Genomic DNA, 71,744 nt, shown 5'->3' on the forward strand with positions numbered 1-71,744 from the left:
AATAAAATCCCTTGAATTTTCCTTTTTTTTTTTTTTTTTAAGTACTGGATGCAGTTGACTGCAGTAGCTTGTCCTGCTTCAGGAAAGAATGTGCTGAGAGAGAAATGGGACAGTGATTCGAGCATAAGTGCACAAAATCCTCTCTCAGTTTGTCCCAGTGTTAGATGCTAGAATCCCAAGTATAAATGCAGAGAAATACGTGATACTTAAATAAATGCCACTCCTTAATGATTAATCAAGACCAAAATGCATGAGTGCCTGTGTTAAAGTATAAAAGAAAGAAAAAGAGACAGATGTTTATCAGGGAACACTGGAAAGAGAGACAAGAGAGATACACAAAAGAATTGTTGTAGGCTTCATAAAACTCAGTGTGATTCCTTTATACAGGCCTCAGCTACTCATCATAAGAAAGTGATTGATAGCAGCAGTCTGCTGTCATCCTCCAAATCCCAGCACTTAGCAGGGAAGAGGAGGAGTTGCTGCAGGCTTTGTTGTCAGCAGGGAGGATGATCTGGGGAATGGCAGCACAGGTCCGAAATAGGAGCCATGTATCCCCACGTTGATACAGCACTGAATCCAAGCTATCGTACTTTGCCTCCAGCTCAGCTTTTTGGCTGGGGCTCAGTGCAGTGCTGGCTCGTGTCCCTCTGAGCTGGAGCACAGGCAAGCTGCACTGCAAACTGCCTCAGAAAGCTTTTGCAGGCATACTACAAGTAACAGAGTGTTTCATTTCACACCTTTGAGAGGAGTCTCCTCTATAAATCCCACATCCTTCAGCTTCGTCCTCATCTTGACTCTCCCTGAATTTAGAATTTGCCAAACCAAAAGAGCATGCAGGGATGTCACTTTCTCACATGGCTAAAACCATGGCTTAACAAGTGGAACCTGCTTTAAAAAAAATCTGCAAAAGTACACAGATATGTCAAAAAAGAATATGCAGTCTGTAATTTAATTGTATTTATAGTTAGGTAAAAAATGAGGAACTATTAGAGACTTGCTCTCTTTCTAACCACTCATTATTAAATAAAAGATGAAATCAGAATGTGTGGCAGATTTTCCATAAGCAAGCTATCTCTTATCCCAGAGTACTGGCATCCCAAAGTAGTTCTCTGGTTTACAGATAAGCTCTCAGTAAATCAAAATTTGAATCCTCATGTTGACATTGTTTTGCCTCCTTGTATATATATCATTACCAAGCTAAAACAAAGTGCAGAACAACAAACGACCACTTTCCAAAAACAGGAGAGAGATTCTGAAATTGCAATGGTTGTGCCTGACATGGAAAATGAAATATTTTTTAAAATAGTGATGGCACAATAGTAGATGACATGCGATGTCAAGTTATTTGGCTTATGGTAGTTGGGACTTTAAAATCGCAGAACTCAGTTTTAGTTGCATCCTATTTGTGGGCATCAGTTGTGTTCTTGGGGGGGTTGAAATCACTGAGTCTGGGCACCCAGTTCTCTGAACAAACTCTGCTCATTGTGATGATTTGCTGACAGTTCTTCCTTATTCACTTCTTTTTAAGAAAAAAAATAAGCCTTTAGTCTGGTATTTGCTGATTCTAAGATTGATTCTGCAGAGACATCCTTTCTACAATGAACTCTTTTAAAGAAATCTTATGGACTTTTTCCTTTTTTTAAAGAAGAATCTATCTCACGTGTTTTACATAAATTGGAAAATTTTTAAAAATCTAATCTTTAAGTGATGTGTGATTCATATCTTGGCATTGTAATGCTAAACAAATACCTATGTAAGGACACAGAGTACATATATAATCTGATTCTTCCTGCTAGTGACAGCTATTTGTTAAAGAGTTACCTTTTTCTTTTGGTGATATAGATAATAAATAGGCAGGAATGTTGTCAGGTTGGTTCAGTCATTCCCAGTCACATGGCAGAATGCACTTTCACTTCAGTCTGAAGAGGTAGTATTTAAGCCCCAGAAATGGACATTACATCCAGCAATGCAGCAATAATTCCATGTGCTAGGCCTTCCATCAGTATCAAGAGCACTTCAAAAAAGGAACTCCTTTAAGAAGTTGAATTAAACACTCCTCAGCAATAGGTTGTATACCAGCTTCCCAATGCACATATACATAGGTGAATATTTTCTAAACCAATAAAAAAATCCATATCTGAAATACCTGTGAAAAACAAATTCTATCCTTGCTTTTAGGATGACTTCTTACCTTTTGGGTATTAAAAAAAATTCTATGAAGACAGAAGAAACCGAATCAGTTGTGTTGAGTTAAAACTAAATCACATTGGATCTATCATGATTATTTTATCTGTATCAGAGATTGATTTTGACCTATTAAAAATTTAGTTGTCATAATATAGATTCACCAAGTTAACTTTCTTAATATAGCATTTTATAGCATGAATTTGCCAAAACTGACAGTTTTGGCAAATTGTACAGCAGAATTGGCACATAGCAAGATAAATGGACAGAGAGATGGATTGAAAACGGACAGAATGACTGGGTTCAAAGAGCTGTGATCGGCAGCACAAAGCCCAGCTGGAGGCCAGTTACCAGAGGTGCTCTGGGCTGCTCAAGGCAGAGTGGTGCCAGCAGGCCAAGGGGGTTAATCATTCCCTCTCTCCAGCACTGGTGAGGTCATGTTGGAGTTCTGGGTCCAGTTCTGGGTAAACGGGGACATAAGGGAGCAAGTCCACCAATGGACTATGAAGATGATTGGGAGTGTTTCATTTTCGTCAGGTTAATGTCTTTGTACAAAGTTTTCATCTGCATGAGTTAAATTGGTTAATTGTGTGTTTTAATCCAGTGTTCAGTTTCTGATGTGTGTAGTAGCAATGTGTTAGCAGACATGTCCATGCACTTCTTCTGAAGAAAAGCTATTTACTATGCTACTGGGAGGTGGAAGGCTTTGGGGGTATAAAGTCACTGCTAAAAGGTGAGTTGCTGATCTGACCAAAAGCCTAGTGGCAACCTGACTTACAAACCAGGATACTTATAGCTTACAGAAAGTGACAAGAATGTTATTTCAAAGACATTAGGTGACATTGTAACAGGGGTGGCTGCACAATGTCAGGCAGACCTGGTGAACATGCAACAGTTCTGCAAACACAACATGGCATTAAGTACATCTAAGAGGGACTCCGTCTACAGACATTTAGCCCACACCTAGCTCCACAATGCAAGATGCAGTTTTCTGAAAAATGAGAGCTACCTTGTCACTTCAGATATAGCAAGAAGTCTCACCTGGCCTGGAGCTGCTGCTCCAGAGCAGTGCAGGCCTCACATCTGGGCTGTGCTGCACCTCTCTGCTCTATCGAGGCATCTCAGATTCCCCAGGAAGTGACATTGGATGTTTCTCTGTAGGTAACTGAGTGCTTTCTGTACGGAATAATTCAAGCGCTTAAAGTTAAATGTTTTGTAGTATTTTAGAATTCCTAGGGTATCGTGCCTGTCCCAATATGATGCTTCACAGATCTCCCACAGATCTGGTGTGATATATGCCAGGTCATGTGGGTATGTCAGGTATTTTTGACAGCTAAAATGGTTATATATATATATATAGATATAGATATGTTTAGATATTTAATTGCCTTCCAACATTCAGGCAGCTAAGTTTAGTTATATGCCGTCTGGTGTTGAAAGAGGAGGAGCCAAGGTCACCCCCTCTGCATTCCTCTCCGTCCCGGTCCAGCTTCCCAGGACGCTCTGAGCTTCTCAGCTCTTCTCTGCAGCGCATGTTGCACTTCAAGGCTCTTTCAAGTAAGAGTCCATCATCTTCCTCCTCTCCAGGAGGTCTCAAAGGAGTTTGGGGGCTCTGGTATCAGTTCTTACCCCCAGAACTCCATAGCTTTGCTGCTAGCTTCTGCTGCTTCTCTGGTTCAAGTCTTATCAGTTGGCTTTTAGCCATAACCTCTGGACGCTGCGTCTCTGCTTTCTGCTCTGTTTCCGCTCACTCACGATGGAAAACATCCCCCAGCTCACAGCTACAGACACATAGTCCAGCTTAACACTGTTCCAAGTCTCTGTAACCCCCAACTGGGGCTGGGGGAGGGCAGAGCGCCCCCCCCCAGAGGGCTCCTGCCCTCTCCTCGTGGCTCCTACAACATAGCCACTTCTCCTACCACCAAACTACCACTCATCTCTTCCGGTCTGGTTGTGGTATGTTTACATTTCTGCAGAAGCGCCCATTGGACAGAACTTCAAAACTTCCAGGGGTTTCCACCCCTTAGGGGTTACCACTTTTCTTAGCTTCTGGGGGAAAACAAGATCCAAACCACTACAACATGACAGTATGGTTTTCCAGCCTTGTAATGACACAGTAGATGCACAGCACATCCTTGGCCTTTCCATCCATGGCATATTACTAGAAAGCTTTAATCTGCCCATTGCTGGGGATCTAACTTTATATCACCACTAGAATGTCGTGCTCATTGCAGCCTGCCATTTTTCTTACAAAGTGCGTGTATGCATATGCCAGAGTGCATCCTGCTAAACAATCACTCAGCCTGAAGGACCAACAACTTCCGCTGTATTTCACAGTTCTTAGACTGTTTGCACTTATGTGAATTATTCAGCACAGTTTTTCCCCATTATTTTCCACGGAAGTTTAGTAAGAGTTTGGGATACTTGGCAACATGCAGAATCCTGCAAAATGCACATAGTTACTCCCTACAAGCAGAGAGACATCCACTGAAGTCTGACACAAGATTGAATGTTGTTGGGTTTTTTTTTGGAGGACAAAAACCAGTCAGTGCAATGCCATAAACGTAATACATTTATTGATGCCTTTTACTGTTGTATTGTGAAAATGGTGTAATCTGAAGTGTGCAGTAATACATAAATATTTCAAAAATAAAATAATTTGGCTTTTGTTTTATTCTGTCTGTCTTCTTAAAAACCAAACAAAACCCAACTGTTCCTAATTTCAGCATGATGGGAGAGACAATGACCTTTCTCAGGCAACAACTAAGCTCCTACAACTTGATTGAGCCCTTCCAAGACAGAAAACAAAGTCTGAATTATGTCAGTCTCTTCAGACAAAAAAGCGAAAACAAATCTCTTAGAAGGCAAATTCTATGAGGAATCTCACCAAATCAGTGATATATGTGAAATAATACGAAAATGTATCCTACTGAACTATAGGTAGAAAACTAATCAGCTATTTTACAATTAAATGACATAATTTCAATGGGATATTAATTTTCTAATCAGATTCACCTTTAAAATGCTGATTTCCCAGCTGCATGTTACAGAATATTGTAAATGCCTCTTTTCTTTTTCCTGTCTAACATACCATGATATGAACATGCTACTGTGGAACTCCAAAGGCTTATAGGTTTGTTTCTTTATTTATTGTTCTCTTAAACGGAGAATTAATATTGTTGTTTGCCAATACTTATTGGGTAAAACTCTCCTTGGCTTTTCTTTACAGGAGAGTGCATTTCTGATGTGGAAAAAGAAGTAATAAATCTAAATGTAAATAATAAATCAAATTCAGCATCTAATCACCTGGTGAAATTTTCTGTTGTTCAGTAATTTGAACAGCACATGCTGCTGTAAGATCTACTTCTACATAAACAGTGTTGTTAATATTGTTATAGGACTGTAAGTAAATTGAGTGCTCAGTTTTCATTGTGCTTCATCAGAACTGCTTAAGCTACTTTAAAAAAACTTACACATATTTGCAGAAAAGTTTGTTTTCTAATTATATTGTTAGTTTCACATGTTGAGAGAAATGTCTCAGCTATCTATTTCATGCATTTGTGCCTGGACTTCGGTTTGTTTTTTTCATGTAGAAGTTGATAACATTTCTGAGCTCAAATCTTTTGAGCTCAGAGTAGGACGTCTCTGCATTTGAAATGACAGGAGTACAGGAATTCATTCTTCTGACAACCTCTGTTCTGCTTTTGTAAAAGGTAAATTCCAACTGAAGGAGATGTCAAATTACAATGAAGAGAGGCTTGCTTAGGAAAAAATAATGATAATTCATGCCTTACAGTAATTCAAATTCAAACCCACCACTGTGTGCATACTAAAGCAAAGCCTCATTAGATGTATACAAATTAAAGTTGCCTTGGCCTTGATTTTTGATTTTTTTATAAAAGCAAAGTTGAGAAATAAGTAGATTTGATGCTATGCTCTACAATATTTTAAGGGGAAAAAAATTATTTTCTAGCTATGAATGTTCTTTTTTTTCTTTAACCGAACTGCATAATCATTTTCTTTTGGATTTGTTTTCTTCAATTACAGTATTATTGTTTGCACAATTTCTCAAACAATGTCCAATACTTCCTTCATCTGCATTTACTCTCTTGCTTTGTTATTTTTAGTATTACAGGCCTTGAGAAGCTATGTATCCTTAGTATGTCCTGGAGGCATTCAGTAGTATCATATACTCAAATTACATATGGTGTTTGACTGATAAATGCATGGACTGTCAGCCATGGCGAATGCAGCATTGCTAAAACAAGTATTCTGGATCCTTCCACAAGTGAAGGTAAGTGTGGACTGTTAACAGACTGTGGAAGTTATGTTGACATGAGCAAAATATAGAGTAAATCTGCACTGCCGTGTGAACTATGTATCGGCACTCCAGCTTCCAGTGAATAGTAGGATACAGACCTGTGTGCCGGGAAAAAAAATAAAATAATTTTTACTTAAACTGCTAAGTATATGTGACAGTATAGGCTCTGTCACTATTCCTTTGGATGTATTCCCATCCTTCTACCATAGGAGGTAGTAGTACTTGACATCCACAGGTGCTCAGATAAGCCAAATACTCATTCACTGAAGGCACCTAACTAGTTCACTGTGCCGCTGTGACACCAGGTACTCCTGACTACTCAGGCGGGGAGCGTAACCTGCCGGTGCCCTGGGGCTCCTTGCTCCCCCTCTGGAGAAGTCCCAAGTGCCTTCCCTCAGCGGGGTCAGCCGTGACCTGAGGCATTACGCGGGGGAGATGGCGAACAACCGTGCAGCTGAGGAAGCCGGGTGCTGCCCCTTCGGAGCCGAGGGGCTGGCCCAGGACGAGAGGCTGGGCTGCAACAGAGGGACGCCGGGACGAGGGTTGTCCTCAGGATGGCACGGGACGAGCGGGGACGGCGCAGGTGAGCGGCAGTGGCGGCGCCCGCGCTTGCCCGGGAGGTGGCGCCGCCCGGCCCCGGTTGTGGCGCGGGGGCGGGGGCTGGGGCGGCAGCGCGGCCCGGGCCCGGCTGTCAGCGCCGCCGGAGCCGGGGGTGCACGGGGCGACAGCGCTCCTCGCTCTGCCATGGAGCCGCAGGCACGAGGTGAGTCTCGTCTGGACAGAGCCCCTCGGGGCGGCGCGGGGCTCACGGACCTTCCGCTACCGGGGGCTGCCGCTCCCTCCTCGGGAAGGGGAGTTCGGGGCGGGGATGCCCGGCGGCGGGGAGAGCCCGAGGGAAGGCGCGGCCCGGGCACCGGGCGGCGAGAGGAGCGCGGTGCCCATGAGCGGTACCGTGGAAGGCTCCCGTCACCACACCGGTGGTGGCGGCCCCGGGCTCGGCCGGGGAGCGCGGCACGGCCCGGCTCGGCCCGGATGCGTCCTCCGTCGCGTCCTCCGTCCCGTCCTCCGTCCCGTCCTCCATCCCGCCCCGGGCTTCCCCTGGCTTTCCTTATGGTTGGGGTGGTGGTGGCCGTTTTCTCCTCCTGCTGGCTTTAGCCATTTCACGGTCAGTTAACTGGCAGACAACTCCGCGTTAAGTTAGTCCCTTAAGGGTTTGGGGCTTCCTGGGTTTGAAGTAATTTTGTGTGTCCTGCCGTGTCCTGCCTGGCTGTCCGTCCCTCCTCGGGAAGCTGTCTCCCGGTCAGGCTCCAGCCGCTGCCTCCCGGGGCTGGTCGGGACGGTGCGAGCCCGAGCAGCATCACCGTCCTCGTCCTGGGAGCTCTCGGCGTGCGGGAGGCGCCTCCAGCAGCAGGGACCCTGGGACCGAGAGCTGCTTAAAATTGGATCTGCTGAAGTATTTCTTCAGCTTTGCAAACACGGCATTCCGTTCGTTTAAGGTGAACATTTTCTATTGCAACAGTTAGGACTAACGTACATACATACATGACTTTACACTCTCGGTAAAGTTAATTGACCTCCAAAGAACAAACTTTTCATGCGAGCTATAAATGATGTTTGGGTCAACCTAAGGTATTTAGCATACACAGGTCTTGCTCACCTTTATAATCTTGCTTCTGTTTTCTAAAGAACCTCATGGTTTCGCCACACGTGTCTGGAAGTCACCAGTACTAAGCAGGTGGTACAAATATTTCTTCAAAAGCAGAGTGTTTAGAAAGCATGTCATCTATAAAACAGGGAAATGAAGTAAGAGGGAGACATATGCTCATTGAAACTAACTGAAAAAATAGGCTTCCAGAATAGTTAAAAACTGCCTTAAACAAATACACTTGAGAGACAACTCTTGTCTGCAAATATGGTTGTACATAAAGGAATACAGCGGGAAATTTGAGTTCATGATGCTTGTGAAAGAGAAAGTGTTTCCAGCAAGTGTGGTGTATGTGCTGTCCTAATGGATACATGGATGAAGCTGCTTGGCAAAATTAATAGATCTGCGGCTCAGTTCACAGGGTTTTTAAAAGTCACTATTAAGATTATAGAATAAGACTGTTATTTAAACTAAATTCTGAATACATCTGTACAGCTACTATGATGGGAGCTCCTGTTCTTTAAACATTAACTTCATAGGATAAGGAATTTGATCATTTCTTGTTTTGTGGAACTGATGGAAAACAGTATCAGATTCTAATTAGCTAGATAGTGGTATATGTAGATGTGATTTTTTTACCTTCTCTGATTAGCAAGATCAGTAAATAGGTTCTTAGTGCATGTTAAAAATTCAGGTCAGTAAATGTGCTTTGCTAGTGTATATTTGGGTCAGCAACTCTTACTTCCACAGGTCTTGAATAAGTTCTTCTAGACGAATATAAAAGCATTTTGAATTGCTTCATCTTACCTATACTCAGTTTTAAGTCACTTTTTTCTTCTGTTTCTCACTTGTGTGTTTTATTTCTACAGTTTCTCGGAAGTCTCCCATTACTAAAACAAAAAATAAAATATTGCTTTGATAAACAAGTAGTACAAGCTAAGATTTTTGTGCTAGATACTTGCATGCCAGCAAACCTTTGTTCCAAAATACCCCCTTCCTTCTAGACTTGAATGAGTGCATGCTACTGCAGTTATGGAGCCTTGCTGGCAAAAAGAATTTAACCTGCATGTGTCTAATGCTGTCGAATTCAATTAAGTACATCTAAGCACTGGCCAGAAATCTGAATTTTTCAAACCCACTGTGCAATTTCCAGAGCACAGTTATAGGAGTTTACTAACAAAACAATAGCAATTTGCTTGGAAAACAGTTCCACTTCAAATATCTCCTTAAGCAGCAGGAGAAACTTGTATATGTTTGAATGAGTTTATGAATTGCCTCTAAAAAACTTTCAGATGCCTACAGAGAAATGAATCCTGAATGGTTTGTTCCAGTGTGCTCTGCTGGGAGATTGCATTCCAACTGAAAAGACAAAGTAAAAGCTATGCATTTAAAAGTAGTGTTGAATTCATGTTTAACAATTTAAAGATTTTATTCAGAAGGACTTTTCTACATAAATATGTTGTTTGTGCCATTTTGTATTGTCTTTAAGGGAGGCTATGCCTGAGTAGAGCAATTTCATGTTCAAGAAACACACACGTGCAAGTATAAAATGTACATTTCTTCAGAGCAGGAAAATCATTTCTGTCAGAATTTTTACGTAGCAGCATGAATCAACCTTATAAATCTTAATGCAACTCCGGAGAAAAGTATTATGAGTAACTGTATCAAGGTACTGGGTAGAGGTCACAGCTAAACATCAGGAGTTTCTGTGTGGTTCAAGGCATAACATAATACCTGTCCATGCCCCAAAGACTGTGAAAGTTAAGGCTTTGATATTTACTTTAAAGTAGTAGAGAGATTTCATGGACTGAAACGGAATTACTGTTATCCTTAAGCATATTGAATATGTCTTGCAACATTCATGCAAATGAACTAGATGAGGCAGTCAACCAGAGTAATAGTAGTTAAAGTTAAAATTATTTTCTAAAAAATAACCAGATGTTCCATGTAAGTAAATTCATATGTATAATAAAAATAATAAATTTCCCTTTACAGACAATGTGTCTTTAAGTCTCTGGGTGCTCTTCTCTTTGATTACTTTTTCTTCTTAATGGTCCTAGAGCTAGCTGGTCCGGGAACACACCAGCTATATTTATGCTAGGTGCTAAAAATTCCGTAAGAGCATATTTGTTTTCCTTCAAATGGCTGTCAGTAATTTTTCATGTGAAAAGTTTGGAAGTCTGAAGAACAGTGTTTCTCTCAAAGAGAGGAAAATCAGAACTGTGTATTTGCTTCTCATCATACTCGTTCTACTCCAAGTCCAGATTAACTGACTATCCTGTGTAGTCCTACCTTCTAGTTTAAAACTGTGAATGTCCTGTAATAATGGCAGTACAACGGATGTCTTAATCTATGTGACTTTTTAACACTGGAGCTTTGCTCATAAAACATCTCTCTCCTTTTGCAATTATTCTCCCTTTCTTTATGTATCCAGATATAGTCATACTTTCTTTCTCTGTTGTATCCTTTCTTGATTCTTATTCTGACAAAGCTTTGGTGTGCAGCTTTCTGCTCCCTTTTTCCTACCCAGGTAGCTCTACCAACTTCTTGCACTTCAGGCCTCTAAAAGGGTTTTTGAGGCATCTCCTTGTCTTAGCAATTCTTACAGCTGTCCGTGACAGGTGTTCTGCATCCTCAGCTAGTTGTGTATTGTAGCCATAGTAGCTTGCTGTGTATGCACTCATCTGTTGGGTATTGTGGTGAGAGCTGTGGTTAGTTCAGATGATAGATGACTCCTCGTGGAGGCCTTTAGCACCTCGCTTCTTCCCTCTGATGTGTGCAGCTGACATGCTCCTTCTGTGATCCTCAAGCTAGCTGCATCTGGCACAAGAGGTTACAGAGAGGCAGCATCGTGGCATGTGCAATTTGACTGGAATTTATGATCAGAGGAATATCATTAGAAGTCACAGCATTAGCCCAGTAGTCCTCTCCCTGCCACAGTGGCGCCTGCCGCTTCACAGTCAGGTGTTCTGAGGTTTCCATGGTGGGAGGTAGTGCTGAGGAATGTGTGAGGAATGCTGAGAAATGGTGTACAAATGGCAAAATGGCATTGGCATCTTGGTCAGCCTTCTCTCTCCCTCTTTCTCTTTGCTAGCTACTCATGTGGTTACTAATACATATAGGAATCTGGATAGAGGGTCAGCCTCACAGTGGGAAGGTGGGGATAAGGAACACACGATGATGTTGCTGCAGGAGCAGCAGTGCTGTGGCTATCACACCAAAGCAGTCCTGTGTTATGCTGGAGAGGACAGCATCTTCCCTAACCTTGTGTTTGAGGTTGGCGGCTTTACCAAGGAGCACTGTCTGTTTTGTTCTGTGTTCACGTTTCCCCTAAGGACAGAGTAAAACTGGTGGTTTGGAGCTGATTTAGTATAATTATTTTATGAGAAAAAAAGTGCCTGGCTGCACATGATTCTTGAGGCATCAGGATTCACTCTAGTTATCAAGGGATTTGTGTTGTCTCCATACTACCTTCTTGAGCTCACCGTGACCCTGCTATGGAAAGCAGGAGGTAAGACTTCACAGAAGGTCAGGAGGATATTGGTGTAATTGAACCACCTAGTGATAACCTGCTTATTTCACTGCATGATGGAAGTTTCAGCTGCTGTGTTAATAAGACCACATGAAGAGGAGGTCAAGTGAAAAAGGTAGGGTTGTAATATTTAATAGAATTCTTAAATATTTAACAAGAGTGCACAAAGCTCAAAATAATTGCTCTTTCAGGCTTTTTGTACTACAAGGAGAGAAAATATATGAGTGGAATGAGTTATTTGGTGTATATCAGATTTTAAGCAAGTAAATGCTTCTCTTTTACCCTTTGAACCTGTGCTGCTTTCAGCTTTATGACACTTGTCACAGGATGAAATTCAGTTTGCTAAGGCTGAGAAAATTTCAGTGGTTTCATGTTACACCTGAGAACTGAGAATAGAATACTGGTGGGATTAGAAAAAGATATATAAAAGAAATACCTTCTCTGAAATCTAGGACCAATGTTATGAGGCTTTGTAACGTTGCCAGTTTTTTAACCATGAAGATATAAAATGTAGAACATGTTAAAACAAGCACATCAAACCCTAAAACATGTTTTTAAATTCTTGCTCTATTTTTTTCTCCTGTATCTTCTTATTTTCACAGGACTGCTGATATGAGTCCTACTGTGAGGCAGCACAAGTATAATCTGATTCTGTTGTCAGTGGTGTAAAGTGCAGTAGTGGAAAGATGAGTTTCCTGATGCTGTCCTGACATGCCTTGATGACTAGTACAGTACAGAAACGTGTGGAACTTTTGAGATGCTTTGCTTAGGCCGCGTACTGCTTGAAGGATATGGCACAAGCTTGGCAGGAGATTGCAGAGGGGTTGAAGGATGTTCTGTGTGGCCATATTTAGAAATTTATGTATCATTTAGTATCTTATATTAGTGTAATCCTAGAATTTGGGTTTAGAAAGACTGTAGTCTGATTCAGAATGTGTTTTAAGGGTTAAATTAAATCTTTCTTTCTAATTAGAAAATACCTCTTGGGGTAGTAGATAAATATGAGATCTGAGCAGGGTAGTTTTATCTGATTGTATTTATATCTCATAGAAATGCACAGTTGCAATGCCAAATTTTATATATGTAGTATGCTCTGTCCTATCACTGCTCTCTAAGCTGTACCTTTTGGCTGCTGCATTCTCTAAACCCATCATGTATGAGAAATCGTGAAAGGGGACTCACAAATGTGGATTCTACTATCAGATGTCACACTGACCTTCTCCAAAACCCTAGGTGTACTAGTCAATTTGTTTGATTCTCTAGGACAGAGGTAATGTTGCTTAGCCATATTTGAGATCCATGGATCAAAATCATAATATCTAACTAGTCTATCATCATTACACTTCTGCATCCATGGTGTGGTTAAGAGCTGCAGGTGAATAATTGGAAAAGACACATTTAGGAAGTGTTTGTGTTGTACTTTAGCAGTAAATCTCCCTTTTCTTTCTCTTGTACTGCCTCTTATTCCCTCTTTCACTTTGTACAAAGAAATAGAAGGGTAGCAGTGAGGATCTTGTTGCAGATGTTCTTTTCTGAAAGTGTATAACAAGTGCAAGAATGCAACGTGTATGAAGTGATACTGCCTCAAGTGCCATCTTACCATGATGATAAAGGTCTTACACTGTCTTCCAGTTTTCCTCTCCTGCTTGGCATATTTTACCTTTTCTGGGCTTGTAGGCTTTAAAATCTCTGGATAATAAAAAGGGCTTCTAAAATGCTGTTCTTGTTAATTACTTCTGTGTAAGATTTCTTGAACTTTTTGATTACTTGTCACTTATTCCAGTAAAAAGGTATTGTGTTTACATTAGTGGCATGGGCTTAATGGTATGATAAAGTGAAGGATCCGCTATTAGATCCCCAAGCAGACAAGAAAGTTCCCACTGCAAAGAGTTGCATAAAATATTCGGAATTTCTGTATTTTCTTCACATTACCTGTCATGAAGTTTTCTTATGTAAGCTGGTTGCTGAAAGTTGTCATGGTTGTAGCTAAAATCCAAGGCTTTAGAGCAACCAAATAACAATAATACAGCAGTAAAATTTATAAAGACAGGTTTCCAGAAGTAAGGAGAAGTTATGAATGTGTGTATATCCCATGGCTAGATACAATAGTTTCTCTCATTTAGTCTGTTGTCCAACTACTGGGCTTTTAGATGCTTAGGAACTATGTAGTCAGGGATCCATTTCTTGGGTAATTTTTACATCTTTACATTTCTAATCACTGAAGGAGAATCCGGGATGCTCAGAGAAGTAGGTAGGGGGTATAAAAACAGAACAGGGTCTAGTGCCTTATGTCATTTCCAGAAATGGAAGGCAAAGCTATGCCTTGAGTAGTGAGTTCCTTCTAAAGCAAGGAGGCCTGTCAGGAAAAATGCTTACTTTTGGGGGTTTTTTGTTGGTCTTCTGGGGTTTGTTTTTTGTAAAGTTGTCCTGTTACCATTTACTTTAGCCTGCACTTATCCTTGTTGCCCACCAAGAACCTAGTCAGTAAAGTGTTTTAACATAATGAAGCTGCTTAAAATGTGTAATGGAAAGCAATCACTTTTCAGCTTTGCTGTTCTAAAGGCAAAATTAGACTTTTAATGTTTTTGTTGTTAAAAGTACTTTAAATTCTATTATCTTACAACTTATTTCTCAAAGGCAAAAGTTTAGCATTTCGTATAACACCAGAACTATGGCTCTAGTGGTGCTTTAGGCAGAAGGAGATATAAAGTTACACTCTGAAAACACTTTTGATATTCATGCAAGTGTGAAGTACCTATACAGTGTTGGTTTTCCCAGTAAAAAATGTTTATGTAACAGGCAGCACAGTTTACTTCCATGTGCTTTCCTGCTGAAAGGGCTACTTTTGTTTGTTGATCAATGAAGTTGTTAGGACCAGATCCTGCCCAAGCTATTTCTCTCTCTGTTTTGAACCTTTCTTTGTGTTTTATTTTCTTTCCATTTATACAGTTGATTTCTGTCTGAGTTTTACTTTAGTTTGTGAAACACCTTCCTCTTTAGCCATCTAAATGCATAAGTTGTCTCTCTTCAGTTCTGTGCCACACTTTAAAGTTGTATTTAATAATTGCCTAATAAATAAAGTTACTAACTTATAAATTGTAAGTAAAGTATGGAAAACATAATTTAAAACTATGTATGGTATGAATTTAAAAGACTGTATTATTTATATTCTGTAAATATTTATAAATGGGAGCTGAAGGGAGCTGATGCTTTCCATGTTGGCTTCTTCAGTAAAGAGTTAGGTTTTTCTGTGTTCACCTGTTTGTTCAGGGGTTCTCTTTTTACCAGTTTCCTCACTAGGAAATTGCCTTGTCACCTGGGTGGGACTAAGGTGGTGCAGGTTTGTGGTTACGACCAGGTTTCTCATAACCTTCTAAAAGTTTTAAAATACTTCTGCACAGCTTCCTTGGAATAACTGTTTTCATTGTGCTTCAGGTGGATTTAGTAGTAACTTGTCAAGCTGATGTTGGCTCAGACATTTTAGGTACTTAACTAATTCCTCTTTCTATGTTTCTCACTTTAATTAAAATGTTCTTAACTGCACTGAGTAGATCACAGATAGGTCACGCTAAGAAATGCTGGCAGAGTTTTAGAGGAGGATGTGGTGTGAATGTGTCTAGTTAGAATATCTTCTGAAGGCCTCGGATACTTTTTCTGCTGGGCTGGTGCATGCTAAATTTTCATTGAAAAGTGATCTGAGATAGTTGTATTTAAACACATCCAGATTTTTCTTAGAGACAAGTAAAATGTATGTACATTACAGAGTCAGAGGGGCAATTATGCCAAGAACAGAAGATTGTCTTCTGCTCAAAGTATTTTAGGTAGATGGCAGCTATTAACTTGTTGTGGGAGGAAGGAATCAAAGTCATAATCAGAGAGAATGATGTTTGTCATGTAATTAAACTCTCTAGCCAGCTGTACACTATTATGTGCAGATGAAGAACCAGTGAAGCCCTGTGGTCTTGCAGTAGTAAATCCTTCAGTCATGTAGTGCACCAGGTGGTGCCGCAGCTTTGATAGCAAAGAAAAGATGACAGTGAAGAAGGAACAATTACTGGAATAACCTTACTGATTAAAAAAAAAAAGGCTGCTGAATAATGTCATTCATATAAACTGAATCACAGTGCAGACTTGAAGACTTACATGGGGTCTTTGCAGAGATAAATAACAGATATTGGCAGGAAACTGGAAGTCAGATATTACAGGTAGAGGAAAAATATGTATTCTCTTGGTTTTAAATTGCTTCAAAAAACAGAGAAGCATAGATAGTGAGCAATATCGATGAAGCCTGCAGTAAGCACAAGGAATTAGAGTATGTAATGATAATAGCTTTTACTCATTTGGGAGAGGTTCAAAGATGGGAACCAGGTTTACAGCTAGATCCAGAATTAGAAGGCTTCTCAGCTGTGTCCAGTTCTGCACAGAAATGTGGAGCATGAACACGACCTGAAAAGGGAGCAGCAGTATTCTGGTCATAGTTATGTGCTGCAGATGGGAATAAAGGACAGGGAAGGGTCAGAAGAGAGTAAGTTTTAACAATTAAGTTGAATAGGGATGAAGATATGAATGGAAGTTATTAGCAGACATGCAAGCACTGGAATACTGGTTTATTTCAGAAAAGTACATTTTTTTATGTCCATCCTGCAACAAGTTCCTCATAAAAATCTTCTTACTTAAGGTAGTAGAAGAGTGAAGAGAAGACAAAGACTGTCTTATGCTCTGCATCTAAACCGTTCTACGATACTGAAGTTAAAATAGGCATGATTCCAGACTTGGTGATCTGTAAAGATAGGCTAGAGGTTTGAATGATGTTCTTGCCACTGAGTGTGGTCTAATGCAACCTCAGGGGTGTAGCAGCTCGTGCCTTGTGCTTAGCTAAACCCCTTGCCTCTCTTACTCATTGGCCTGTGCCCAAAGCAGCTGTTGGAGAAGCTGACCCTCTTTGATTCAGGGCTCATCTTCCCAGTAATCTTCAAGGAAAAAAAACGTAAAATCTGCCTGTGGTAGCTGCCATTTTCTGCTGGTATTTAAGGATGATTCAGGAACCTCAAATGTTGAGACTGTATGGTGTGTCTGGAAGTACCAGTCTCTGTCTCCTGCTCTGATAAATAGCCTCCCTTCCTGCAGTATGGTCATCTATGTCACTTGGGCTGGCTGCATGGGGCATGCCTCTGTCTTCAGACCCTGCCTGACAGAAGAAAAGCCTGTTTCTATAGGAAATTCACAGATACCCAGGGCCTAAACCCCAGATGCCCCCACTCACAACTTCACTAAGCAGACACATTTCCTTGTAATGGCATTCTGCAAAACACTGAGTTGGCAAAGCCAAAAAGTTAATGATGCCAAAAACTCTGAAGGCCTTAACATGAAGCTTAACATCAGGAGCAGAATAATAAGTGCTTCATTTTACAGCTCAGTATGCTGGCAAAAAAAACTGTGAGAAAAACAAATGAAACTTGGAGTTGAGCAGGCCCAGATAGATGGTGCTATTCTGATTGAGGAGTGCTTTGTGTGTGCAGAGAATTAGTGTCACACTAACTCCAAGTTCCAGGTACAGAGAATTAGTGTCACACTAACTCCAAGTTCCAGGTTTGTCAGAGCAAGACTGCCTGGATGTAAGGCAGTGCATTTCCAGGAATTGATGTGGCACACAAGTGAACTGGTTTTCAATGTATTTGTAGTATTTGCTTTAAAAAATAAAAATTTGTTTTATCTTGAATATAGGGCCTGTGCAACAGAGTACATGGGCATTGTGTCTGTTAAAATGGATTATTTTCAAATAATTTTCATATAAATTAGCTTTATTTTTATTGGTTTTCAATAGGAATACAACTGTGTTGGAGATAGATGCATCCAAGAGTAGGTCAAGTTTATTTAGGGAAGACTAGAGGAAGTCCACGCTGTCAGATGACCCCCATTAGGCAGGCAAAAGTGCATTGGTGCAAAGTAGCTGGTCTTTAATTATGAAGGGATTAAGGGGTGAAGCAGGTGGTGCTTAAAAAATGGGACAGTGGGAGGGAGGAAGGGAGGTGGATGTGACACACAAGACTGATCTGAGGAGCGTGTTGATTCACTGCCTTTTCTTGGTGGCCATGAGCTATTATGTAATCTAACATTAAAAATTAAGAAAAACTGAGAAAAGTAAATGTATCTTTCTCCTAACTTAGTGAGTGATTTCAGCTCTGGGGCGCCCAACTTAAGGACTTGGAGGCCTACAGAGATAATGAGAGCTGGAGCACCTTTTCTATGAAGACAGATTGACAAAGTTGGGTTTGTTCAGCCTGGAGAAGAGAAGGCTTCAGGGAGACCTGAGAGTACCTTCCAGTACCTAAAAGGGACCTACAAGAGAGCTGGAGAGAGAATTTTTCACCAGGGCATGTAGTAGTAATGGCCTTAAGGTAAGGCCAAGGGGTAATGGCCTTAAACTCAAAGAGGGTAAGTTTAAATAAGATATTTACAAGAAATTCTTTACAGTGAGGGTGGTGAGACAATGGAACAAGGCCAGAGAAGCTGTGGATGCCCCATCCCTGGAAGTGTTCAAGGCCAGGTTAGGTGAGGCTTCAGGCAACTTGGTCTAATGAAAGGTATCTGGAAAGCAGTGCCTTGGAAAGGGTCCTGGTGGTCCTGGTCGATGACAAGTTGAATAGGAGTCAGCAGTGCCCTGGCAGCCAGGAGGGCCAACCTTGTCCTGGGAGGCATCAGGCAAAGCATCACCAGCCAGTCGAGGGAGGGGATTGTCCCACTCTGCTCTGCACTGGTGTGGCCTCACCTTGAATATTGTGTGCAGTTTTGGGCACCTCAATAAAAGAAAGATATTAAGCTTTTATAGAGCATCCAAAGGAGGGCAATGAAGATGGGGAAGGGCCTTGAGGGGAAGCCGTATGAGGAGCAGCTGAGGCCACTTGATCTGTTCAGCCTGGACAAGAGGAGACTGAGGGAAAATCTCATTGCAGTCTAATGTGAGGGGAAGAAGAGGGACAGAGATTGATCTCTTCTCTGTGGTGACCAGTGACAGGACCCAAGGGAATGACCTGAAGTTGGGTCAGGAGAGGTTTAGGTTGGATATTAGTAAAAGGTTCTTCACCCAGAGGCTGGTTGGGCACTGGAACAGACTCCCCAGGGAAGTCGTCACAGCACCAAGCCTGACAGAGTTCAGGAAGCATTTGGATGATATTCTTGGGCACATGGTGTCACTCTTCAAGATGGTCTTGTGCAGGGCTAAGAACTGGACTTGATGATCATTGTGGGTCCCTTCCATCTCAGCATATTCCGTGACTGCGTCCCTGCCTATGGCAGGGGGGTGGAACTAGATGATCTTTAAAGTCCTTTCCAACCCAGATCATTCTATGATTTGTTGTTGTTAGTTTATAATTATGCTGCCTACAAAGCTTAGTCACAGATCATGGAGGTTTTGTGCCAAACAGTATGCAAAAAAGCAGTCCTGGTCCTTAAAAACCGTGATCTTTACTCTCCCAATGTGAGAGATTGAGCAGATATAGGGGAAAGATAATTTTTCCCTTCTCTCTCAGCGTTCCTAAATGTGTACTTTAGTAAATGTAACTATGCCAAGATATTTAATCTATATTAAAGCAATGGAAGTAATGAATTTGAGCCTGAAGAGAATAAAGAATCTGTCACATACCCAGGTATAATTGTTTCCTGTATTTTCCCTAGTATGTTTACAGGACCAAAAGTGAAACATCTGCCTTAGATGTTGAGATTCCTGAATTGGGGTGTGGGGAAAGCAAGCAACCTGCTGGCTGCATTAAGATTTTGCTCATTTTTAAATTAGACTTTTAAAAGTATTGTTAGTTACGTGTTTTGAGATCTACAGGATACAAATTATAACTACTTGAAGAATTTATTTTTTAATTAAAAATATAATTGTATCGCTTCTTGCAGTACAGATACATTGTTGGAAGTTAATTGAGGAGGCTTGTGAGCTTAACTATACTGCAGCTAGATTACTATCTAATTATATTCTTTTGCACTGGGCTTTAGAAAAGTACAGTAAACTGATCCGTTCTTAGAAGAGAAAGGTTATTAAATCCTGCATTTAAGTTGCAGTGATTTTGATTCAGTGAAGCAGATGAGGGTGAATTGATGAGCATGACATGAAGCGTGAGCTTAATTATACAATTGATGGGATTGCAGTCACTTCTACCAGCAGAGGATGGGACCCCAGGTGTCTGTCTATTCTGAGATTTAAAAAATGTACCTTCATGTATTTTTAATATGAAAGGGTGGATTTAAGAAATGTGACTGATGACTTCCACCTCTGACTGCCTGCATTTCCATATCATAGCTATCTTCCCCTACTTTGCTTTTTCTCTAGTCTGATTATATATACTTTATTCCTTCATTTGATTTATACAGTCTGTTACAGTTTCTGGAGTACCTTATTTGTAGAAAACAAGTCTCTTTTATGACTCAGTGTCCTGCACTTTCTCATTCCCTATTATTCCATTGTGATTTTATCTTGTTTCTTTTTTTTTTCTCCTTCCCTCTTTTGCCTAAAGAAAGGAAAGAGAGGATAATCCTTCCACTTGTAGCATCTTTTTATTCCCATTGACATCACGGAAAGTTGTGCAGAATGATCATAGGAAGCACAGAAGGTGGTACAATGCTGTCATTACTTTCAGTTTAACACAATACAAAGAATCTTCTGCTGTCTTTAAACTGTTACATTTCACAACAAGTGCTTTGTTTTTCCATAGCTACAGCTTGAAAATGTCACCCTTGTCTTGCCCAGGCAGGCAGGATTATTATTTTAAACAAAGAGAGCTTGCTATTGGATAAAATGCACAAGATCATCCCTTGCATTTCGGGACATTTCAGATAATTATTTTTTTAGGAAGATCATTTCTCAGGTTGAAGTCTTAGGTTGAAGTAAGTGATATGTATTTTTTTTAACATTACTGCTATTCTCATTTTTTTCCATTACACTTCTCCTTACTAGTGTGTGTGGCTTCCTAGTGCAGCGGTCAAGCTGTCAATTCTGTTTTCTGCCAGTTATTTATGTGTAGATTGTGTCTCTTTACTGGCATAGACTGGCAGCTGTGTCAATGGTTTCTGGGGGAAAAATAAGATAGAGACATCCTCAAGGTATGATTAATTTCTTCTTATTATACTAAAATGGACAAAAGAATCAGCACAATGCAACTGACTGTTTATCCAGGAGCTTCAAATAAAAGCATTCCTTTGTTTGGAAACCTGCCAGTCTATCTCATAGGTATGGATGGATTTATTATTGCTTGGGTTTGCAGACGTTAAGAGATGGAAGGGAAAACCTTAGTAAAGTCTGTAATAAGCTACTCCAGGATGACTGGGAACACATTCTGAGATTTTAGACTACATCCTAGAGCTCTTGAACACCCAAAAGCTGTACTCCTTTCCTCCCCTTAATACTGCTCCAAACCCAGAGCCTGTTGGAGAGAGGAAATGAAGACACTTGCCCATCCATCTCTCTTCCAAGGAGTATACTCAGAGAAAAAAGAGTGAGCCCTCATGGTTTCAAAAAGTAGAATCTACAGTTTTCTTTAATGTTTACATTTTTAATCTACATGACCTGTGTGTCTTGAATTCTTGCCTCTCTGAACCAAGATGAATCCAGCCTCTTAAGTTTGTTTTCCAATCATAGCTTCGAAAACAACCTTCCTTATTTTCTAAGTCCTTTAGGGAGAAGGCAGACTGTATGGTGATTGCTAGGCTCAAGCAGTTCAGACTTGTCCACAGATAGAACCAGACACAGAAGGGAAGATCTTCCTCCAGTAGTTTGTTTTCTAGGTGAATTAAATGGAAACATATTTTCCTATTTGGATCTTCCCATAACTTTGTAGTGGAAAAAATGGTACTGGAAATCCTTGCAACTTCCAATAGTTTTTTCTGGTCAATTTAGTTATTTAGTACTTGCTTCTGGTCCCCCTTCTCCCCCCTTAATCTCTGTATCTGTCATTAAGACTACATTATAAAGAAGATCAAAGACACTAATGCAGTGTCTGGACAGTTCCTTTGTTCTACTTATCATTTCATCCCTTTGAAGACTTAATTGCAATTTAAATTTGTAAACAAGAGTTTTCCAATTTTAAAGAAGAAACTCTAATGACATGGCAAAAGAGGCTGTAACAAGTCGTTTTGGTTACTGGAAAGGTTATATAATTAGGAGTTGTTTTCTCACTATTTGATATGAATGCCAGATAACAAGGTAGGCATTCTATTTTTAATTAGTTGGGAAACAAAAAAATAGAGCAGTAAAAGGGCTTCAATTCTTAAGTATTTCATTAGAATAAAGGATCACCTATATATATATTTCAAATGAATGTCAGAAAATGTACACAAATGGAAATTGATCTTCTTGACTTTATATTTGCTGCCATTATGGTTAATTCAGTAGACATCACTGCATATAGTGTGAGCTTTTTTTTTTTTTTGGTCGGGTTTTCTGGTTTTTTTGGTGGATTTTTTTTTTAAACAGTCAACATACAAGAATTAGTCTGATACATAACAATCTAGAACAAGGGCCTGAGATTAATACAGAGAAAATACATAAAAAGCACTAATTAAAACATCTTTACCTTTAGATACCTGCCTTGGATTTTATCACTGTATTATCTGGTTATTTTAAATTTTATGAAATATTTTATGTAAATAAAATATTGTAAATAAAATATTTTATTAAATATTTTATTAAATAAAATATGTAAATTTCTTAAATTTTATTAAATAAGTTTTATTTTTAAATTTTATGAAATAGTTACAGATCCTCTTATTGGAGGATCCACTTATCCTCTGTCATCATGGCTGGGCTTCGCGAACGAAGATTTGGGAAGGGCTCTACCCACGTTTGTTACAAGCGCGTTGGTGGCTGAAAAGGCCAATATGAGATAGATTGCAAAAGGCACAGTAGAAAGACTCCTTAGGTGGTATATTCTGCAAGACACGATTCTTTCTGCATTGTCTTTTCTCCTCAAGAGTGATCCTGCGTGTGTTCTCAAAGGCATCAGCAGCGTTATAGATGGTGTGTCTCCACCTCCCGACTGGAGGCCAGAGTAGACCAGTTATGTTGATCAATATGGCCAAGGCTGAGATGTTGTTTCAGGGAGTCCTTGTATCTTCTCTTTGGGGCTCCTCTCTTGTGGCAGCCATTGGCAAGATCTTAGGGAGGCTAGAAACAAGGCATGATTGTTAGTATTTCTGGGTAAGTGGGTAAGAAGAGCGGGGAGTGAAATTTCAGTGGAAATCCTTCATGAGGAAGCACACATATACTAGTCAGGAAAAGAGGGTGCACTGACCTTTCAGGTTTTTTATAATTTTTTTCTTTCTTCTGCTACCAAAGATTTTATGTTAATCTTGGAAATGACTTTGCTACTTGTGCAACTCCCCTCTGAGAGTGACCAAATCTTCCTGGCTCCTAACTAGTACCTATGCATCTTTCGGCAAAAAAACTATCTTTCCCAATTAAGTACCTGTGTGTGGTCAAGTTACATAACTGGGCAGGAGAGGAAAATGTCTCAGTCTCTTTTGAGACTGAGAGGAGACCTCATTGCAGTCTAAAACCTCCTCATGAGGAAGTGGAGGGGTAGGCACTGATCTCTTCTCTGTGGTGACCAGTGACAAGACCCGAGGAAACGTCCGGAAGCTGTGTCAGGGGAGGTTTAGGTTGGATATTAGAAAAAGGTTCTTCACCCGGAGGGTGGCTGGGGACTGAAACAGGCTCCCCAGGGAAGTAGTTCCAGCACCAAGGCTACCAGAGTTCACAAAGTGCTTGGACAATCCTTTCAGACACATGGTGACTCTTGGAGCTGTCCTGTGCAGGGCCAGGAGTTGGACTTCAATAACCTGTATGGGTCCCTTCCAGCTCAGGATATTCTGTGGTTCTCTTCTATGCCCACTCAGGATTTTGAGACTGTACAAGAGCAATACTTATAGGTGGACTTATATGACATCCCTTCAAGTGTGCTGTAGGATGCTAGGCTGCTTCGTGGTCACCTGCTCCATCATCATTAGGGAGTCACAGACTAAAGTGTGTGAGAAGACAGTAGAGAGAGAAACCAGTGACTGCTAGGAATGTTCTCCTGGCTGTGCAATGTAGCACAGTGCAGAGATACCCACAAATTCAGAGCAATAGGTATATACCTGTGATCTAAAGCAGTGGTCCTGACTCAAGGCTCCAGAGCAGTATGTTATCAGCATGCCTGAGCTGATGAGATGTGTAGCTTGCAGTGGCTAACTAGCAGAGAGCGAGTTCGTACTGATGCAATTGTAGTCCAAGTTTGAGCTGGTAGATGCTGATCTCTGTGATGCTCCATTTTAAATATAATGTCCTAATTGTAACAGCTCTGCTTATTGTTGCTGCTTTAGCGATGCCTTTAACTATGCAGAACTTTCATTTAGCAGGATTGAAGCTTCTTTATGTAGTGGTCTGGGGAGTATCAGATATCTTGCAGTTCTAAAAATACTGTGTCTCAGTGCAATGAAGTCATTAAACTTAATATCAAGTGGGAATCCTAGCAGAGTAGGTTCTTTTGGTGTTTACAAATTTAGACTTAGAAAACCTAGATTATGTGCAGGTAAAACTGTTTTAGCTCCTTGCACATAAAAACAGTTGGTAATTTGGCAGTAATGTTTCTAACCAGGTGTGTATGTGTCGCTTCTTGTGGAAAACTAATTTAGCCACTGGGAAACATTTCACTTTGAGATTTTAGTCTCCCTGTATTTTATCATCAGGAGTGTTAACTGAAAGTTAATAAGTAATAAATATTTTCCCTGATCCTGTAAGTTAGCAGAAAGAATGATTTAAATTAATTTTATAGCTTCCCCATACTTTCAGTAAGCCATTGGGAAAACAGAGCCTTGAAATGTTACCTGACCAGATTTGCAACTTCCCAACAATATTATTTTAATAAGCAGCTAATGATCATTTGAACACTATGATTTAAGATAGCAAATTTAAAGGAAAACATGGAGATCAATGAATGGAAATTGAGGTGCACTGTAAAATCTATCATATTCCAGTGCTGCAGGAAAGATTTGCCTTGGGCATCTGATCAAAATGCCAGTCTGTATTTTAGTTCCTGTGAGAAGTTACAGATTATTTATATATGTATATACATTATGACATTTACATTTATATATGTAAATACATTATGACTATGAGTAGATATATGTTTATCTATAGAGTTATATACTATGTAGATATATTTAATTCCAGGTTTACTGGAAATCAGTTAAGTTCCTTCTACCCCAAAGGAAGAAGCATGACACTGAAAAGAAAAGCTCTGTTACCTTCTCAGCTCCAGAAACTGTTTGTATAAACGGAATGTCTGTTCATGCACATGAATTAATGTCTGCATTGCTAAAGTGCATATTTCTTTTTTCCTCTATAAAGTACATAATTTTTGGAATTGAATGTACATGCAGTATTATCTTAAAATTCTGGCTTTTAGATACCTAAATCTGGCCTGCTTGTGTTGTGTAGAAAAATTTTTTGATTCTAGGACTTAACTCTAACCATTTAGCTGAATCAACTCATCTGTTTTTGTGTTTTCATAAATAGTTAAGTATGTTTAACAAAATGCGTAGATAGATTAAACACACTCAATAGGATCCTAACTTGTTACTTGATTCTTAAAGAACTGCTCATGTGGTTAATTCAAGACATATCAGCAATCGCACTAAGCTCTTTTATTCTGTTATGTTTCTGTGCTTGCTGCATTTATAACCAATATCTGTAAGGTGTATTTCCCAGGCTACCTGGTTGAAGGAACACTACAGGGAAGGTTGAGAGGAAGCTGTACTTCCTGCATAGAGTAGAAGGTGAGAGAATATTTTGGGGTCAGCAGTATTTAGCAAAAGGAGCTGTTTGGCTATCACAATCATTACCAATTCTTATATGTATTGTTGTGAATTTTGCTGCAAGTTTCTGTTCTCCTTAGAGACTGAAAAACTAACAAGTTTTCTACGAGTAGGAAAATGTTGATAGCTTAATTTCCTATGTTTTGTGTCATGTGGTTGGCTGACTCTTTGAATCAAGTTAATGCTATAGCTCTTCCTGAGACTGTGCTGAACTCCTACTGGGCAAGGTGCTATATGAACCTCACAGAAGGTGGGCTTTTGTGGAATGGATGCTGCAGTACCCAGAAGTAAATTGTTTCCTTTTACTGTAAAACAGATTTTGTGAACAATCCTTTTTCCCTGTTTGGCTTCTCTGATACCTCATATAAGGATGAGCTTATTTAGCATCCACTCTGTCTGTGACATTACTTTAAATCTTCTTTACTAGCTGACTGTTTTCATTAAACTTGTTTTAAAAGACCTCCAACTCTTTGAAATCTAATACAGAACTCAGTGGTTATTAAAGGGGAACTAGAGACAGGCACATAAATTAAAAAAAAAATAGACTAAGAAGAATAAGATCTCAGGAACCTTGCCTGCATACTTTGCTGTGCAATTGGTAGCAATTGTGGATGCTAAATTCTTCAGGATAGAAATCACAGGGACAGGTTTTATGTTTACATTCTCAGTAGATGGAAAGGGTTGGAGTCTCCTCTGCCTCAGGAAGCCTGCTGTCTTCCTAATGTTTTTTTATTTCCCCTCTTTCCTAAGATGAAGACTAAGACAGGTAAATTAGACAAGTGGTCTGTGAGGGTAGCCCAAGGCAACGGTGAAGATACCTTTTCAGAAATGACTGGCAGTTGCTCAAGTGGGGAAAAGAGACTGAAGAGTTCATATGACCTAGCACTAGAACTGAAGCACCCTGCTTATGCTGCGAGTCCTGGCCCAGGACAGAAATGGTCAGTCATAAATGGTGCAAGAATATCAGAAACTGAGAACAGCTGGGAAGAACAGAGAGAATTGGTTGCTTGTGATAGGATTCATGTAAGGGTTCAAGTTTCAGAACTGAGACTGACTTAGAGAAGTTTGTGACCCATAGTACAGTGGAGAGATGTTCAGACTGGAACTGTGAGGTGACTGAAGTGAAACCTTTGCACAGGGACAATGACCATTAGGGAAGACTCTGGTAGTGGCTTGAGCAAGAAAGTAGACACTAAAGGATCAAATTAGATTTTGGAAGACTTAAACAAGAAGCAAAAGGTAAGAATTGGGGCTGGCATTGCACTGCAGAGGATCATACAGAAGATTGACATGCATGTGCTATTTTGGAATGGATTGTAATTTCAGTCCAATCTTGAAGTTTAAACTTGACAGTTGGATCTAGTTAAATGTTATTCACAAATGCTGTCCCTTGAGCATAGGTCTGCCTTCTTTTTAGCTCAAAGATCCGTTGCTCCAAGGCCACCTCATCTCACATCTACCCCAAGGCTTCCCTTAAGGGTTTTCAACCTTAAACCTGTTGCCCCTGAGATTTTTCCCAGAGCTGCCCTGTACTGATGCTCCTCCATCCATGGAAAAAGAGACTGCTTTCAAGATTATGGGGACTAAGTTTAGCTTGATTTCCATAGCAACACTATTAATCCTCAAATACCAAACAACAATTGTGTTTGGAAATGGAGGAGTGTTAATAAAGGTGATTTGGGAGTATTCATACTGAATAAATGTGCTTTTCTTTTGTTGGGACTTCAGCAATCTAGGTTTTCCTGGCAAACAGCTTTTTGGGTAATAGCTAAGATATCAACTACTTCTATATGCTTTCATGTTTTTAAAAAGGTTTTGTGCTTAAGGGTGGTGATCTTTTTCTGCATATGGTGCCAGGCAGGGGTTCAGCACCTGTTTTGCTGCTCTTTTTCTTCCCACTCAGGGAAGGTTGTAATTAACAAGGCTGAGTTCACCCCATTGTGCTCTGCAGTGAGGTTGATGGTATGAATCAAATCAGTTCTGTTCTGTTAAACAGGAGGAAATCCAGGTACACTGGGAAATGACAGAAAGCTGGAGGGAGCTTAGTTTTTTCATGAAAATGTGAAGTACTCAATTTCAAGAGACTTACTGCTTGCAACCTCTGTTCCCTAATGCGAAAACTTAACTAAGTTGTATTCTGATCTCTGTGTACAGAGTGTACAGGGCCCTGTGGACCTGGGAAGGAAATTATTCTCTATCATAGTAAGCAGTATACAGGTGTTAGGAGTCAGCAGAGGTGGCTGATTACCGCACTAAAGAACTGAAACAAAGGGAAAAGTGCTGTCCCAGATGTACTCTGACGGAGATTTTTCTTCCACAACAGGAAAAGGTCTAGAACTTTAAAACAAGTTCCAAAGGAACAAGAATGTCTTCTGTTATCTCATGGTTCATGTTGTTTTCTTTGCAGACCATAAAGAATGAGAAGCTCTTAGTGATTGGAACCTCAGTGATCTTCTCTTTACTGAATGACTGGGAGACAGGATATATTTTGTTTCATCTGTACATATTATATAGGGAGGCCCAGGTCTTGGAAACATCTTTGTGTGCACTTATCTTGCTTATTATACTTAGTGATCTTGGACATGCAAAAGAAGCAAGTGACTGGAGATTGAGTATATTTATCCACGCTTCACAAGTTTAGATTGAGCAATCGTGTGCTTTTCACTAACATTTACAAAATTCAAACAGTAGGTATGACATTTGCTTCTGCAAACTCTGTACATCTGTAAGGTTTCAAATTGCTGCAATCAGAGGTGCTTTTAAAGCAACCTTTGCTCAGTGATATACTTTATTGTTCAGTGCATTATTGCTGCTATTTACATCTATGATCCACATTAACCAGCTTTCTTATTTTGATGAAAGAGCTTTCTTTTTTTCTTCCATATTGTTAGAAGCAAGGAAATGCCTTATCATGAATTAGTGGGGTCCAAGGTGATTGCTTTCTTGGAATGAGAGGTGCTTATACATATTAAATTGCTTCTGTGCAGACATCATCATCTGATAGTTCCAATACCTTTTCAGAAGCAAAGAGAAGCAGAATCCAGATGATCTCTAGCAGGAAAAGGTTGGGTTTTGGTTTTGTTTTTTTTTTTCCTAGTGGGTGAATATTATAATTTTCTTAGATTTTAGGGGAGGCCAGTACTGTAACTGGTATAATCAATAACTGAAATAATTAATAATGGTTGTCTTGACCTTTTAACTCTTTAAGGCCTGTTGGAAACCCAGTCGTTGCATGAAGCAGATGAAGATGTGGTCACTGATGTTGATTTCACCAATATGATTTCTGAAGAAGAAAAAGAAGAGTTAAAGATTGAGCTAGCCAAGGTAATGAATTTGAATTTGTGTGAGTGCTACTGTTTCTAGTTCCTTAAACTGGAAGATATTAATTATAGGATAAAATCATAAATATATGCCCTTTCTTTTGGTAAAATTATTCTAGGCTACAATACTGTGAAGGAATTAATTTCCTTTTAGATTTTTTTTAGGGTTAAATATGTGCTACTTGATGGTTGTACAGAGAAAGTTAAATATACCTTACCATCTTAGTAAAGACTTGTCTTTATTTAGAAACCTTCCTTGATAAAGAATGGAAGGTGTTTTTATTAGATCTGTAGTATTGTTACAGTGGTTGTGCCACTTGATGGAAAAGATTCTTTTTTTTTTGTTTTCTTTGACACTGATGTGTTTGGAGAGGGTTATATTTTCTTTCAGGAGTCTGGAACTCAGGATACTATGAAGAGGCTTAAAAATAATGAGATAGGAGGAAAAAGGTGGGAACCATGTGTTTTTTTTTATTATAAAGATTAAAGAGATTGTCTAGATTTGGTCTACAAGGGGAGGATGTGTTTAGTTTTAATTACTGCTGCTGAATACCACAGAAACAGAATTGAAATTCAAAAATGGAAAATGAGAGAATGGGAAAAAGTGTGAGTTTACTTATTTTAAATACGAGTCAAATAACAGAAATTACAACTGTATGAAGGGGAAGAGTTGTTTTTCTCTTAATTGGAATATTAAATTAATATTAAGTTGTAATACTAAGTACTCTAAGAAGTTACTTAACATTCTTAACAACTTTCAAGTCATTCACCTTTAGTGCTGATAGGATTTTCTAGTGAAACAAAAGACAGTTTTTTCACTTTAATATTTTATCAAGCCTTATAGTTTCTGAGGCACAAGTTATTTTTAACTTCTTTGCTGATCTGGTCACATCTGTAAATAATCAGAAGGAAGCTGAAACTTTACATGTTCAGTTCATCACATAAGTTAGAAGTTGGCCTGTTCATTACTGGCTTTTCATCAGGATCAGAGGCAATGGGCACACGCTGAAACACAGGAGGTTCCCCTTGAGCATCAGGAAACACGTTTTTAACGTGAGTGTGATTGAACAGTGATACAGATTGCCCTGAAATGTTGTATAGTCTCCATCCTTGAAGATACTCAAAAGCTGTCTGGGTGCAGTCCTCAGAAACATGCTCTAGGTAGTCCTGCTTGTGCAGGGGGCTTGAACCAGATATCCTTCAGTGGTCCCTTCCAACTTCAGTTCTTCTGTGATTCTCTTCTCTTTTCTAGTGAAAGGGACTTAATAGGCAGATGAAAAACAAGGAAGGAAAAAATTCAGTACTTCTTGCAGTCGTCTGAGAATGATATGCCTCTCAACACAATTAATCTGAAGAGTTTTTGGGTGTCCTTTCTGCCTACTGATTCCCATGGAAGCAGTGGCTAATGCTAGAAATGCTTTAATTCATGTACTAAGAGAATGCCTTTTAAATGTTATGATCTTGACTGACCTAGGAATTATTTTTTTAATTGCTCGCAGCCGTTTACTGGCATACAACTTATCCCTAAAAAGAAAATAAAACTAAAAAATTATGTTAAGGAAGGTTTGGAAAACTTGAATTTAGAGTGAACAAAGTCTAAACTTAAATGAGGCTTATGACTCTTAGAAAAGACTGTAAAAAGATATGTATGACCTTGCCTCCTTCAGAAAAACCTCTATGGGAATTGGCTAATGTTTCCTTTTGAAAAGCTGTTAGTCTTTACTTTCAAGCCCTTTCTGCTCCTCCAGTGATAGTTTTGTTTTCTTCCGTGTCCTTATGTGTTATGTAATACCAGTTTGAACCTATAGGAACAAGCACCTTTCTTCTTATTGTTGTAAAATGTAAAAATCATCCTTAATTCTATCAGTAGTTGATATACTGGGGAGCTGTTGTGAGCAGCTGTTGTGCATGTAGTTAAACAGAAAAAATATATTCCATCTACTGTATGTATTCTTTGTCTTCTTCCTCTTCCTCCTTCCCTCTCCAACATTAGGAGAGGAACAAGCACCATTGGTGTTTTTTGTATCCTCTATTCCTATTCTCCTGGTAGTAGTCTCTTTGTGCTGGAAGCTTCTCAGAGCATGAACTCATTCTGTTCTTGTATTTGTAGTCTGGCTAACACAGCAGGGCTCTGACTCTAAACAAGCCTTGGAATTCCTGCAGTTGATCTAAAATGAGTAACTCTTACAGAAAATTTGAGCAGTCATTTGAATTTACAGAGGTCAGTTTGACTTTTCAGAATAATAGCAGAAAATTATAGCCCAAAAACTTTACATAAGGCCAGAAGATTGTTAGCAGAACAGGTTTCTTTTCTCCCTTCCTCCCTCGCTGTGAGAAGCATGGTACAATGACTCTTGAGTCATGATGGGGGTTGAGACTGTGAGCTGAGACTTGCTCACTGCTGTCAGTTGTCCTTCCATTACACTTGTCAAAGTAGTCATTTACTCTTTTCTGTCTTCCCCCTCCCATACCTTCAGAAAAGGAGCTATCTGCTTTGATCTAGCTGATGCACAGGTTCTGAGTTCAGCAGTGTGTGTTACTGCATGTTTGCTCCCAGTTTGAGGAAAGATGCTAATACGTTTTTTCTGCAAACTTATGCCTAAATTTATTTATGAGTGTCCCTGATGTGTCTGGGTGTTTTTCACCCAAGGGAAAGCTTATGTATTAACAGATTCTAAACCCAGAGGTGTAAAATTTGAGCTATATGATTTGTACATGTGCTGCTTTATTTTATCACTGCCTTCCTCTCTTCTCCATCTCAACTTGTTTCTGTCCCCTATGCTGTACCCGTACAGGTGCTTGTGCATCACTCTGTAGTGGATCTGGTTAAAAGATCTTCTGTGATGGCTTTTACCTGGTTCAGTCCACTGAGGAGGGCTGTGCGAACAGTCAGACAGGGCCACTACGTATTTGGGTGATATAGAGTAGTGAAAAAGGATACTTAATCTAACTTATACTTAACCATGCTGGCTTCTGTTTTCTGTTGGGGCCCCTTAATATTTTAATCACTTACTGCCTTGGAAGCTTGTATTTCTGTTGACTTAAGCCCTAGTTTCGTAACAGTCTCTGCATTTATATGAGAGGACTTTTAAAAAATACCTAAGCAGGTGATGCCTGACTATCATGGGAGCTAGGTATGTAGCGTACTTAAATGTTTTTCAGTATCCTATTGTAAGTCCCTAAACTTTTTTACCTACTTCAAAGTCTTCAGTCACCGATATCTGAGCACTTGAGGGCGGTTTTGTATCTGTCATTATTTCAAAATGATGGAGCTTGAGGAGGATTTTGTCAATTCAAAACTGATCACTGTATTAAAAATATTAAATTATTTTCCTTTAGTCAAAAATGTTATTCATACTTATGCCATTGAGCACATGGCTAATGCTTGCTTAGGGCTTTACAGTTTTCAATGTCTATTCAGTGGAACAGATGGAAAGTAATTTTATAGAAGCCCTCAAATGTTTACGTATCCAGGTACCTAATGATCAGGCTAGTGCTAGCCCATATGGAAAACATTAATGTTTAAGTACAAGTAAGCATACTGGTATTGGTTTAAGTTAAATGCTTCAGCAATGTTACTCAGGCAGATGTGCACTATGGGGTTTGCTGGGGAAAACAACTAAAGGGAGCTCTAAACTGCTGCCTGAGGAATGCTGACATTTGTGATTTCTTTCTGTAACCATTTAACCAGTTATCCTCTCAGAAGAGAGACTCTTGACAGCTGCCTCTTGACAGTGTTTCATTTGCAGGTTAGGAATATAATGGAGCATAAAGGACATGGGCCGGAATAAAGCAATTTGGATTGTTGTGTATTTTACAGGTGAAGTGTTGGCATCACAGGCATTGGTGAATACTGATATCACACACATCATGGTTTTGCTTTGTGTTCGTAGTCTTGCTGCTTAATTCCTGAGCTGCTTGAATAATTCAGGTAGCAGGTAGTGACAAAAGAGAAACTGACAGCTGAGGGATTCAAGGATGAGACTTTTCCAAGAACAATGAGTTTACAGCCGGTTTTACAGGGAAGCAGAGTGTGTAAAATAAAAATAATGCTGGTATTGGTGTCCTAAATATAGCCCTGGAGGTCAGCACTGTTTCAGCTGGTGCTTGCATCATTCCCTGCAGCCTATGGAGTTATATCACAGGGAGACTGTGGTTCCAGGGAGCATAGCATATGGTAATCAGATACCCTGCCATATGTTATCCTATTAACATATGGAAGAAGGAACACATTTGGTAAGGGAATTTCTAAACCTGAAGTGAAAGGCAGCTGCTCTGGTGTCACTTGCCCTTGTTAGCTTCAGTGCCTCTGAGTGCTGCTTGTATAGATTGGATTGGGAAGCTTCCAGATGAGGAATGCAAATCTGTGCTTGCTTGCAGGAGTGTTACCCAAGGAGCAGGATCCTGAGCCAGTGGCAGGATATTTCTGCTGTCCCTCTTCTGGCCCTGTGTTCTGGTCCTTGCCTTGTTGAAACACTGGCTTTGTTTAAATGTTTCAAAAAAATGTCCACTGCAGGAAGAATTATATCCCCCTGTTTGGGCTGGATGGCATCTTTACAACTTGAAAACGCACAGTTTGGTTAATGACTAAGACCTCTGAAAAGGATAATCTGCTGTGTCTTCTGAGTGCTTCTATGCTTTGGGTAGGACCTGCTCACTCATGTTAACAGTCCATCTATAAACTTTTATGTTGCTATTTTGAAATATGTAGGGCCTGAAATACATAAGTAAAATTTACGTGACAAGGATTATAACATTTTATGATACTCTCAAGTCATGTTATCAGGTGATTTTTCTGGGTTTTTTAATCTGCTCCTGTGAGTTTGCATCTGGTTTTTTCAGGACTGGAAGACTAAAAATCTGCAAATATGAAGTTAAAAACCTATGCATTCAAAGACAGATTTTTACCTGAATTGTCTGGTCCTGCCCATTCCCATTTTACCAGTGAATGAGAAGCTGATGTTTGAGACTCCTAATGCCCTAAGGCAGATTTTGGTCAAGTCACTTCCTTACTGGACAATTCTCTGTCTTATCAGATGCATGTGTATGATGGTGCACATAGATGACACAGTTTGAGACATTAATTTAATGTAGTGTCAGCTCTGTTCTGGGCATGCCTTTGCGATCGCCACAAGCACTTGACTCTGTCTCTGTAGTTACCTACAAGAACCACAAGTTTATGTGAGATTCCTTTAACCTCCTAACATCATGTGTGTTTATCATTCTGTGGGAACAGGCTAACACCCTTCTCCTTTCTCCTCCCCATTTTTTTCTCTCAGCTAGAGGATGAAATTTCAACTTTGCGGCAAGTGCTAGCAGCCAAAGAGAAGCACCTGGTTGAAATTAAACAAAAGCTTGGCATAAGTCTGATGAATGAACTGAAGCAGAACTTCAGCAAAAGCTGGCATGATGTGCAGACAACTTCCGCGTGAGTACTGATCTCGATACTTACACATATGAACATACCATGTTCCTCTCAAACTTTTTGGGCTGAATTAATAGCAAGATTGGTAGAAAGAACCACCCACCTTTCATCAAGTGCTGTCTGAAAAGTCATTTGATATTTTTTTTCCTTTTCATTTGACAACTGAATTTGACACTTAAGAAGAAGCAAGAGTGAGCTGCTCCACAACTGAGCTGATCTGAGAGTTGACAGCAAGGCAGACAGGGCAGTAGCATCACCCATGAAGGAGCAATCCCACAGTATCTGAACAAAGAGAGCAGAGCAGGTCCAGTGACAGTAAAGAGGGTCAAGCCAAGAGTTCAGATCTACCATCTGTATTGATGAGCCAGGTCCAAGGTCAAGCCAGGGAGTCAAATCTATGAGTTCAAGACCGATGAGGTACCCAGCCAGATAAAGGCATACCAATAATATGACTTGGGCTTAAATGCAATTTAAGATTTAGTGTAGCTCCAAAGTGAAGGGAAGATGTGCTTAACAAAACTTCTCCCAAGTCTTTCTTTCATGGCACTTTGATCACAGTCTCACCCAAGGTTGCACAGTTGTGCAGTGTCAGAGGTAGCCTGCAGCCAGACTCAGGGGAGTGGTGGAGGAAAGAAAGCATTTGCAGTGTCTCTTGGGGCATTCAAGGCACTAGCAGAGACTTGAAAAAATATATTAAAATGTATGGGTTTGCATTAAAATAATTTTTCTTTGTATTTTCATAGGAAGTCAAAAGAGGCATAAACTCCTTAATAGAAAATGTAGTTTGTATGTCTCCTATCTCTAACTTTTGGACAAGTTTCTCATCTAGGTCCTGTTTCTCATGACATGGATGCAGGAGCATCAGTGCTGGCTTAGTGAGGATGTATGACGTACTAGGAGAGGGTAGTTTAGAAACACTAAACTTTAGAAGAGAGGAGGGGAACAAAAACACCTGAACTAGAGTTACTGGGAGACACTAGCAACATTTTGAAACAAAAACTTTCATTTTTTACTTGAAATTTGGTAGCAAATTCCAAGATAGCTTTTGATTTTTCCTTCATGACATTGACATTTTCCACAAGGATAGACTTAGGAGACTTTGTCAGTATGGTAGCTGCTACTTTTTATTTGAGATGATTTTCAGAAACAGCAAGCCATTAGATGATAAGTGTTCAGAAATAGTTATGTGGAACTGAGCAGCAGGAGCCCATCTGTGCCCCTGAAAATTCTTATGTTCATGGTCCCACTGCTATATAATTCTGGCTGATACTCATGCCAGTACACTGATGCCAATACAAATCATGGTAATCCAGCATTCATAAGAGTGAATGTGTTAAGTAACAGAGGTGATTCATTGTTGCTGTACCAAAATAGCAATGGGATAGTATTACTCACCAAGATTCTCTGACTTAGGAAGGAAGAAAACCTGTTTTAAAAAATAAAAGTTCAAAATATTTACATGCCTGCAAATTTTGTTTTCACTTAGCTGCTGTGTTTCTCTGTATATTAAACCCACTTTAAGCTCTCCATTTAGGGATGGATTCTTAGGGTTAGAGTGGAATTAGAGGCAGAGGGGTGGACTTCTCTCAGCAACAGTTCTGTAAAGTGTTTTTGATCCCTAGTTAGGACTCAGGACCTAACTCACAGGATGGATACCACCTGTAATGACTAAATTTTAACTTGAGATTCTGACTATTGTAAAGCATTTACATTTTAAATGGATGGCCACAGGTAGCTTAGGAGTTAGGCTGAGCATGCTTGACATGTAGATGTCAGAAATTATCATTAAAGAATTGCTATGATTAAAAAGAGAGAAAAAAACCCCAAAAGGTAGTATTTTTTGGACTGAGGAAGGATAGAAGTCCGGGGGCTGATGTTCTCCATAGATTGAAGATTGTGTTAGGCTCGACATACAGTTTAGTACAGTCTGTTTCTTTTCTATTAATCCATGTCTTAGGGTATGCAAAAGCAATTCTAACCACCTCTGGTAAGACGTTATATTTGCAACAATGATGTGCAGCTTTTTCTGTACCAGAACAGCTTTTTTTTTTTTTAAATCAGCTTTATTTTTCTATAAGGAAAAGCTGTAATGTTATTTGCATTTTCCAACCTTTTATAAAAGGCACCTGGAAGCCATTCATTTTTTATGACCAGAATCATTATGCATTTTTCAAATTCCATGTTGATTTCCTATACTATTCTTCACTGCACTGATTTTTAGTATAATCTATGTGTTTGGGGGAGGCAGGGGGTTCTACTATAGAGGAGATCGGTATCTAGAGAGCAAATGATTGCCTTGAGTTTAATTTGCTTTCACGGTGGTAAGGCATTCAACTGGAATGACTTCCCACACACACATTTTTAATGATTGGGTTTTTAGTGAATAGAGGTGGGTGGATATTCAGATAGCTTTTAGCAATGCAGGGGTTTTATGTTTTAAAAATAGGTAATTAATTTTTATTTAGATGCTAGAAGCAGGGTAAGAAGAAGGACTAAGGAAAGAGGTCCACTAGATACCTTGGCCTTTACTGAGTATATATGGTGTAACCATGCTCAGCTCTGTCCCTCAGCTTTTAATTTGGTGCTCTTCTGTACTTCTTTGGGAAAAGACATAAGATATTATGGTCCTGTCCTCTTGGGAGATACTTCAGTACTATTGAGTTTCTAAAGAGCAGTTGTATCTGTAAAATTACCCACAAATACCCTCACTCCAGCCTAATAGTTCCCAGAAGCTCCTTGGTCATTCTTTCTTGAAATGTTATCAGCTGCTAAAAGACGTAAGCCTCCTCTATTTTAAATGGTTAATCTCTTTGGAGTTTTTTTAGGAAAGTTTCAGTGTTGCTCTGCTGTGACCTGTAGTACTTAATTGAGATTTGGGACAAGAGCATTCAACAAGGACTTGGCCTTTTTCCCCAGAGGCAGAATAAAGATCTATTCATTGACTACTGATTGAACTATGTGAGCAAAGTTAGTTCTGCTGATAGGTAACTGGAGGACAATTGCATAGGTTTCCACAAACAGCTGGAACCTAATATTTTATAGTTCAAATTTCTGCCAGGTGATAAGAATATAGAAAGTATTAGTTACGCTGCATGTGTTTCGGGCTTACAATCTACAGTACATGCAGTCTTTATTAGTATAACTTTAAATATATAGTAATGTGTTCCATAGGTTCAGAATTCTCTTAGGAAGCCAGATATATATAACTTGTGGACAACCACAGTCCTACTGTGACTTCTAGGAATTAAGTATACTATGTTCCCACACACATACTTCTTATGAGTAGTAGTAAAAGGAATGTGGGTGTTTCCATTCTCTGGAATGTGTAATCACCTTTTGATGTTTTCTTTACTAAATTTTCAAGTAAATGTATCAGTTGTGTAAGTGAAGAAATTGCGTGTTGACTTTAGCAAGTACGTTACCTGTGTGTGAGCCCGTGCTATATGGAAGTAAAGGGAGCTTTGGGTCCCATCAGACCATGTTCATGCCATCTTCAAAGATAATGGTTTTGCTGCTTTTCCACATGTATCTCCGTCCTTGAATTTGGAAGGGTGGAGTCACAGGGTTGGAGAAAGGACTTGGAGAAGTTAACTTAGTCTGTTCTCATTGTTCCTTTTCCAGCAGATGTATGTCCATTTGTTTGCACCAGGACCTTCAGCTAATTGGAAGCTCTGTAGCAAGGTCACATGGTCTGTTCCAAATGTTTGTTTCTCAGGGAAACCCCCACTGTAATTATAATTGTGGAACAGAAAATATATACGTGTATTATAGTTATCTGTATATGTGTATATGTAACAGTAAGGATGGGAAGGGAGGCCTGAATGTAAATCGGAACCTTTGAAATGACAAGGATTAATAATATCCAGGAAAGTGTCAGTGGAAAGGGGATGAAGGAACGGGAAGTGAGAAATGGAAGGAAAAAGAAAAACTGAAATGAAGGAAAAGGAAAGAGAAAGAAGGAAAAGGAAATTAAAGGGAGGAAGGAAAGGAGGAGGAAAAGGAAGGGAAAAGAAAAGAAAGGGAGAGGGAGAAAAAGGAGAAAAAAAGGGGAAGAAAGGAAAAGGAAGGCTGACATAGGTTTAGTCTGCATAATTTTGTTAATCTAATGTACAATACAGAGCCCACAGTGTTATTGGCATAGTTTAAGGTGTGAAGAGCTGTGAAGTTTTGGCCTTGAATGTCTTTAAGATCATCTGTGCTTAAGCCAATAACCTGGAGAGTAACTGTACCACAACTGCTACTTTTTCCCCCACTCTATTTGTGCTGCATTGCACAAATAATGCATTTCACACAACTGTATCCCCATTTTTTTCCCAAGTGTTTGAAGATTACAGTGCAGAACAGCCCAGAATGTTTGTTACCTTTGACTGGCACCTTTTCTGACCTGTGACTCTCTCCAGCCTGCTGAACAGTCATCTCTTGTGTGCTGCACACAGATTTCTGGCTGCAGCCTGCAGAGGTTCAGTTTCTGCAGTTCTGCCCTTCTGTCTGTGGGAGAGGGTCTATCTGGGGCATACCTCCTTTGATTTAGACATATGTACCCATCCAAGTGCCATCACAGTCTCAGTTAATTCTTAACATACCTGGCAGTGGGAAGGATGTCAAAAAAAATACATTTGGTTTTGAAGTTGGAATGAATTTCAAGAGAGTACTAAAAAAAAAAAGAAACAAATCAAAAAAAAACCCAAACAAAACAGTTCACAGCAGTTTAGAGTTCATTTGTGGGTAAAATAGCAATATGAATAGGGAATGTTTTATGTACACATTATCTGTCATTCATATATGCATTTATCTCATTTGAACATTAGCATCGTTTAGTTAATGCTGAGCCCCACTTCTCCTAGAAAATCAACAGAAAAATAGTTTTCTAGCTGAGAGTTTCTCAGATATCTAGATGCTTTACATTGATTCCAGAAAAGCCATTCTTAAGCTGACTAATGGCTTGAAAACTGAAAAGAAACAAGCTCTATAGGGCATGGCTTGTGCTACCAGGCTCTGCTCTACTGTATGGTTTTGTTGTTAATTGTTTGCATTCTGTGACATCTTATGTAAGCTTTATCACAGACAAGCATTTCTCAATTAATTTTAACAGCAAGCATTGATGGAGAGGCACAATGACGAAAGTGCAGATGTACTAATTTTACAGAAGCTGAATTTTAATTCTTTATAATTTACTGTAGTAGGTCAAATGTGCAGTTTGCCATGCAAAATATAAATATTATATGTATAGCCTACTTCTGTTAGCAGTCCATGTATTGCACCTATGAAGGAAGGTTAGATTTAACTCTGCCATGTGAAGGGCAATTCTGTACTGAGTTGAGTGTGACTGTCCTGTCTTATCCCGCAGCTGATGGTAATTTAAATGTCTAGTTCTCTGACCTCTCTATATGGCTACTGCCTGGCTACACTCCTTATGAAGCATTATTTCCTTCACATGTTGTGTTTTATGACACAGTCTCTCCTTACATTTGCTTTCACTGGCTGTAAAAATCAGCTAGTGAGACATGGTTGTCACGGGATAGTATAAACTAGGTGTATTATATGAAACTGTCAGGTGAAAATGCAGGCAAAATATGCTGCAAATCTACTTTGTCTAATTAGTATGTTACGGCACTGGAGATGTGAGTTATGTCTAAACCTTCTTTTAAATGTGTTGGGTATATTATCAGAGTATAACTGCAATTTCAGCATATTTTGTGATAACTTGTAATAATCCATTTTATAAACAATTGCTTCTTTTAAAGAAATACCTTATTTTAAAAACAAAATTATAATCAGAAGTTGATAGATGAAATTCATAGTTCAGTGTCATATATAAAGGAAATGTTCACAGGTGAGTGTTATTTACAAGTTTGTAATTGTGACAGCAATTGACATATTTGTTTAATCCTTTGTGTCTACCAAATACATTATAAATATTTACTGATAAGTGCTAAGTGGAAGCATGGAATATGATCCTTGTTAACCACTACCAGCAATTCTTCTGTGCTATAGAGTATGTTCAGATGCCGCAAAATCAGAGAAAGCCTTCCTCCTCTAACTGAATAAATCAAGTAGCCTGTTTCTACTTTTACTAATGCTACTGGGTACCTGGCATAATGCTGATAAACTCAGGGAGGTTAAGGTGCCTTTGTATTAGTGTAAGAAAAGCGTAGACCCTGATTATGTTTTTGTGTAAAAATGCATGCCATGGGTTGGATTGAAGATGCTATTTCTTGAATATCTGTATCCTAAATTATCTGAGTTTGTTTGTGCTGGAGCATTTCTACCTATAAGGTTTAGGGGTCACTGGTCTAATTTCAGCTGCTGGTTGACTGACTGCTGAGTTGCTGTCACCTGTTCTGATGCACTGGGTGGTCAGTACTCACCTACTGATTGCCAGCAGTGGCTGCTCACGGGATGAGAGTGTGTAGACAACTTAGCATGCATAGCATTTGGTGGTGTAAGGAGGACTTAAGCCATACATACAGCACTTTTTCCAATTAGTAAGTGTTTGTAGGTCTTACCTAGAATATCCAACTTTATTTCTGCTCATAAAGATTTCTGAAAATTACGTAAGCTGTTTAGTGCATTAAAACAAAACTGTTGTGTCTTACATGACATAATGGAAACTGCTGGGTCAGATAATTTATGCTACATACAACTGTGAATATTCCCAGATGTCCAAGAGAATATTTTGAAGAGATCATTGTTACCAGAGTGTTTGGAGAGTCATCAAATGGATGCTGTAAATATGACGTAACTACAAGGATAAAAATATCTGTGCCAGAATACTGTGCATCATATATCAAAATGTCAGTTAGTATAACTAACTACAGTGAGGCAATGTGCTCTGTGGAACGATAATTTATTTATGAAGAAGGCATAGTGATATGCATAATGGTGGAGAGGAGGGAATGGAGGGGGCTTGATTTTTGAGCTATCTATCAGCGAGCTCTACTGAGATGCAAATTGCTGCTTCTTGTCTCTGCTGACAGGTATTGTATGTTGTACTCCATTTTCACCTTTGTTATTTTATTGTTTTTTAAACCTCATCTTCAGCATTGCTGAAGGGAGGAGTGGTTCATATCAAAGGTCATTTTTGATGAAGTTGGTGCTGAAAAAAGACTAGTTGTGTAATAGTTTTAGCTGGATTTATGCTCTTATGTAATGTCAGAAGTATTAGGAACACAAATGCAGTCTCCATGTCTTCCTTGCTAGTGGAAATACTGGAGGATGTTGGGTTTTCAGGATTTGCAGAGAACACAATATTGTTGGAATACCAAAATCGGTGTCATTTCAGCCAGTTCCCAGGAGTTGTATTCTGACCAACTTAATGTTCAGAAATACATAGGGGACTCTAATATTTCTCAGTGAAATTTGAGTCTGTCTGCTGTATGTGGCATTTGGAACTGTTTCTCTTAACGGTTTTACACAGTGTGAAGAACTTGTGGAAGAAAGGTAAGACATGGAGATATTTTATCATAAAGTTAAATATGCCTATCAATAAATTTAACTCCAAGGTGTCATTTCAAAAAATCATTTCAGAAGGATATCTGCAAAGTATTTTCCTATGTACATTTAACCTGTACATAAATAGGTTGTTTTACAAATGATCTTTTAGACCTGGGAGTCAAGTCTTTGCCTTCATTTTGTCAAAAATTCCACTTGTGCTGAATGGTTTAGGAAGCTTCTCTGTCAGCAAACTGTCTAAGACTTGTATGCCACAGGCATTAGAGTATTTGATTTTTATTTTTTTTGTAGGCAACTCTTATCAAAAAGCTACATGCTTATAGTTTGACTAAAGTATCATTAATATCTTGTTTAGGGTCTCATCTCATTCTAGTTTTATGAGAGTATATCTACTGTCAGCAAGAGAATGACAGAGCTGTTAAACTAGTTACGCTAGAGAAAGAGGCCTCAGTGAACTAAGAGCGTTGCAATTCTTGCTATGTCCATGGACAGACTGGCTAAGAAGAAATGAGATCTGGTGAAAATAACCTTTCCCATCTTCTCTGTATTTTATCAGGATAAACAAAACAGGCATAACCAGTGCTCCTTCCTTCCTAATTATAATATGTGCTCCTGTCAGTGTTGCCATGTTTTAGCCCTTGTTGGCATTCAGTGTTGTACCTGTGTTTGATTCTGCTTATCTAACTGGTACCCTAATCTTCAGCTGCTCCCCATAGATTGCCTTGTTAGTCAGTGAAGACAGAAACAAGTACATTCATTGAAGGAGCCCTTTCACTTGGCAGTTTTAGAACTTGTTAGGCCAGTAGGATGTAAGAAATATTGTGGCTTAGGAACATAAAATCAAAGTATATTGTCTAAAAACCAGAGCATTATGTGGCATCTGCTATCCAACCTGTGGTTTGTGAAACACAGTCCTGAACAGAGGACTTGCAGCAACAAGTACTGCTGGAGCTAAAAGGACATGACATAAAATGTGATGTGCCATGCTGCAAACGTTAATCTTGTTTTCCCTCCTGCCTCCACAAGTTCATATTGCTTTCATATGCATAAAAGTAAGAAGAAAATACTCGGTTGCAGGAATTATGCAGTGGGATTTTTTTTAATCAGTCTCCAGTGTATTTTGGTACATGTTTGCAGTTCTATAGTTTTTGTTCAAAGGAGAATTAGAACCAGTAGAGTTGTATTTCTGAATTTTTCACTATCATTTCTTCAGTTCTTGTCTGCCAACACACGCAATAGGATATAAGACTGATTATAATGTGCTCTCCTTTTGTTACTAGGTCAGTACTTCTAATTCTGAGCTTGTCTGCGTCATTGGGAGTATCAGATAATTTACTCAGAAGAAAGGCTCTGACATGCTGAGAGTTGGTTTAGTCAGCAGAATAGCATCTGTGCAGAAGAGCTTATTGATTCCTCTAAGAGAGCAACTTTACTGAAGGGTCTGTGTGGGTCAGAGCATGTATTCTGAAACAGTAATTAAGGTGATTCTGTGTTTGAATCTGTATGCTATAACTGAAATTAGTAACTTCTAAGAGAATTCAATCCTAACAATATACATTCACTGTCTAGGTTTTTTCATCTTTCTTTCTATGTCCTTCCCCAAGCCTTCTTCCTTTAAAGAAATTTTAAAAAAATAAAAAAAGGAAACTTGTAGCATATAAAAACATATTTGATCCATTTTTTTCCAATGTGAAATATCACAGAATCATTTCAAAGTGCATTTGTTAAATGTACCTAATATGTATACGCTTGGAAGAGCAGAGTTGTATTTGTCCTGATTCTTTTCTGTGCTCCAGATAACAGATTTTGCCACGAGGTCAGTGTGTGCTGTAAGAATGCTTATTTGATGTAAATATGATTTTACGTAAACAGAAGTTGTATCAAACAGGTATTCAACAAATCGCCATATTCTGCTTTTAAACAGCGTGTGCTGGCCCATCTGGGGGATGTTACTCGTCAGCAGGAAAGACACAGCAAAGGATTGCTCTGGAGAGCATTTTGCTCATATGAGGAATAAACTGCACTTGGGAAGCAGTGCAGAAGTGGGCTTCTTCACCCTTTGTTTTGTGCTACAGTTACTATGTTTCTTAACCCTTCAGTGTTTGGGACTTTAAGGTGTGGAAATAAGGGAAAAGGGAATTAATTGCATGGGATTCTAATTGCTCTTTTTTAATACTTACCACTGTTTCTGTTCTGTTTTTTTGTTTTCAGTTACAAGAAAACACATGAGACCCTGAGCCATGCAGGACAAAAAGCAACAGCAGCTATCAGTAATGTAGGAACAGCTATCAGCAAGAAGTTTGGAGATATGAGGTATAGGCATCTGCTGCTTTTCTGGTCTTATTTTGAGAACAAAATGTATAAATCATTTGTCAGCTCTTCTTTTACTTCTACGTTAGTGTTTTACGGGTTCAAGTAGTTCGTAGTCTGAGTATTTTGCAGCATTCATGTTTTTAACCAAAAAGAAGGTATAATGATGAATGAAGATGTAATTTTTATTAGAGTCCTGGTTTGTTTGTTTGTTTTTTAAAGTACAGTTGGAAATCCCTTTGAAATAACTTTGCAAACTCAAGGAAATATACAAGTAAAATGGAACAAAAAATTGATGTTAGATCTTTATTAACCCAATTTTATTCATACATGGACACTGGAGAAAAATATCATTTGAAGAAAAGAAGCCTGCCTAGGAGCTGCTTGTGAAAAGATAAAAAAATATTTTAGGCTATTTTTTGTCATTTTTTCGAGGTGTACTGCAAAATTTTGTTCTGAAGTTGTATAAAAATAGATATGATGGAAGTAACAGGAGTTGAGGTCAGTACAAGAACTGTCACTTAAATGCAACTTCAGTGTCAAGCTTTATATGTTGATGTGGCTTTTAAAGTGTTGATCTTAAAAGTCCCTCAGCATGAGAGCAGAAACTGTACACTGTAAACCAGCACTCCAGTTTTCATTAGGTAGCAAGATTACAGAACTTCTTGGAATGTTTGAAGAAGTTGATTTTCTTTTTTGTGATGAAATAAATGGACATGGGTAACTCTGCAATGTATTGTTTGAGCTGCAGAATTAGAGTCTCATTTATTAGAGATATTGGTATATATTCACTTTTTTGTTATTTTGTATTCTATGAGGTAACCATATCCTAAGATCTGTGTGTGCTGCAAATGGCTGAAGCATGGCTCTTGGCAGCTAAATTTCTTTTTCCACTTTTTAAATTTTAATCTGAATCTTAAGCTATCTTTAGAGTCCCCCCTTTATACCTACCTTTTACATCCAGTTTAATAAACCCTTTACAGAAGTGCTGCTGTTTTTATAGGTGAAAATAAAAAAGGAAAATCTTCATCACAATATGATCAGCCTTACAGTGTCTTTTTCCACACTGCAGTTCAAAATGGAAATTTAGTGCATGACTTGCAACCAGGGTATCAACATAACTAAGAATTTTTGACTTGATGCAGTTAAATGTTCATGGATAGTACATGCCTATCAAAGGCTATAAGAATAGCCTCTTGTAAAAAGAGGCATGCAATTGTGTTTTCCTATTACATTTTTTTTAGCATTCAGCAATCTGAGAGCTGAAAACTTTCTAAAACATAGATTTGAGCTTTCATTTAAAAGTTTTTAAGATTTTTCTTTATTAGTTTATTTAGAATTTATGTTAATTTGTATGAGCTTTTGACCTTCATAACATCTCATGTCTCCCCAGATGAATAGACAGTTATGTGGTAAAGTGTGTGGTTTGTTTGTTCGCTCATTCATTCCCTATTTGGAGTCTCCCCGATGTCTTTCTTTTGATGCCTTCTGGCTCTTCCATTATGAGAAACAGTGAGTGAGTCCTTCTTCTGTCCTTCATGTCAGTCATTATTTCTTGTGGTTTTATTTTATTTCACTTCAGTTCCCTCTTTCCAGGCTCCAGTTGGATGAGTCACTTTCACAAGCCTTTTTGCTACCTTTGTATATTCTTTCTGCCTTCCATGCATTTATAGTTGTATTCTGTGTTTTTGAGAAGTGCATGAGATGTGTGTGATGCATGTGTTCCCTGTTTCATTTTCTGTTCATTCTGAGCACTTTCTCTTGTAAAAAAGACAAGCCTACAGCTTAGCAAACAGGTGCTGTTGCTGTTTCCATACTTTAGACCAAAGAGTTGATGTGCGAATACCTTAAGCGCTGGCTCTTGATCACAAAGGGAAGGATGACTTTAACAGTTCAAGATTTCTTAGTTCCTGTTACTTATGTTTCGCGAGGGTGTGAGATTAACTGCAAAGGCAGAAATGTCTTCACTGAAAGAGAGCATGTTTATCCTTTATTATTTCCCCTAATTAATCACTGTTACCAAATGCCTTTGTCGTTATCAGTGCTCATCCCCTTGGAAATCATGCTTCTGACTAGCGCTCAGAGGGCAGATGCAAGGCATTTATCCCATTAGCCCTTTAGCTAAGGACTCAAGGCACAGGCTGAGTCCATAGGCACTTTGATTAATCAAGAAACTGGTTTATTGTGGCTTTCTTTGATTGACATTTTTTTCTTGAACCTGGTTGGGAATTTTTCAAGAAAATATGAACTACCAGCACTGCCTTTTTTGTGGACACTTACTGTTTTCAGTTGAGTTTTCAGTTAGGAGAGTTTTCTTGGCACTTGATGAAGAAGCAAGTGGTCTAGCCAGATTCCCATAGTTATATAAAGAGTGGCATGACTTGGGCCTTCTGCATCTGCTGAACATCCTAAATCTGGAGTGATGGTCAGTATGCTTCCCTCAGCAACAAAGCTGGCCTAAGATTTTGGCTCAGCTTGGGCAGATGCAGTTCTGTGTAGGGTCACACTGTAAACCTTATCACTTACATAACCTGGTTTTAAAAATCTTCCCCCTCTCTTTCTAATCCCAGTTGTGTTTGTGGGAGTTAACTGTAACGAGGCAGGAATTTTCTGTGTCATTGTTTACTTGCTTTTTTTGCTAATCTAAATAATTTTATTTCAGTGATCTAGTATATGGATTATCACCACCCCCTCCCATAATGCCGATTTAAACAAACATCAGACTCTAGCTTAATTCTCTTGGTTAGGCATTAAGGCTGATAGTCACCAATGGCACCCAGATGCAAATCCCTGTTCTGCTTTCATTCAGAGCAGACACTTGAAACTGATTTCTAAAATCCAGATGTCATCATAATTCCCAGTATGTTCAGCAGTCTTACCCCCTGCCTGTGGCGATGGTGATTTTGAAAGGGTAGTCAGCCTGACTAAATACTGAAGCCTGCCTTCTTTATGAAACAAAATTCTGCTTTCTATATTGCCTGCTATGTCAACTGTACAGAGCACTACATGAAACATATATTTCTGTTCTGAAGATGCTGTATGTTAATTTTCACCTTGTATTATCTCTAAAAATATTACTAAAACATCATATAACAGCAACAGGCCAGATAGATTCCCCCAAATGTCCTATTCTGCTGTGTTAGCATTCAAGAAGATAAAATCTACAAGAAAGAAAAATGAGAAAATTCTATGTGTCTGAAAGAACAGAGATGCCGCCTTTGGGGACCAAGTGCTTTTCATGCAGCTGCTGGGCTTCTCTTTCATCCCCACCCTGGCTTTCAGGTGTCACAACTCTAATTCATTTGTGCATGAATAATCAGTAGCATTTTACATTTTCTGAATTTTATATTAGTGCTTATAAGGTCTATTTGCAGTCATAATGCATCCTATCCTAAATATTATCACATTACTAGAAATACCAGAAATGCATATAAAGACAGTGTACTGATACTTTTGCTTTAGGATACAAACCAGACACTAGCAATGTAGCTGAGATAATAGATTCTTTATGAATAGCTTTTGTGATTAGTTATATGCCATCAAGATTTTTTTGTTGCTTCTCCATCCCCAGCTCATATTGTCTCCTTTAATATTTTTCTGACATGGAAGGCAAAGGGGAAGAGTGGGGTCTCAGGTTGCTTACAAGGCAGTAGTATGGGCTCAGATGTTTCAGTATTAAAGTTATTATGCTGACATTTTAACATGGCTTTTGCTATTTAGAGCACAGATGTGATAAGAGTTGACGGTCTTTATCCCTTTCCCCTTTACATACTGCTAAAGTTTGGATCATTTCATGCAGTACTGTTGGACTGCTCTGCAGCCATCTGTGTGGATCTGAGTTTCATCCCTGCTGATGACCTTTTTAGAAACAAGTTGTGATACCAAGTGGGAGACTTCCTGGTTTTTTGTTTGCTTTAAAAGAAATAAAAAAGAAAAAAAAAAAAAGGAAACTACTTACACTACTATGTGCACACTACCACATACATTGCTACTACTCAAGTAAATGTATTTAAAGATTAAGGTAACAAAGGCATGCATGCAATTTAGGATGTCAGCAGTTGTACTGCCTATAGAGGCTTCATTCAGCTGTCTCATACATTTTCTTTAATTACATGATCACAGACCCCTTTCAAACTCAGTGCCTGGGATGAGCCAGCTCTCAAGATGAATGAAGATAATATAATGCCTCATTCCTGCCAGGAGTTGGAAGGCACGTGTGGAAAGAGACAAAAGACTGCAGGGAGGGAGAGCCTGGGGGCATGACTGTGCCCCTCAGAGATGACTGGAATCAGCACAGAAGGCACAAGGCACGAGGCCCCACAGGGGTGGAGTAAGGCAAAGTTCATCCCTCTGGCAAGGGGCAAGGGAAGTTCTGGGAAATACAAAGCAGATACTGGGAGAATGCATTAACCTGTTATTTTTTAAGGATCTAGAAGATAGCATGAAGACAAAAACATAAAAGGGTTTGTCAAGAACAATTATCTTGAACTGACAGCACCTGTCATAGCTGACAGATGGGAGGCAGGAGATGTCATAGAGCTTGACTTTGATAAGGCTGTCTGTACTGTTTTTGCAGAACAGGAGAAATACAGCTTAGGTGATATTGCTTTAGCAGGAAGAGAGCATAGGGAGTTGAAAATTATATCCAAAGAATAGGTCTCAGTAGCTCACCATAATGCAGGATTTTGCAGGCATCTGTCCTGAGCCTGTTAATTATCAGCATTTTCATTACTGGGTTAGATGAAGGCATCACAATGGCATCACTTTGAATTCCCATATGAGTGCAGTGGCAGAGTATGCAAGCACTTTAGACATCAGGATTAGAATTCCACATTTATTCAGCGTAGGAAAGTATAAGGTGCTTTATTGACAGGTAGAAAAAAAAAAATCAAAATTCAGAGATGGGGAGTGCTGACCAGCCAGCTTTGCAGAGAAGTGCCTAGCAAGTGCTAGGCTGGAGGCTCACATGTGCAGCTGAACAGGGGTTATTTCTGAAGGCTATGAAATCTCTCTCATTTAACGTTTTTAGAAGCAGGTTGGGCCTGCTTCTAAAATATCAATTGGTGATGGCTCAGGTATAATTTGTTTTAGCGCTTTGGGAATTGATTTTTGCTGTGCCTTTATTGTTGTGGCTTTTGGAGCTCTTTGTTGTGGTTTGTGGTGATGGTGGAGTTTTTGCACAGCCTTTTACGATTTCTGTGATCTAAGGATGTTCTGGGCACTTAAAACTGTTGCTGGAACTGAATTCCTTCAGATACTGTAGCTGTCATGCTCAAAACTACCATTCTTAAACCTTTCTGTCTTTGATAACCTTATACAGGAAATAGTAATACTGTCTTGCTTCAGAACATAATTTCATAAGCATTTCTTTTGCTGATGGGTGAGGCATTGTTTTCTCTCATTTCTCCTGACACCCGTACATTTGTGCCGGTTTTTAGCGGTTTGCAGTAACAGATTTCCTTATCATATGGCTGTGCAAGTATCTGTATTAGCATGGAGAAGAGGGTGGCTGCTACTGAGAGGCAGCAGGTAGTAAAAGGAGGCTGTATATGGCAACAGTATTACTTAAGCTGGTCTAAGCAGAACTGTGTTATAAAGATAAACCCCTGACTGTTGAAGAAGCACCAATATACATGTATAACCCTGTAAATAAGCCTGAATAAATCAACACTTTTCTTTGGAGGAAGGAATGAATGTTGTGCAGTAAATAATGCATCACACCACACATTCAGAAAGGATGTGAGAAATAAGTATTGAAGAGATGTTCATTAAGTGTGCACCATCTATCTGGCTCGCTGTATGAGACTGTTCCCTTGAAGTGGTCTGTAATTAAAGACTACATCAGTAACACAGATGAAGAGAGGCTGTCTGCCTCATCATGTCTCAACTTTGGAACATTAACGACATCTTTTGAATATTGTATATCAGTGTGCCTTTCCCAGTTATGCTGCCTTAATTAAGTTTCTTGTGAGCTGGAACACAGTGTCAAAGTGTTTCAAGTATTGTTTTCAACAAGGAATAAGTATTTTAGAAAACGTCATTTTAGAAATTAAAAGCCCTTATTTTTTCCCGGCCTTCTTAACTGAGAGATGATTAAGAAATCCAGTGGGGAAGAAAAGACATTTGCTATTGATGTACATGTACAATTCCAGTACACCTATATTGTAATAATATTGAGGTAGGATATGGGTAGGGAAACCAGTTAACATTGTTTAAATCTGATCTAATGAAGAGAACACAAAACTTAGTAGACAATACTTCTGTTATCCAATCCATACAGAATAGGTGACTGCATAGTGAAGGACTGTGTGAAAATTTTTGCTTTGAAGGGATCTTAACTGATTCACATTCTGGTGTGAATTCCAGCATCAAGATTTGAATGCAAATTATTTTATTTTTCTCCTTGGGCAGTTTGACATGTTACAGATATATATGTATATATTTGTTCCTTTTTCCTATTACTTTTAACTCTTGCTTTTCTTTCCTTGTGCATCCACCACAGATCGCATTCAATTAGGTAAGAAACATTACTCTCCTTGAATACTGCCTCTGTATTTGCCAGGATTTGTTTTATGGACTGTAAGGCAGTAACCTCTTTCCTTTTAGCATCATTATATAGGATAAAAGCATATGCTACTTAAACTGTAATGCTTTATTTTTACAGCACACAGTGAATATAACAAGAAACAGACTGGACGAAGTGTTTGCCTTGAGTAGATTAGTCTGAAATTCAAATAATGAACGTGTTCAAAAGATGTTGGTCTTGGGAAAACCTATTTATACGTAATTGCATTCTCTCAACCATCGTTTTCTGTCAGAGGTTGGAACAAAAGCAACAAACAGTAAAAATTCTATTCAGCTGAGTTTTAGAAAGATTTTATAAAGTATTTAATTACCTCCTCTTCAATGAAGCAAAAGTATCTTTGCCATGAGTCCTGGCAAAATTTCCAATAGTAGGCCAAGTTCTGAACGTGATAACAGAGTTCTTTATATTTAGAGTTTGAGCTTATTGATTCTGTAATGCACTTCAATATATGATGAATAAGAAAACAATTTTATGTGTACTCAAAGATTCTATAAGTAGTCTGGCTTTACACCAGGTCACCCTGCAGAAAGGCTGAACAGCCCTGAATCCCCTCCCAGTCCCTCTGGCCTTCTAGTGACTTCAGTGTACAGGAGAGCCCAAGAATATTTTTTCCATTCAGCTAAATTATCCTAACATGGATTCTTACTTCCCTGAGAAAACTTCAAAACGTGGCATAGATTGACCTTCCTATATCACTCTGACATGAAACCAAAATGTAATATTAAGCGACCTTTGTCATGAAGGATCTCTTTTCTCTGCCCTAATCACCATCACAGACATGTATGTGTTTAAAAAAATCCTTATTGTTTTAGGCTTCTCCTAGAAGAAGATATTACCACTGTTTCTATAACCTGCATCCTTACCTCTTTAGAGAAATTAAAAGATGAACTCAACTCAATAAATAAATATTGTGCAATTTGCACTTAATATTTGGATTGTCTGTCATGTCCATCTCTCATCTGTGTGAATTTATTTTGGCAGAATGTAGTCTTCTTACTTAAACCTTCGTATTTGGAGTGTTTTGCTATTAGAAGAGGAGCAGCCTATGCTGAAATACTTCCAAACTCTATTTTTGCCTATTTGTCATATGTTGCAAGACTAAAAAGGCAAGCATGCTTGTTTAATTTAACTAGGGTTGTTAAAGATTTACTGCACTTGTGAAATGTTTGGGCTAATCTTTCATAACTCTTAAAAATTATATGCAAAATTGACCATGAAACATTTGCGTTGACTGCTGTCTGTTCTCGTCAATCTGAGCTTAGCAGAAGCCTTAAAATATACACAACAGCAAACATTTCGTATTAGATCTCTTTCACTTGCTTGCCAAATAGTTCTTCCTTCCCTTCCCACCCCCGTTTCTGAATCTTTAATCTGGAAAAAAAATTTGTATATGGACTCAATGCTGCTCTGAATTTGTACAGTTTAGAAAAAACACGTATACTGTTTGTATGAGAGCTTTCATTTTTTAATACTATAATCATGCTTTATGTGCAGCCAAATGTTAGTGGCTCTTTAAGTAAAGCTCTCGCTGTTCTCAGTCAGACCAGGCTGCAGCTGTCAGTCAACACTGAAAGTGGCAATGCATGGATTTTTGAAAAAAGACATACTCTTGCAGCGCACACTTTACCTAAAATGCTCAGATCTAAATGTGCTTATGGAAAGTTCTTAAATCTTAAATAAAGATACTTATTTGGAACAGGCTTGATGCTTCCCAGCAGTGAGGAACAGGTGATGATGTGACAGCAGAGTTGGTTTTGATGGCTCAGGTGGGAGAATTTGGTTAATGTAAGTCAAGCAGTTAGTGTGGGTGGTCATCTGCAAGTTTAAAGGTGTGCAAGATGATTTGATGCAGAGGCTCCATCCTGTGCTTGCAACCGTCCAATACTCTTGCTGCTGGGAAGTCTGAGGAGGGAAGTGTCATAAGGAAAGCTGGACGAGAACTGTGGAAAACAGCTTCCTACCTTTGGTAAAGTTGAGAGGTGAAGGAGGAGGTGAAACATCTGAGAGAGATGTGGACAACTGAGAGTGCTGCCTCTGGTTGAGGGTAGCTGTTTAGGTATCCAGTTGTGCAGGAGCCTGTTCAAATTGGGAGTCAGCACTGGCTGTTTAGACTGTATATGTTGCACGTGCGGCAAAGGCAATTGCCTGCTCACCTACTGCCTTTAGCCAGCTCTGTGGATGTTCACAAACCGGAGGTGTGCTGCACTTGCCCAACACAGAACTCATCCCCTGTCACTTTGAGTCACAGGGATGGCTCTCTGTTCCACTCTCACACGCCGTGTGTCTCTCTAGATAGCAGGAGCCTGTGCCACTTAAATGGATATTTCCAGGAACTGTTTTGCATAATTGTTTTGAGCCCCATTGCTGGTCAGTTGACATAAGAATGAGGTAGCAAGATCTTTAGTGCTGGGAGTGAGCTGGAGTTTACAAGTGAGTTTGACAAGCTGTTGCCATCAGGAGAGGAAGAAAACCAGCACTTTTGAAAATATGTATATGTACATTTAAAGTTAATTTAAAAAAAATATATTATAATCATGTTGGAAATTGGATTTTACAGCTTTTTTTCTTTATTTTTTACCTTTGTCCTACAGCTACTCTATTCGCCATTCCATAAGCATGCCTGCAATGAGGTAATATGCTACCCATATTCTGTTGCTATGATAATGTTCAGTAGTGTAATTAAGGGGGATTTGCATACTTTGATCCTGATCCTGCAGTTTTTAGTTAGATGAATAGTCTCACTTCAGTCAATTAAGGTTATTCATGTAGATGAGGGCTGCAGGACAGGCCATCTGTTTTGTTTGGGTTTTTTTTATTTATTTTAATTGTATTAAATGTGTAATCTCTTGTACAAGCCTTTGAGTAAATGAAGCAGTTCTGAGATGTATTTGAGTAGCTGATTGTTATCAGGTTTGTATTACTGAATCTGAAATTCAGTTGTTTTGCTCTCTCTAGAACATTGTCCAAAGCCCATTAATGTCAGAGATGCTTTCCACTCGAACAGGCTTTGGATCATGCTCCTATGGAGGGATTTTACATGAGTGCTTTCATATTTTAATGGCTATAATCATGCTTTACTTGATTGCAGCCCAGTATTGACGTCTGTTCAAGTAAAACTCTGACTGTTTTTTCAATAAAATTAGAATCCAGCTTTCTTTTTACTCCTTTGGCCTGTAAATATATGAATGTCCCCCCTCCTTGCCAAGCACGTGGGAAAAACAAATCTCCTAACTATATGATGGATGCTAATTTATTCAGCTTCAGCAGGTGAATAGTTTAAGGCAAGCATTCACCCACTGATGTGACCTATGGGTCAAATGCAAGTCGTAAAACTCAGTTTCTCTCTCCTTTTGACCCTTCTTGCCCTATGAAAAATTTGTCATCTAATTAACAGAAACAAAATCTACATCATTTTTCCAACTGGCTTTTGTTTTCCCTTTCCTTAAATTAGGGTCATTTTAACTTAGCCTGATGAGGGATATGATGCAAATATATTTGCAGGAATAGGAACTGTGCCAGACATCAGTGTCTGAGCTGCAGAGCCCTCACTAATTATGAAGCACAATGTATGGAGCACTATAATTGAGCTCTCAGGTGTCAAGCAAGGAGCAGAGAATGAGAAGGTCCCCTTTACCCACTGTAGATTTGCCCAAGTCCTTTGTGCTGGCTGAACACAGAGAAAAGCTTAGCTTTGTCAGAGAGGCACCTTAGCCACAGAGTCTCTCTAAAGTCTTTGTCTTTGAAAGCAGCAGGATACATCTGCAGTCACAAAGTTACGGGGGGGGGGGGTGGTGTCAGGATTCCTCAAAGACATTTGGGACCCACTTCCTATGTAGTTCTAATCTCCTTCTTCTCATCCTCAGGACATTAAACTTGTCATCTTTTTAATAATGTAGGTTACAAACTTGCTCATCAGCTGAAAAAAAAAATGTTCATTTGTTTACAGCAACAACACAAATGGATAAAGCTACAACAAAAATGATAAAACCATAGAAATGCAGCCCTACAGCCAGCATTCTAAGGCTGTTCTTCTAAGAGCATGATAAATGTATCACAGAGTAGGCAGGCCAGTCACCATTTGTTTTCCATTACTAGGCAGGTTCTGCTTTTGCAAACTTGTAGCTAAAAAATACTCATCCGATTATCATAATTGGATTTGACTGACAGAGCACAAGTTGAGTGTTCATAGCTTATCAGCAACCTTCATTGTGTCCTGCCATTGTTGCCTAGTAAGAACTGATCATATTGTGGCGTTATCCCATGACATTTGCAACTGACTCTTTTTCCTTCCTTCAACTTTTTTTTTTCTCATAGGAATTCTCCAACTTTCAAATCATTTGAGGAGAAGGTTGAAACCACTGTCACAAGCCTTAAGGTAAAGGTTAGGGGCAGTTACATGGCTGTGTGTGTTCAAGTGTGACACCTTAGTTGTCCCTATCATTTATACAGGAGACCAGTTGAATTTGCTGTTCCATCAAGAATTTCATGGAACTGCAAGAGCACTAATGGAGAAGGAAAGCAATATGGAGAATGAAAGCAATATGCAAAGAAACTGCCTTTCTTTGCTTTGTTAGTAAGAAATTATTTCTGTTGCCTGCCAAAGTGAGCAAATGGTCTCAGAAATGCCAAAAACAGTGTGAGGGCTGTCGTGTAACTCAGTGGGCACTAAGCCACTAACTCGTCTTTCTTTGTCTGCAGGTGTATTTCCTTTAAAATGTAAATGTTTTATCTGGATTTAAAATTTCAAAACTATATTGACATATTTGCTGCAGGAGAGGAACATCTAATGGCAAAGTTACCAGGCAGCACTAGTTAAGGCTCTTACTCAGCAGGGCAGAGCATGGCAAATTTGCAGTTAGCTAATCTTTGCTGCATGGTGAGGCACAAAGGGGCAACATGAGGGTTTGTCTCCTAATGGTTCTTGTTGATCAGTCAAGTGTGTTCATAACATGGCATTTTACTTGGCTGTGATAGAATGCTTTATCATTTTCAGATTTTGAGTGTTCATGTTTATTTAGTGATTGTTCTGACAACTTTAGGTCATGATGGTGTAGGGCAATTTCATCTTAGTTGCACTGTGTCAGAGAAGGAACAGTCATCTCAGTTTCACAGGTGGGAGGCAGCATCCCAGGAAAGACTGGGTGTGTCTAGGAGGAGGAGCTAGAACAGAACTCAGACTCCCAGAGCCCCAGAACAGTGCCTGTATACGCTTTCCTATTCTTTTTACTTTAGCTGCAAATGCATTTTATAGTCACTCTTACTGTAGGAGGAATCATTCATGCAGTGGGGTACATCAGCTTGGAAGATCTGAATTCCTGTCTGCTGCAGTCAAGCCTATTGCTTGCATATATCACTTTGTGTTCTTTCTACTTCTACTCATTGATATAAGGGATGCAGCTCACTGGAACACCTGAAGTCTGAAATATTTTGGGTTGGTTGTTTTGTTTGGTTTTTTTTTGGGGGGGGGTGGTTGTTGGGGGTTTTTTCCCCCATTTTTCACCAGCAGAAGTGCAGCACTTATTGTATCCATTTAGTCACTAAACCTACTCTTGGGGCTTTCAGTAGTACTTCTAGCTCCCAAGTTTGCATCTAGACTACTCTAGACTCCAGAAATCCATACTTCCTACACATAGGCCAACCTTTGAGAGAGACAGCTTAACACCTTGCTTTCAGGGATAAAGGACAAACGTGAGTGATGTTCTTTCTGCATCAAAGGAGGGGTTATCTGTTTCCAGTCACCTCAGTGTGATTCAGAAAAAGTCAGTTCAAACTGCACAGCTCTGAAGACCATTTCCTCTCACAGTGTTTCACTTGAGGAGGCAGAACTTACTCTGTTGATTAAGCAAAGGTGTTCTAGAGGAGACTATTTGTCAGGCCAGCTCAGCCTGCTGTGTTCAGAGTGCTCTTAGATCATCCTTTAAGGAATCTCTAATTAAGCAGGACAATACAGTAAGTTTTGAGTCTGAAATAATTCACTGTCCATTGGCAAACCCACTAGCATTTTCTGAAATATTTTCTGTCTGTTTTCTCATTCTTTCTTTCATTTCCTTGTGCAAATGGGGAAGCTGGAGTTATGGACCTAGGGTGCCACCAGTATAGTCTATGGACAAATGAGAATGTATCAACACTGTTCTTCCTTTTGCTTGCCTCTTTTCCAAGCCTTGTAAGACTAGGAGGACTGGGGGATGGGGGGAGAAATCATGTGGTTCCTCTTCAATTCTAGGATCCTGTTATGGTCTGAAAAAGTGGAGAACTTCCCAGAGAGGCTTCTAAAGAAAAAGAAAAGGACAGCAGCAGTCTTATCATGTCCCTCACACCTCCTGTATTAGCCAAAACTGATGTTCAGATTTCATACATTTAGAAGTCAAATTTAAAAATAAATTTGATTTGCTCTTGGAGTTTGGTCTTTGGGTTGCAGCTTTCTTGGGAGAATACATTAGTTCAGTTTCCCCTCAAACAGCACCTGGGTGCCTCATTCTTTTCAGCTTTTCTGAAAATCTGAACACTGGTGAATTAAATTTTTGCATAAACACTGGGGTACGGGCCAGTAAAGTGACTTTCCTCATTCTTGGTTTTGGATGGAAGAGTAGGCAGAAAGGCAAATGAAAGAAAAAGAAAACGAAATTGCATTAATGTTTCTTATTTTGAGGTGTCCAAATCAAGATGCACCTTATCTGAGTCATTTGAAGCACTGCAAGAATAGTTTACTTTCACAATCACCCTGATTAGTCTCAATCAATGTTCTTTTGAGAATTTTAATTGGCAAATAAAAGTCATGAGCCTTGCCATAAAAACTTAATACTAGCTTTACTAGGCAGTAGCTGCCTTTTTGCTGGAAATTCTGGGCCCACCAGCATTTTACAATACATGTATTTCATACTGCTGTTTACAAAAATCAGTGATGGACCAACACCTTCTGAAACTAGACTGGATACAGATTTTTACCTCTTGAGATGGGAACTTCTAATCAGTGACTCAGACTGTCAGAGCAAATATCAAGCCCACTACTACCTTATTTTATTGGACTCTCAAGCTAGGCAAACTGCTGAGCTAGGTAAAGAAACAAAGGATTACATAGGATTAACTCTTTGGAAACTTAGGACACAAAGTTCATTTAATTAAAATAACCTTCTTGAGCATTCAGTGGCTGACAGGCTCGAAAAATGACAGCTTGTCTTTAAGTCCTGCTACAATTCTAGGATGGAGTACAGAGTTTTACCCTATTTTCAGACTTGAGTAAACTTTGAGTGGGCATATCAGCAAGCCAAGCCACAAAAGAACATTTTCTTACCAAGACAACCTAGTCAAAACAGCTTTGTCTCTTTGTCACATTGGCTTGGTCATTTCCAAATCTTTAGATAAAGCTGTCTTTGTTAGGAAAACTCTTTTTCAGAGATTAGGTCTTACTGGTTTTTATTTTTACTACATTTAAAAATTCAGTGACCTGAAGCATTCTGGAAGTAGATGTGCAAGCACGTTGTCATATATTTCATTAATATAATTTGATATCTCTTCACCACCTTCCTCAATGAAAATGCTGCAGGCAGTTTTGTATATCAATATCTATGTAGCTGCAAGTGCCTGAAGGGAGACAAGCTGCTGGATTTGTTCTTTGGTTACTACATTCCTTCTGCTGTCCAAAATCCCAGTATGGTTTATGTATTTTGCAAGAAGGTGTGTTACCATTGCAGGCAGATGGGCCACTTTACTCAGCAAATGAACCAGTCCCTTTTAATACCCATCTCTTATCCAGGCTTCATAGAACTGGAAAAAAAACCAGTGAAACCAGTGTGAGCTACTCGCACTGGGTTTAGTGGTAGGGTCTAGGATTCTGCTTGGTATCTGCTTAGGGACTGGTTGCTTTAAGTGTATGAGACATGCCACTGGCAGATTTTACAATGGTAGCCTAGTTTAGAAATTGAGGGAGGAAAGAATTTGCTTTATTTGACTGTTTTTGTAGCTGTTGTTCTAATTAAAAACATCCTTCGCGTTCTCTACCTGAACAGTTCCCAGCCCTCCATGACCATGGGGTAGAATGCAAATGGGACTTGCTTCAATGTGAACAGAAGAACTTTCTGTTTTCTGTTTGCCTTGTTTCAGACCAAGGTTGGTGGGACAAGCCACACAGGAGGCAGTTTTGAAGAAGTTCTCAGCTCTACAGCCCATGCCAGCGCTCAGAGCTCTCTTGCTGGTACCCGACTTCCTGAGAGTGAAGAAGAGCTTCAGTGTTAAGCTTCAGGCCCTCCTGAGCCCCGCATACTTCTCTTCAGAGACTTGCCCAGACAGTGATTTGCAACATTCTTTCACCACACAACTTGTGCAACAAGGTTTTGTCAGCTTTGGAAAACTGCCTCCCTGGCCTTGTGTTGGAGAAATGTTTCCTCTCCCTATTTCTGTTTTAGATGGGCCATTTTAGTGCCAGGTACTTTGTACATCATCGAAACCACACACCAGTCATTGGCTATAATGCACTAAATTCTGTGTTAAGTGACTAACATAGTTTTCATTTTCACATGACTTCCCTCCAACAGTCTCCCAGTTCCTGTTTCTTATCTCTTTTAGTTTACTCTTTTGTATGTGTTGGTTTCTGGATCCCCTCTCGGTGCCACATCAGACAGATGGACCTAGAGCTGTGCTAAGCTTTCAGCTGCCAGCAGTAGCCCATACACCAGCTGTCTATCAGCCATACCAGGTGCCCTTTGTTCAGGAGTTTCAGTACATGATCTGTTTCCTAACAGAATTAAAATCACTTATTGTCACAAAAAATTTTTTCTCCTTCACTGGTACGGTCTGGCATTGCCTTCCACCTGTTAATCAGCAGAGTTAAGGAGGACAAGAAGAGACCCCCAGTTATTCATTCAGAAACTGAACTGATCACAGCTCTGGATTCAAGATGGTCACTGTGGCTGGAAAAGTTTCAGTTTAGAAATATGTACCATTGCTCACTCTCTGTGGTTTGGTAAGGCTTGACAGTATAAGTTAATTACAAAATCAAGTGGAGCTGAGGAAACCTCTAATATTTTTGCCTCCATATCTTACCCTCAAAAATAAGGAAGGTATTTATGAGCTTCAGTCAAGCTACAGCCTTAAGTGAAAGAATACAAACCCAACAACTGGCTTCAGATGTGCCATAGGTTAGAGAGCCCATGCCTTCAGGCCGCACTTCAGAGCTGCTAGAATAGACCCTGTCATCTCACAATATACCGGATGAGTAAAAACTTTACTTCACTCTTGGTGTCAAATTTTGTCATGCTTCGCTCTGGGACAAAGTTCCACCAACTGCGTTATCTCTGCTCAGTCACCAAGAGCCAGGCATCTCTCAGCTTTGATTCAGCATGCTTTCTTGCATTCTTCTAACATTTTTTCTAAGGAAAGAGCAGCACGTTTGTGACACTATCTGGCTGTCTAGTGAGCACGTGTCAGTATGCATGTTGCATTAAGTTCACCAGATTGAGGAGAGCACAATGTTATCAATAAACAAGATGGAAAAGAGCCTGGCTACTTTGAAAATGGATGCATTTTTTGAGCATACGCCAAAGCTTCAAATCAGTGTTAGTGAGTTTGACATTACAGACTGCTTAAAATTTTGTGAGAAAACTTGGCTTTAAGTGATTTTTTTTCCCTGTGTGGCTTTTGGTAGTTTTTACAAAATTGAAAGTCCTTTTGTAATGTTCTACTGGACATAAGTTAACTTTGGACATTTATATGACATGCCTCTTTAGTGTGATTTTTAGCACGGAAGCAAATCTAATTATGCTTTTCTAGTATTCTTGTGACAATTTTCTAGCTTATTTTACGTGGGTTTTTGCATAAATGTGAGTTTATTTAAAATGTAAGCTATTAATTGTCTAGTTTGTGTAAATTAAATTCTTGATATTCTTATTAAAAATAAATTTCTCTCTTACTCTTTTACCCTTTGTGATGTTTTAATTCTGTGTTTACTAGTAGTGCTGAGCAACCTGGTCTGGTGGGAGGTGTCCCTGCCCATGGCGGGGGGGGGTTGGAACTAGATGGTCTTAAAAGTCCCTTCCAACCCAAACCATTCTATGATTCTATGATTACTGTGCATCTATAAGCGTTGGTATTTCATGGAAGAATATCAAGGTAAGATGCATGAACATAATCTGCTATTTTTACTTAGTTTTTAAAATCTGTTCAGTTTCTTCTGGGCCTGAAATTCCCCATGAAAAATCTGTGGCCCAAATTTTGAAAATTCTGAGGTTCAATGGAAAATATACTTGAACTAAGTTCAATAAAAGTGAAATGCATGGCAGAAAATATCTAGGTCTAAAACCACTGACCTTCTGAGCAGGGCCAGCAGCCAAACCAAGCTCAAAACATGGAGTCCAAACACTGTTGGGACACTAATTTAGACCTCATTTAATTTATTTACGTATGTATGTATAGACATTGAAAATACTTCTGGGGAGCAGTAAATTGCATTTAATTGCATTCATTAAGAGCATAATTTCAAGAGTGCTAGTGGAGGTAGGCTGGCCAGGCAAGCTTCACTTCCATAAAAATTCTTAAATGTTACTGTCATGACAGCAGCTGCCACTAGGTGTAGGGTCAATGCTGATATGAACAAATCAGAAGAAAGACATATGAGGAGGCAAGTTCCTCTTGCAGGTCATGGGTCCAACACCTTTTCCTACAGGTGAGCAGTGCACTTTAGAACTGCATAAGGAAGCCTGAAACCCCACAGGCTGTTTGCTAACCTATCTGTCAACCTCTCATCACAGCTCATGCTTTCTGATCACACCTTCTTCTCCCATCTCCTTTCAGCTAACTCCTGTTTCTGTCACAATGCAGTGTCCAAAACTGACATAGGATTGCAGTGGCAGCAAGTAGAAGGGAATGTAATTTTACACATTTTTTTAAACCCAAATCCAACGCAATGCATACCCAAACCATGTCTCCATTTCTCAGGCTAGCACCACTGCACTGGGGTTTCACACTGTCCCCTACATCCCCTGCAGAAAAGGGAAGCTTCCTTACTCCATTGCAGGAATGGACTGTTCCCGTTTAGGGTAGCGCTTGTGCTGTGTATGTTTCTACCAAGCATCTCTTCAAGGCCACTTTTCTGGTTTGTTAAGAATGTTCTCAGTCCTGTCTTTCAATGCATCTGTAGCTCTTTCACGCTCAGCATTCAGTGGAAACTAATAGAGACTATAATCTGTGTGCATCTTGGTGGAATAAATATGCTGAAGAGAGCTCAGTGGGCCCCACTCCATCCCACTTGCAGTATGACTGTCTTGCCAATAACCACTTTCCTATTGCTCAGGAAAGCACAACTTGTTCTTCCAGGGCTTCCACAGGGCACAACTGCTCCCTTGTGGGGTTCCCAGCAGAGCAGGCATCTCACATCTCCTCTGGACCAGACCAATATGCTCTGCAGATTTTGTGCACTGTGCCAACCCCTAAAGCAAGAGCTCCCAGCAGCTGTACCCAGCACTCTGTGCCTCTGCCAAAGGCACCAGCTGCAGAATGCTGCACAAGCTTTGGTCAGGCCCCTGAGGTTTGCATAAAGGAAACATTTCCTGAGTCATGGTGCCTGAAAATGTGTGCTCAGCTACATTACCCATCTTTAAACTGGATGACAATTGAATTTAGTTTTATGCTGCTTCATTTGACATGAGGCGGAAGACAGAGAAGCGAGCTCCAGGTCTCGACCATGTAAATTTTCCAGGTGCAAACTTTGCTTACTTGGTAATCATGACATTGCCCTAATCTCCAGCTGCACACAACTCAGCAGTTGGCTGTGCAGACACTGGCCTCATTATGGCATTTACCATCACTACAGCTTTGCTTCCCAATCATTCTGTACTTCTACATTGGCAATATTACTTCTGCCAGAAACTCAGTTACAGCAGAATCAGTACCAGTGTGTAACAGCCAGAAGAAGGGAACCAGCTTTCCACAAGTATAGAGGTTTCTGCGTTAGACTGCACAAACACCAAAGATCCCTCCCAACCTCAGCTATTCTGTGATTATCAATTACCTGTCAAAGAGTCTGTAAAACTGCCAGTCTGGGGTGAGGGGGAGTAAGGAATATTGGAATTATAGAAATGTTGGCACCAGTCCTTGACACAGCACATGAACACAGCACAGTGGGAAAGTCCTATGAAACAATGAAGATATTGAGAAAATATAATTAATGAGATTACCAATTTTATCCACCATCACTTCTTAAGGCTTATGTACTCGAAAGAAATCTCATCTCTAGGCTCAGTCAAGAGCTCGCAGAGGAACGTGCTCCTTGGTCTCATTTCTGCGTAGCACTGTGAGTGGATACTAACCCACTGAAAGGTAATTAAATCCATACATACTTGGAAGTCACAGAGCAAGACATACACAGTGCATTACATGAACTGATTAGATTGCAATCAGCTAATTTGTAAACGTACTTGAACTTCCCCAGCGGAGGATCTATTTGTAACCGAGACTGCATTAATCAAAGGCTGATTAAAAAAAAAGGAAAAACCCAAACAAGATAATTCTAAATATTTGGTCCTTGACACAAACTCTGATCTGGGAGGTAAATATGCTCCCTGCTCTATCTAAGTGGTCCTGGGATTCTCAGCAATGAATGCACAGGAAAAAAATCTGCTGGCAGAATCAGTGATCTTACAGAAGGAAACATAATGCACAGAATATAAAACAAAGTATTTATTATAGCTACAGCATTTAGGAGCACCTCAGGAATGCGGACGAGATGTAGCAGCTATTTTTTTATTCCTTTCTGTGTTAATCAGAGATACAAGCTGAAGTATTTCTGGGTGAAAAAACTTTCCTGCAAAACAAAAGAAAGGGAAATTTAATGAATAAGGCTGTCATTTTCCCACATGTGAAAGGCTGGCATTGGAATGATAGCAGTGATATCACTTCAGGCTCAGAATAAATGTCAAATTATTTAAGAAAGTGAATACTCACAGTTTGATCCAACTATGGAGTAACAGTAGTTACAGCCCTTCTTACCAAAAAGCTTATATTTTGTGCCATATTAAGACCTTAAGAGCTGAAAAAGGGATGCACCCTGACCAAGATAATCCGATACTATGTATCCTGCTACAGGAAACCACTCCAATTACAGGTGCACTTGGGGTGTATGCTGTAGGCTCTACTCAGACACCAGCTCAGTTTAGTTTACTGAATTGTGGTAGGAGGGTAAAGATGTCAGTTAGAAAATTAGGTATTCCAGCTTTGTTTATGTAGTCCTTTTTTTCCGTCTTCCCTAATCAACCTATTACATTTTTCAGAGAGCTTATTATTTCCCCAAGGAGTCACTGAAGTATAAATGGGACTTGTCAGGAAGTGTCTGGTGACTGCTAGTCCTCTTCCCGAGTTTGTCTACCCCTAGTTTTTTTCCAGGACTGGTTGACTTAGTCACAAGTTCTCTTCTGGTGTTCAGCTCCCTTGCTAAAATTATAAAGATTATTATTTTACCTATTTCAACTATCAGTTTATTTTGCAAAGGATGAAAAGCAATGGATAGAATAAAAGGTAATACAATTGCAGCTAAACCATTTCACTGAGGTGGTTCTCACATACATGAACCTTAGGCAGGTCACACACAACCACAGCTCACGTAGAGATAACAAATGCTACTTCACTGGCTCATGAAACACTAATAGAGTAGAAACAAGCTGCTGTCAGAGCATCTGTGAAGGCTGAAGACTCCTTTAGGCCTCCTCTGATGTTTCAGGGAGTTTCTTAAACACATGCAAGTGTAATGAAAGCTGGGCCTCTGTCTAGATAAAAAAGTGATCTAAAAGGAATTTGGCATAAATGAAATTCAGGCTCAATATCTATAGACAAATATAAGGTATTTTCACACTGATTAAGTTTCCCTCAAAATGTTTAGGGTACTTGAGCAATGAGTAAAATAACTAGTTCTCACTTGCTCTGAATGTCTGTCAGAAAAAAAGGCGATTTATCTATTTCATTTATGAAAGAGGAAAAATAAAAAGCCCAAATGTCATACCAGCAGTTGAATCATAAAAATCTTGCAATCTGCCAGGTGTATTTTCCAATTCTTCATACTCAAATGCTTGTAGTATCATCTCACACTGATCCAACTGTTTTACAAACTTGGCTTCTGCAGTAGACTGGTTTTCATATTCCTGAAAAGATTTGAAGTTATAGGAAAATAATTTTGTTTCTCTGAAACAAAGTATTAAAAGCTCTTTATGTATCAAGAATTTTCTTCATTAGTACAAGCCACTCCATAAATATCCACCGCAGTTACATCTTTCACTTTGTTTTTAAGACGCTATTCAGCAAAACACAATATGTGCCAAATTTATATTAAATGTAATGGGACTCAGAACACAATTCTTTTGCATAATCTAAGTCTAAATATATCAATTGTTTTGGCTGAATCAGGGATGATACGGAAGCAACCCTGCACCATATACAAGTTAAACAATAGGTTCCATTTAATAACATTTTACATATAAAGATTATTTGAGGCCTGGCTTAATATGAATTATCACAGAGTGTGCCTATGCATTGTCATCACCTATTTTTAAGACCTATTTTGCACTTTTCTCCACTACTTGCTGTTTCCATATGGAGCTGTTCTTTACATTTCTCCTGTCATTCCTTCCTAATCTTTTTGGTCTAATCTGTCTGAGCTGCTTATGTTCTTATGTCTCTCCCAAGAGATAGGAAGAGGAGTGGTTGAGGGGTTTCCCCCCCGTCAGACTTTAAGTCCTTTAATCTCTGGGCTATCTTTTCCCTCTCTACAGTAATCATCAGCATATATTTGTGAGTTATTCCCATTTCTAGTCAACTTGAACAATGTTGCTGTCATTTGCTTCCAGTGATGGCTGCAGACAGGTTTGCCATTTCATTTTCTCTGTCACATTGCATGTGATGTCTCATTAGCTGGTCTTCTCCTGACTTCCAAAATCAACCCCAGGAAAAAGGTTTTTTTCTGTGCAGGTTACCAATCACCTTGATACCCTCTGCAGGCCGACTCCATTCATCATCACCATTAATCAGCCTTAAGTACACACCATCCCATCTGTGCTCCCAGATCCACAGAACCTGTGACTCACAGCAGTTCTGCAGATAAGAGCAGCACAAGTACAGGAAGAGGTTTTCCTACTGACCAAAATACATGCCATCCCTTTCTGCATCTTAAGACAACAGCTGTGGTGTGAGTGTCATCACAGTGGCAAGATCCTGGCTTTGTAATTCCAGCACAGGTAAGCGTGAGTCATTTCCTTGTCTGACATACTACTAGGAGCCTGTACTTAGGCTTATTACTTTACCTTTGAAGTCAAAAATCCAGATTTTGATAGCCATGACTGACTCATTTACTATTCTACTTGGATTTCAATGATACTTGGAATTTTCAGTTACATTTTGATTGTTAGTTTAGTAATCAATTTCACTTCAATGTTTTATCTTCTTTTTCTCCTTTCAACCTGAGTTTGTTTGCCTTAAATACTACTTCTTATTTTCTTAAATCTATTTCTACTATTTTTCTTTTTTTTTTTTGGGGGGGGGGGAGTGGGGTGCTCCATCAAAGACAACAAACTCTTGTGAGCATTACAAAGGAGAACTTCAGGAGAAGAACAACTAGGACTGTTTTCCTGTAAAAGTCGGACCCACCACCAGCAATTAAACTGCGAGTATCAATCTGCTACCAACCTCTTTGTGCCATACAACCCACCAGATCTTATTCATACCTCAGCTCACATTACCCTCAAGAAACATCAGTTACTATATGTGCAACTGTGTACAGTGCTGAAATAAACACTGTTTCTTCCCCAAAGGTGTTTAAGACTGAAACAACAGCACACTTTGGAAAAACAGTAACTAGTCTTTCCAACGCCACAGGCCATCTTTTAAAAATTACTCCCATGCTTTTGCACTTGAGAATAAAAAAGCAGGACAGTGCCAAAATGTGCTGACTCGTTTACTTTATTATTTTTTCTAACATATTCTGGATTGTTATAAAGCGAAAATATATGAGGCATCTTTCTGCTGCCTCTCCCCTCTACACCTGCAGAGTGCCCACCAACACAGCCCAAAGCAATAGTCCTTGTAAAGCAGAAAGGCAAAGAGAGGCAGAGACAAGGGTAGAGCAGTGCAGGAAGAACTGCTAAGAGTATCAACAGATCTTGCCCCACCACTGTTCATCTCTGGTCCATAACTTTCTTCACTCACAAAAGAAATCACAGGGAAATGCCTCTGGCTAGGTGAGAGCAGAGTATCATACCAAATGATTGGAGGCTTCTTATTTTCTGCCTCTTTCTTTTCTTTTTAAGAAGCACCTAGTTGTTTCACTAGGGGGACTACATATGAATGTTAGATTTTTAGGTTATCCTCGCTGTTATGTGGGTTGCACTCATGCTATGCATTGCAGACTCAATGCCAATAAATTATCCCGAAGGTAGAAACAAAGACCAAATGATCAAAAGTGCACATATATTAAATTATGGTTAATGAGAATGATGAAAAGCTAACACACTGAAGAACTGACTCCATAGTGAACCAGCTCTTATACAATCATAAGACTGAGACCAGCAAATAAAAATACCAGTTCTACAGGACTAACCTTATCTATCAAAACCTCATTTTCCTCAATTATAACAGCTTCCCAAGGGAGAAGGAACCAGTGCTCAGTAAAAAAATCCATACACTTTATTTCTCAGATCTGATGATGGTGATTTACCCTCTTTACCCTGAAATATAGCTCTGAGAACACATTCTCACTGCCTGTTCACCAAACGACTATAACAGGGGAAAAAAAAACACAAAGCAAAACAAAAACCCCACAAACAAACAGGGTGTTGTAACAAAAGGCAGAAATTGGATGCAAATATCTGGAATTTAAATACATTCCAAGCAGAAAAGCAAGAATATCAATATAAGATACAGAATCAGGTCATAAAGTCCAAGTAAGATAGAATGCTTTGTTTGCAGCAACATGTGAATGAGAGGTTGTGGGTACACTTGTCCTCATGTGACTGTATGTTAGAAGATGAAACACAGTAATTATAAAATTGAATTTTTTGGAAATAATCTAATCATCCCTCATTTACAAGTATAAAAGATCTTATCAATTAACTGCATGAGTTCACATAAAAAAGTTAAATCACCTTCAAATACAGAAGATACTTTCCAATCCTTTTAAGGTACACAAGGCAAGAAATCCATAGTGTTTGTAGAAAAGCGCTGGTTTGTGTCATATTTAAGTTCAAACTTAAGTTTTAATTTACTTTAACATTTTAAGTTACTACTGAATATTTTAGCCTAGTGGGCTTTATAATAAAGAAACAGAAATCACAGAAATTACTTGTATAAAAAGCAGAGAATAATCTGTGGCGTCATCAGCTCCCATTATTTTCTTCCTGTATTAAAAGCTACAAAGGGCCAGATGTGAACAAGAGATAATGTAATAAAAAAACCCAGATTTATACCCAAGTGAGCTGGATGTAGAGGACAAACCCTTCTTTCAGCTGTACAAATCAAGCCCTGGACAGGTTCATCTAGAACTCTGAGAGGCCAGAGGCCAAAACTGGTTATTTTGGCAAAGTCCAGGGTTTCTGTTAGACATGGATTCTAAAATGACCTTGACTCATACCATTAAACTTTATCTCCTAAGCAAATGAATCTAGCTTTCTGAGGTCAAAATAAGAGATGGCACAGTTTCACAGGTACACAGGAAGAAGAGACTTGGTCACCCTGAATTTTACCATAGGATTAAGAGAATGCAAGCTTACTTCCCAGAGTTCATAGATTTCTTTTCTGAGGTCCTCTGATAGAAGCTGGGTCAGTTCTTGCATAGCTGCCTGAAAAAAAGAGGCCATTTCCATTTACCTATCTTTTGAGCGAGCACATTTCTATCACTGTCTTTTCTGAATAATTATCTACTTGTTACCAAGTTTGTAGAAACATACACTAGACAGAATATTATTGTACTGTGTTGGCATGGCAAGGTTTTGGTGGGGGGAAGGGAAGAGGGCTACAGCACTGGCCAAGGCCAAGGTGGTAGCACCTTTGGAATAACATATTTAAGAAAGGAGGAAAAAAATCCTGTGCAAATGCACTCCATTGCCCCCCACCACTGAAGCATCAAGGTCTTGTTCCTTCCCACCTCCTTCCAGCTCTGGAGCTCATCAGATTTCAAGGTTATCAGGTCAAAATTACTTACCTGGAAGAAAACCCAGCCCAACCCAAAAAACTTCCCCCTCAAAAAACCCAAACTTTTTTTTTAAATCAAGTTCATTTTCTGCTGCCTTAGCCTTGGGCAAGACTTGCTGGTTAGACTTACTGCACAAGAAGCAAACTTCAAAACCAGGTCAACATCGGCTGTAGAGCAAAGGGGGAAAAAGAACTCTGCAGTGGAAGCAGAATATTGATAATTCCCCTCAAGCCACCTCCTGAAGTTGCCACCCTTCCTGTATTTTTTCAACAAAGTATTTCAGAATCATCCTAAATATTTAATGCTTTACCCTTCTTCCCACAAAGCAAAGTTCTCAATGAGTGAAATGAGAGCAGGAGCTGAAAATACTCAAGAAAACTTTTTAAACATACTTAGGCATCAAAATACCTTTTTCCTTGCCTAAATTCAAATCAGAATTCTCTCTAGACAAAAGTTGAAGCCTGATTCTCAGTGATACAACAACCTTTAAAGGCTTCTAGGAAAGATTTTTTTTCTGTTCAGTGTTTTGAAGCTCTTCAGAGAGTGTAACATAATGCTTCAGTGATTATTCCCCTCCCTCTTTAATGCTTATCTGTTTAAAACTTGGGATTAGGGGGGCTGTGACTAACTCTAGGAGTAAGCTTTTTGCTAAGAAAGTGGAAACTACAGATCTATTCATATTCAGTGTTGTTGAAGTAATATCTTTACTGACTGTAATTGTGGTATTTCATTTTTTCAAGGTACTTCCTAGCATGTTCCTACACTGAACAAAAAGGCTATCACGAGTTTCTGAGGCGACACGTTGCCCTCTAGCTGTGGCTACAGAAGTGGTTTACATTTTCTTCAATTTTCTTCAAATAATGCCACAAACCAGAAATGACAAACCAACAGTTTGGATATGTACAAGACCAAAAATAAAGTAACTCTAGGCATGCTGCACTCACAACAACAACAATAACAACAAAACAAACAAACAAAAAACTAACAAACAAACAAAAACAAACCCAAAACAAAACAAAAAAAGACACCTGTGTCTGGAGTCCCGTGCAAAAGGTTTCAATAAAGTCTTTGTCACAACTGCACGATCTGGCACCACACATATGATCTGACATGAACTGTCATCCATCCCAGTCAGTGCACCCACACCCTGCTCTCTACCTTTTGGTAAGGCTGCTGAAATGACTTATTCAGGCTATCAAAACTACAGTTAGTTTGGGAATAAATGGCCAAGATGAAGATTACTTTGAAGGTTCCCCTGTCATAACTTTGTACTTGGTGATGTTAAGGATACAAAAATCACAATGAGTTGAAAATTGTAGTTGGTTGTGGCAGACTTGTGTAATGCCAATGACAGTATTATATTGCTTAGTGTCCCCTCACCAAACCATTAAAAACATACAGAATGCTTTGCAGATGTGTTTTCACACCTTATGTCCATACCTCTTCTCTCCTGTGTTTCTCCTCTTTTGAGATATTATCTGCAGGAGCAATATCTCCAACAATGCATTCAGCCATATCATGAACCAAAGCTAATCGTATGCATCTGACAAGAAGCAAAGACAGAATAATTAGCTTTTCAGCATTTTAAGTTAAATCTTGTTATCCACAAAGCTAAGAGATGACAGAATTTATACCCTTCCTATATTATGCGGGTTGGCTGGAGTTTTTTTTAAACTTTACATTTTTCACTTCTTTGCCATGGGAAGTAGTTTCTACCCAGACATGTTTTTCGTTTCTGATTTCTAGCTCCTGCTGCTTGTAAATATAGATTTAAATATAAATACACCACGTACCAGAGCATAGCATTCAAAGGTCATGTACTTAGCTTTTGTACATTTGGCTTTCAGAGATGTTGTGATAATTAACTATATGATATACTTCAACAGGTAGAAGGTAATCTGATTAGAGCCATTTCAAATTCATTATATAATCTGACACTCACAGCTCTATGGCTATGCCAGTCTGCAGCAAAATGCTCAAAAAAGCCTTCACATCAGCTTCTGAAGGGAATAAGCAAGCATGATCCTGTAGTGGACTCAACAACTCATTAAATAATGAAGCTTTCTCTACTGTGCTAGAGGTTTACTGAGGCTCCTTAACTGCTGCTGAATACTAGTTCAGTCAAAATCCACGTGGTGTATGGCTTTGCCCTTGCTGTCTGTTGCTTCAGACTATGTTCAACGAGTATCTTCAGCTTGCTTACTTACGGCTTGAGAGAAGGCCAGCTCAGAGCCTCTGCACTAAGGACTTGCCTCTGCACTCGCAGTCTAGCAATAGAAGTTTTTAGCCCCTTTCAGTTCTCCAGGTAAACAGCACCCTGTCCAAAGGATGGAGGGAAAAAAAGAGGGGAAAGGTTTTCAAACTCCTTCAGTGTGTTTTAGAAGCTCTTAGGACGACAGCTCTTTTTAGCATTTGGTCTGCAACTCTCCCTCAACATTAACACATGGTCTTGATAACTAGAGGCAGTCTCACCTGTCCTTGTTAAGGGTTTTGTCTTCAGTCACCAAAGCCATCATTGCCATCCTGTACATATGATCGGATACACTCTCTGGCTTCGCCACGTTCCTGTACACCCATCCTGTCCGTGGTACTCTCTGCACGAGTGTCACAGAATCACTGAATCAGTCAGGTTTGAAAACACCTCTGAGATCATGGAATCCAACCTCTGGCAGGACACCACCACGTCTCCTAGACCATGGCACTGTAAACGTTAAAATTCTTGGAACTGAACTACCTCTCTTCAGAGAGACCAGAAGAAATTTTGCCCCACCGTGACCTCCACGCGCCGGTGAGCCTCGATGCTTTCAGGAAACACCTGCCCCAACGACCTGACCGGGCTCCCCAAGACTGTGCCAGAAGCACGGCCCAGCAGCAGCCGAAGGGCCAGGGCACCCTACCCTGCCCTGCCCTGCCCAGAGCCCCCCTCTCCTCGCCGCAGCCCCAGCCCAGCCCGGC

General features: G+C 39.4%; 2 protein-coding genes across 6 annotated transcripts; one reads left to right on the forward strand and one right to left on the reverse strand.

Moving 5' to 3' along the window:
* The first annotated feature begins 6,914 nt into the window (after window positions 1-6,914).
* TPD52L1 (TPD52 like 1) lies at window positions 6,915-60,545 on the forward strand. 4 transcript variants are annotated; one of them, XM_027633354.1, is made up of 8 exons: window positions 6,952-7,088; window positions 28,745-28,860; window positions 34,136-34,284; window positions 43,945-44,046; window positions 50,546-50,560; window positions 53,221-53,259; window positions 54,944-55,004; window positions 58,730-60,545. In XM_027633354.1, exons 2-8 carry the CDS (start codon window positions 28,813-28,815, stop codon window positions 58,859-58,861), a joined length of 546 nt encoding a protein of 181 aa, XP_027489155.1. In that variant the 5' UTR covers window positions 6,952-7,088; window positions 28,745-28,812; the 3' UTR covers window positions 58,862-60,545. The 4 variants fall into 4 exon arrangements, with proteins under 4 accessions (XP_027489158.1, XP_027489155.1, XP_027489164.1 ...); XM_027633363.1 differs by lacking the exon at window positions 6,952-7,088 and adding an exon at window positions 7,185-7,268; XM_027633370.1 differs by lacking the exon at window positions 6,952-7,088 and adding an exon at window positions 11,925-11,945.
* A 2,732-nt stretch (window positions 60,546-63,277) lies between these two features.
* Window positions 63,278-71,703, reverse strand: HDDC2 (HD domain containing 2). 2 transcript variants are annotated; one of them, XM_027633380.1, is made up of 5 exons: window positions 71,262-71,692; window positions 70,230-70,332; window positions 68,368-68,436; window positions 64,614-64,752; window positions 63,278-63,422 (listed from the first exon to the last, which is right to left on the reverse strand). In XM_027633380.1, exons 1-5 carry the CDS (start codon window positions 71,318-71,320, stop codon window positions 63,328-63,330), a joined length of 465 nt encoding a protein of 154 aa, XP_027489181.1. In that variant the 5' UTR covers window positions 71,321-71,692; the 3' UTR covers window positions 63,278-63,327. The 2 variants fall into 2 exon arrangements, with proteins under 2 accessions (XP_027489181.1, XP_027489186.1); XM_027633385.1 differs by lacking the exon at window positions 68,368-68,436 and having other exon boundaries at window positions 71,262-71,703.
* Between the last annotated feature and the right edge of the window lie 41 nt (window positions 71,704-71,744).

Source organism: Corapipo altera, unplaced genomic scaffold, assembly GCF_003945725.1.
Source record: "Corapipo altera isolate COAL_440 unplaced genomic scaffold, ASM394572v1 2b, whole genome shotgun sequence".
Lineage (NCBI taxonomy): Eukaryota > Metazoa > Chordata > Aves > Passeriformes > Pipridae > Corapipo > Corapipo altera.

Coding starts and splice junctions, on each gene's coding strand:
- TPD52L1 (XM_027633357.1), top strand. CDS start 6,941: ATGGCGAACAACCGTGCAGCTGAGGAAGCCGGGTGCTGCCCCTTCGGA. Junction 28,861..34,135: donor TAAAGATTGAGCTAGCCAAG/GTAATGAATTTG, acceptor TTTTTCTCTCAG/CTAGAGGATGAAATTTCAAC. Junction 44,047..53,220: donor AAGAAGTTTGGAGATATGAG/GTATAGGCATCT, acceptor TTTGTCCTACAG/CTACTCTATTCGCCATTCCA.
- HDDC2 (XM_027633380.1), bottom strand. CDS start 71,320: ATGTACAGGATGGCAATGATGGCTTTGGTGACTGAAGACAAAACCCTT. Junction 70,333..71,261: donor AAAACCCTTAACAAGGACAG/GTGAGACTGCCT, acceptor GCTTCTTGTCAG/ATGCATACGATTAGCTTTGG. Junction 68,437..70,229: donor AGAAACACAGGAGAGAAGAG/GTATGGACATAA, acceptor TCTTTTTTTCAG/GCAGCTATGCAAGAACTGAC.